The sequence below is a fragment of the Gossypium hirsutum genome, chromosome A08, assembly GCF_007990345.1.
Source record: "Gossypium hirsutum isolate 1008001.06 chromosome A08, Gossypium_hirsutum_v2.1, whole genome shotgun sequence".
Taxonomy (NCBI): domain Eukaryota; kingdom Viridiplantae; phylum Streptophyta; class Magnoliopsida; order Malvales; family Malvaceae; genus Gossypium; species Gossypium hirsutum.
The window spans coordinates 118,047,166-118,119,254 of NC_053431.1; the positions used below are offsets into that span (position 1 = coordinate 118,047,166).

Sequence of the window (72,089 nt, forward strand, 5' to 3'; positions counted from 1 at the left end):
TTTTGACAAAGGAGGGTACTCTATTGGTTCCCATTCTGGTTCTCGGCCCAAAGTTCTTGCAATTCTTCTCTCTTGATCCTTCTTCCACTGTCTTCTTCTTTGGCGCATGTCAGGCTGGAACCCCAAACCGTATCGGGCCTTGTGCTGCACTGGCTTTAAAGCCCTCACTATTCCTTGCAGATGTCTCCCTAAACCTCTTCTCGCACGAGCTCCCCTTCCTACGGTCAACTTGACACCCATTCTGGTATTTCTCGACAGTTTTGGCATCGGAATTCTATTTCCCTCAGCGACGAAAGTAGCATTGATGAATTCAAGGGATCGAAAGGAACATTCCACTGCATCCTTGCTTACTTCCAGGTATGGCGCATCAGCAGAGATAGATGCGATGATGTCTTCTTCGCCCTCGACTGTGACCAAACAGCCATCCATGATGAATTTCACTTTTTGATGGAGGGATGATGGGACTGCTCCTGCAGAATGAATCCAAGGTCTTCCCAAAAGGCAGTTATAAGAGGGTGTAATGTCCATGACTTGGAATTCGACCTCATAGATGTAGGGGCCCACTTCCAAAGGGATTTTGATCTTTCCCATGACTTCACGCCTCGTCCCGTCGAATGCCCTTACCGTGGAATGACAGGGCTTTAAGTAGGACAAATCTATCGGTATTCTGGAAAGTGTAGCCAATGGCATAACATTTAATGCTGACCCATTATCGATGAGTACGTTCGGTATTATGTAGCCCTTGCAGCGAGTCGTGATATGCAGCGCTTTCACCGAACCTCTACCATTTAGCGGTATCTCATCATCACTAAAAGAGATGAAGTTGTCCGCATTCAGATTGTTTACCCACCTATCAAGCTTTTCGACAGATATGTTGTTGGCCACGTAAGCTTGATTTAACACCTTCAATAAAGCGTTCCGGTGTGGCTCTGAATTTAACAGTAGAGATAGAACTGAGATTCGTGCTGGTTGCTTGCTCAGTTGTTCCACCACACTATATTCGTTGTGCTTAATAAATTTCAAGAATTCTTGAGCTTCTTCCTCATTCACAGGCTTTTTAGTTTCTTGCACGGGTGGAATTTCTTGCTCGACTTCGACCTCGTGCATCACTGCTTTCCCTTTTTGCTTCGAGTCGCTACTTTTCTTTACCGGTTCAACTTTTTTAGAATAGCATCGTCCACTTCGAGTAAAATGACCTACCTCCCCAACATCTTCAATTATGGCTTTGGACTTTTCAACTTCCGGTGTAACGATATTAACATCATATCTCCACGGTACTGTTTTGTTGTCCTTATACGGAAAAGGAGATGGTACTTCAATTACCATCTGTGGTTTCAATGGCTCTCTCATCGCGTCGTAATAAATTACCAACGGTCGATCAGCACTATAAGGGGCCCTGATGATTGGCTATCAGAGACGCATACTTCTCTTTCGTTGGCATCTTCACTCTTGTTAAGGACCTTGATCTCCTTATTATTCATCCGGTCTTGAAGTAACCTTTTAAAGTCCTCGCGCGACTGAATGTCGTGCCCAACAATCTCATGAAAATTGCAAAAACTTTGACCTTCTTCTCCAAAAACTCTATCAGGGTGACAAAGCAATCCTTTCTTAACCAGTACCTCCCAGATTTTCTGCAGATGCGTCCTTATTTCCGAAACACATCTTCTGACTTTCCATTCGTCCACTTTCCCCACTATGCTCACATCCCTTTCGGTATGGTTAGGGAATGGGTTCCCAGTTGCATTACTGGCACTATCGAATCGTAGGATACCTGCATCAATGAGTCCTTGAACTCTTCTCTTAAAGGCTAGGCAGTTTTTCGTGGAATGTCCCTGGTTTCCCGTATGGTATGCACAACTAGCGAATTGTATGTTTTAACCTCAGCGAACTAGTATGGAATATGCAATGAATGAATGAATGCATGAATGTCAAATGACTATTAGTCATGAAAGAAATGCAAGAAATTGGTGTTAATTTCAAGATAGCCCCTATTTAGGCATTTCCTTAATCAAAAGAGTCTATTACACAACGTTTCGGTCACTCGTGTAATTGACTCCTCTATTAGAAACCCCTTTTTGGCAACCAATCTCTAATCAACCCTTTCCTAACAAGATGTCTATGATGCATGATGAAAAATAGAAATACAGACAAACAACATTGGTTAGCAAAACACATATGATCAGAGAAAAATTGTGGAAAATCTAACAAATTAAGTTACTTGGTCCAATGGACTCGATTCCCTTGCATAGAAAGCGAAAGTGCAAAAGGTAAGAGGCGTTCCTCCCGTGCACTTATTTTGGTGACTACTAAACAGACGGAGGTTCAGCATGGCTCTAGTTGGATGGCTCGTATGGTTCACTATATGCGGTTTTGGTTCTAGATAGGCACTCGAATCATCTGTACTGTCATCTACTAAGATTAGTACAGAGCCTCGGTCATGGCCCATCATAGGCTTACGAGATCAATTCGAGGGATTACATTTACTTATGCCTATGCGGAGGGACAAGTTAACTCACGAAAGCATAAGTCATATGTAACTCGAAAGTATTCACTAGCCTGTGCGGAGGGACGAGTTAACTCACGAAGGCGTAGCCTTTACTTTCACTTAAACGGACGGAGCCCGGGTATAGAGCTCATGTTATGCAAAGATGTATGTGCACGGTGTGTGGGGAGAAACTCACAAACCTTTACGTTTTATTTAAAAACTAAACCAAAACTAAAATAACAAAAATTTAAAGCTGAAAAACAACCGAATAAAACAAGTTAGAATATATACAACACGATGCAAATGCATGATTTTTTGAAAACAAAAAATTTGAGGATCACGACTAAATGTTAATTTGAACAAGGAACTTTGAAAATTTTGACAACGCGAGTTTAATTCCAGACACGACTCTCAAAAAGGGTCCCCAGTGGAGTCGCCAGCTGTTGCGACCTAAAAATTGGGCACGGGCGCTAGTCGAAGTAATTATTGAAAATTTGAAAACTAAATCTCGATTTTATTTGAAAAAGGAGTCGCCACCGATCTTTTTTTTCTAGGTGTGATCGGACACCTAATAAATTCTCTTTTTAGAAGAAAATTTTATTTTTAAATTTTCTAAAAAAAAGGTAATTTTAGGTCTACGTAAGAATCCAGAGAAAATTCGAGTTCGGGAGTCGGTTACGCGCGAGGAAGGTATTAGCACCCTCGCGACGCCCAAAATTGGTATCTTGTTAAACGCGTGTTATCTTAATTTTCAAAAATACGAGTTCAATTTAATATTTAATCGTGATCCGATTGAAACACGAGAATTTCTTGTTTTGAACACACGAGAATTTTAAGACATAATATTTTTTTTAAAACCAAAATTTATGAAACACGAGATTTTTTTTTGAAAACACGAAAATTTTCAAAACACCGAAATTTTTGAAAACAAGAGGATTTTTGAAATACGAAAAATTTTGAAAACACGAAAATTTTTGAAACACGGAAATTTTTGAAAACAAAAATTTTTGAAACACAAATTTTTAGAAGACACTAAAAATTTTGGAAAATGGATTTTTTTTTGAAAACACTGGATTTTTTTACACAAAATTTTTGATTTTTTATTAAACACGTATCGTATTTAACACGAATCGGTGATATTCACTCAACATAGCAATGAAATCAACGAATTAGTGTCAAATCGATTCATTGTCTTATTTTTAAAAACACGAATATATATTTTTTGAAACACGAGAAAAATTTTTGAAGGCACGAAAAATTTTGAAAAATAGAAATTTTTTTTTGTAAATATGAGACTTTTTTTTTAATATTTTTTATTTTAAAAAGGGCGTATCGATTTTAACGCGAACCGGTGATATTCACCCAACGTAGCGATGAAATCAACGATTTTATGTTAAATCGATTCGTTGCCTTATTTATTAAAATTATCTAAAATAAAATAAAATTAAAATTGAATTAAAAATATAAATACCAAAATATAAAAATATAAAGATGCATAAAATGTTAATAATATTATAAGGAAACAACATAAAAATACGATGGTTAAATTTAAAATAAAATAAACGAAATTACCGAAAAACTCCCGAAACACGAGCTTCGTCGAACGGGTTACACGAATTGAAACTTTTTTTTTCTTTTTTTCTTCTTTTTCCTTTTTTCCTTTTTTTCTCTTTTCTTTTTTTCTTCTTTCTTTTTTTCTTTTTTCTTTCTCTCTTTTTTTCCTGGCCTGCTTCAGATTGGGCTGGGACTGCTGGGCCTGCTGGGATTGGGCCGCGCGGGCTGCTGATGCTGGTGGGCTGCTGTGGCCTGCTTCTTTTTTCTGGGCTGTTTTTTTTGGGCCTTTTCTTTTTGGGCTGCTTTTTTTTGCTTTGGTTTTTTTTTGGGGCTGATTTGTTTTTTTTTGTGTTGTTTTTTTTAATTAATTTTTTTTGGGCTGTTGGGTTTGGGTTTGGGTTGCTGCTGGGTCTTCTTGGGTCACGGGTCGGGTCGGGTCGGTTTGACCCGATTGTTAAGTTTTTTTTTCTTTTTTCTTCTTCTTCTTTCTTCTTCTTCTTCTTCTTCTTCTCCTCCTACACGAACCCTAGCGGCCACCACCGCTTGCGCCGCCGCTACCTCCTCCGACGCCGGTACTCTTTCTTTTCTTCTCCTCTTTCTCTTTTCTTCTCTTTTCTTCTTTTTTCCTTCGAAAAATCTCTCTTTTTGCAAGTTTTTTTGATTTTTTTCGTGGGTGTCGGGGTTTGATTTTGGGGTTTTAAACCCATTTTATAGTTGATATTTGCTTCCTTTTTGCAGGTGGTAGGTGAAGAAGGAGCAGCCACCCATGTTTATGGCCTGAAAATCTGAGAAGTGGGTGCCCCAAATCACGTAACCTGTCTGAAGGACCAAATCACAAATGCAGCAAAACTTCTGGGGCTAAATGTAATTTTTAGAAAATTTAGGATTAAAATGAAATTTAATGAAATTTTAGGGGTCTAAGTGAAATTTAAAGAAAGTTTAAGGGTCAAAATGAAATTTAGGAAAAGTTTAGGGGTCAAAATGCAATTTTTATTTTTTAAAATTTTTTTTTGAAATTTTGAAAATTAAACACAAATTCTAGTCGGACAAAAATTTAGTGCTTACAAGAATATTTTATTATTATTTGATCTATGAATTTAGCCTATAAATAGGCTCTTTTACGACCTTAGAAAATATACACCCATTAGAGATTAGAACTCATAACACATTTAGAGAATTTTGTGTTTACGTTTTGTGGGTTCTTTGTTTTCGGGTTTTCGGGGTTTAGTTTTTATCTCCATCTTTTGTACTCTTCGTTCTTTTGCCATTATAGTAAAATTATCTTTTCTCGTGATTTTTTATCCTCTTTGGAGCGGTTTTTCCACATTAAATTTGTGTGTTCAATTTCTCAATTTATTCTGCTATTTTCTTGTTCGTTACTTAATCGGGTTAAAATCCTAACAAAAAATATTAAATATTTTTAAATATTTTTTTGTCCAAGTTTATCTTGGAAGTAGTTTATTAAATATTTATTAAAAATATTTACTTTTAGAATTTTTAAATATTTGTTGGTGTGACAAAATGTCACATCAGCTTGAGGTATATGTGGTTTACTATATGTCGTTATTTGATTGCTTCGCTAGTCAAGTTATCACTCAATAATAGAAATTGATAAAATTTTTAATAGAAATATTAGTTTACTTTTTGTTCTAACATATAGAGATTAATTTGCTCATTTTTTAAGTAGAGGGGACAAAATACAATCTGAATCCTAGTACAATGCTTTTATGATACTTTTACCTAATCCAAATTAAAAAAAAAATAAATCATCAGTTAAAAATACATGTGGATGAAATTTTTAATAGAAAGATCAATTTATACTTTTTTCACGTACAAAGACTAATTTATTTATTTTTTAAATAAAAGGAATAAAATGTAATCTACCTCCTAATATAAAAGCCTCCACAATACTTTTACTTAATACTTATTTTTGAACCACTTGCATCTTATAGCTATCACATAATCTAAGTAGGGTGACATGAAGTGAGGCTGGATGCATCCAACGTCCATGGAGGAGATAATTGTTTTTAAAATTACACATCTATAATAAACTAGGACAAGTGACAAGGCAGAGCATACATATTGTAATGAATTTGACAATATCCTTCCCCACCCGCTCTACTGCTATCTTTAAATGATGCTTTATGAGACTTGAAATTGTATATCATAAAGCTTCCCCATTGCTCTTAATTTGAGCTTTCCCTTTGAAACTACTCAACCTATTAAACTCAGCATTGTGACAAAGGGCCCTTCAAGCTTAAACAAACACAATGTCCATGTCTAGCGTCACCCAGTGTTTGGATTTGTCAATCTATTTTTATGCAAAAAGATTTTCACCATGACATAGCAAACCATGAAAGGCAAATTCCCCATCACAATAATTAAAAGAAAACACCTAAAGTTAATTAAATTTAAATGGGCCACAATTACCCACATTAATAATAATTTACATTTAATTATATATCATTTTCTTATGGTCAATCCAATAAGTGATGAGCCCATCCGGTTCCATGCACCATGTCTATTCATTTATAAATGTGCTATTTAATTATCCTATGGTTTTTTTAAAGTCATGAAAATTCCTTTTATGCTGTTTTGAGTTTTGGGATATTATTATTATTATTTGAAGTAGGAGTAGTTATGTGTCCATGTCTCTCATAGCCCTCACTGCTGGCCTATGAATCTTATGGATGACAAACTATACAATTTTGTGACTTCTTTTTTTTTTTTTTTTTTTGGTTCTAGGGTCAAAGGCATTTTTGGCTTTTGGTTGAAGCTTGGACAAAGGAGAAGCTTTTTCTTTTTAAAATGCTTTTTAGTTTAACAACATGACTTTTAGGTAAATGAAAAAAACTTTATTCCCTTTCAATACTTACAGTACTTGATTTACATAGTTTATTTTGAATTTTTATATTATTTTTTTAAAAATTAATTGGCTTACTTATAATTTTTTTTTAGATGTTTAAAGAGCATTTTCTTTACAATAAACCAAAAATTTAAAGGAAGACTTATTTTTAACAGTATTTTTAAAATGGATAATTATTCTATACAAATAAAAAAACTTCACAAGTATTTGTGTTGATACCATTTGGTTTTAAGCTTGTGGAGTTTTTTCTTTTTAATCCATTAACAGTCAACAAAATAATTATTCTTTTAAAGTTTCAAAAATATATTAACTTGTTTAGATAAATATAATAGAAAATTTAAAATTTTTTAACTAATTTCAGAAAATTTAATGAGCTAAGTAACTAGAAACGTTCAGATTCTTCATTATTTAATCCTTTAGTTTTCCTCTTTTGCCACAACTGCGTGTGGAGTAATGAATTATTGAAGGAAATAACATAAAACGGCCTCATGTTGCAGCGGTGGTCCAGGTGAACTATATATATATATATGCATGCATGCATGCATTGAAATAACTTGGAAGTTACTTGCTTTCACATCTTGTGGGTAAACTTGAAACACAATCATTACTTTTATTCCTTTTGATGTGATTCAATATATGATAAATATTCTACTTGCCGACCATATTCCTCAAAATATTTTACATATATATATATATTTGACTACGAACCATCTATAATATAAGTGGAAAATAATAATATTCTATAATATAAGTGGAAAATAATAATATTCTATAATATAAGTGGAAAATAATAATAATGTAAAAATATATTTATAAAAATTTATATCGAAAACAAAACAAACTTTGGTCGAAATAATAAATTTGAGTCTGTGTTAGATTTTGATGTTTTAGTTTAAATTCCGTCAAATCATTTTGGATTTAAATAAAAAAATAATTTATATTAGGATTAAACTTGTTTGTGAGTTGAGTCAGGTTCGTGTTGGGTCTTGATAAAATTTTAAGCCCATTAAATAGACTTGGGCTGAAATAGAAAAATGAGCCTAAAATTTTGCCTAAATCTGACCCAGATAAAAATACTAAAACCCAAGCTCAGCTAGACTCAAGTCTCCTGTATTAAATTTTTTATATTATTTTTATATAATTTTTAAATATATATATAATACACTAAAAACCTTAAAATTAATGTTTCCCAACAAATTGAAAATAAATTTAAAAAATATATAATTAAATAACACTAAGATAGATATAATTTAATAAGCAAATACCTCCAAAATAGTAGCAAAAATTAACAATAAAATAAATGTTATACAATATCAAAATAATAATAAAAAAATGGTTGCAACATAATAGTGAAACAACAAGAAAACAACATTTTTTTTAAAATTTGAGTTGGGTCAGGCTAGGCCGAAAAAGCCTTACCCATTTTTTTTTGTCCAAACCTATTTTTTGAGCCTATATTGTTGCCCAAACCCTCCCATTTTTTAGACAAGCCTTCAGGTTTAGCTGAGTGGCTTGGTCCATGAACAAGTCTAATTAGGATGGTTCTAAAAATTAAAGTTTTTAGGCATTAATAAAATTTTATCACATCATCCAATTTTAAAGACATAGAATTATTATTATACACCCTAATATATTCAACCTACTCTCTAACTCTAATTAATTATTTAAAAACATAAATAATTACAATAAAAAAATCCATAAGTAACTTATATGATTTTGAAATTAAGGGATTTATTTTACAAATTTTTAATCCCATAGTTTGTTGCCTTATCATTTATAAAATTTTGATATTATTAAAAAAATTTCTCAATCAACAATTTCATCCATAATAAAAATTAGAATACAATCATATTATTAAAAAGAAAGGTCAAGTTTCATTTATCTAATTGTAAATCCAATCATTGTTAATCTCAAGTAAGGTTTGTGAATTTTTTTTTGGTTAATTTACGATTTATAATTTTAGATTGCAAAAATCAAGAATTGTTTTTTATTATACATTTTTGAGAAGTAAGAATTTTATTGAAGTGAATCTTCAATAACAAGAATTGTGTAATTTTTAAAATTTTTATGTTATTTAAATTTCTTTATACTTTTCATATATATTTTACGGTTCATATTTGGGATTTTTGGATGTATGTCCCTTTTAATAATGTCGTCTCCAAAGCTTAAGCTTCATTATTTATTTGGGGGTGCAATGTGGCTTGCCACTACACCTAACACTTAGGTTTTGAAATAATTTAATTAAAATATTTAGAGAGTGAATTAAATATGAGTGAATGTATAATAATAATTTTATGACTTCAAATTTTGGTGATATGACGAAATTTTATTAATGTCCAAAAACATTAATTTCTAAATCTTTATCCCATTTTAAAATTTTACTTTAATCATTTTAATCTAACAATTTCATTAAAAAAAATTTCCTTCTACTAGAAAAACTAAACTCTTCCCTTTGTAGATGTACCCAAATACTTACCTAAAAATTTTGAAAACAAGTGAAATTCGTTAGGGAGAGTAGGTAGGTGGCATGATTTCCGACACTAATTAACAATACATATTCAACCTAACCTATCATCCTATAAAATTGTCGGCTGCCATGGCTTAGTTTTATCCAAGGTTTCTGAAATGCATCATTCTATTCCTGATTTAATCGATGAAGATATATAGATTTTAAATAAAAAATAATGAAAATGATGGATGATATTTCTTTTCTTTTTCTTTTTAGACAAAAAAAAATGAAAGATCTTTTGCAAGAAGTGCAATGTATAAGGTTGTGAGTCGACGATGATTAGAAAAAGGAAAGTAAAATTAGGTTAGGTTTAAGGACTTTTGTTAGTTGTAGTGTTAGATGGTGGGACAAACGCCACTAATCACTGTCCTACCTCATGGATTCAACAATCAATTATCACACAAACTTCAACTTAGGGCTATGTGAAAATATATGATAATTAAAACTTTTGCCAATTGCCATTATTTCACTTTTCATCCTTTGAAAACTGTAAATATAAGTTTTGTTGACATGCATGATTAGATTCAAGTTTATAGTGATTGTTTTTTTTATATGATTATCAAGTGATTTTTTTTATTTTAAAATATTAAGCGTGCAGATCCAATAAAAGAATTTTAAAGGTTAACAACTAAATATAAATTTTGAAATATAAAAAGGATGAATGTACTTAAGGGGTCTTTTTATTATAGGGATCTGATCAAATTAGCCATTCTATTATTAAATGGATCAATGCAATTCCTGCACTATTAAAAAGAATCAAATAAGGTCAAACTGGAATAGAATTAACATTTATTGTTTAAAAAATATCATTTATTGTTTAGCGTAGTTGAAATTTTTAAAATTTTTATGATTTTGTAAATGAAATCTTTTGCTAGGGATTAAATTGTAATTGAAAAAATAATTTTCTAGACATTTTTTATGCAATAAATGCTAACCCTATTATAATTTGGACTTATTCGATTCTTTTTAATAGCAATGAATTAAATTAATCAATTTAGTAATAAAATGATTAATTTGATCTATTCCCTATAATATAACGACCTTTCCAATACTTCAACCCCCTCTCTATATATATACACAGTGTAGAGTATAATTTAACCATTAATTTAAGCACCCACAATTAAGAGGAGTATACCAAGATTTATCAAGAAAAAGGGAACCGCATCAAATCATGAGCAGTCTTGGTTTTAAAGCTTTTAACCAAACTTAGGAAATTCTTTTTTTTTTCTTGAACCAACACTTATAAAATTCCTGTTGTTGAATCCAGTTAGAGAGTGAAGGAGACAGCTTATCCAATCCCACAGTGCCAAGCCATTAATATAGGCATACATTTTTGGCTTCTCAACCATTAAATTAGATTTAGGATCGCCCAAAAAGTTTTGAAACTGAAATGATACTTTGATTTTGCTTTTACCAAAGATTATTATATTGTAAGGGAAAAGTGGACACCAAAGAGGAGGACCAACCTTATTGTCTAAGACATTAAATCTCACGATTGCAGAAAAATGGCATTAGAAAAAGGGCCAATTCTGATGAGGTGCTGCTTGCTAAGGGGAACTAATTAATGGCAGAAATGTGACAATAAGCCATAAGGTTAAGTGACTTTTAATTAAATAAACACAGCTTTAATTTGACCCAAATTTAAAATGGATTTGAGAGTTATGTAGTTAAGTTGGGGTTATCGGTGAAATCCGAATAATACGTTAAGATTTTAAATTGATTCATTTAAAATGAAGTGAATTTTTTTTTTTGAAAAGAGGATGTAGGGTGAGATATTTAAGATGGGTCTTTTTTTAGACAGTCGACATAGAGCAAATATATTAATTGCTTGCCCTTGTTGTCCCGCTTCACTATATGAAATTGTTATTTTACCATTATGTAGTTATAACTATTAAAAGGGTAAAAATGTGTTTATAAAAAAAGTCATGTTTGATGTTTAAATAATTTTTCTTGAAAAATTATATTTAAATACTTACTTGCCTTTAAAAATATTCAAAATACTAGAAATAACTAAAAAAAATTTAAATTGAAGCACAGCGGCATGAAGTGAGGTTGGATGCATCCAACATCCATAGAAGAGATAATTGTTTTCAAAAGTATACATCTATAATAAAGTAGGGCAAATGACAAGGCATAGTATACATTCTATAATGAATTTGACAATATCCATCCCAATCCACTCTATTGCCATCTTTAAATGATACTTTATGAAACTTGAAATTGTATATCATAAAGCTTATCCATTGCTCTTAATTTGAGCTTTTCCTTTGAAACTACTCAACCTATTAAATTCTTTTGCTTGGAAGCATTGTGACAAAGGGCCCTTCAAGCTTAAACAAACACAATGTCCATGTCTTAGTGTCACCCACCCTTTGGATTTATCAATCTATTTTTATGCAAAAAGAATTTCACCATGAAATAGCAAACCATAAAAGGAAATCCCCCATCACAATAATTAAAAAGAAAAACCCTAAAGTTAATCAATTTTAAATGGTCCATAATTTCCCACTTTAATTATATCATTTTCTATTCATGCACCACGTCTATTCATTTATAAATGTGCTATTTAATTATCCTATGGTTTTTTAAAGTCATGAAAATTCCTTTTATGCTGTTTTGAGTTTTGGGATTTTATTATTATTATTTGAAGATAGGAGTGTTTGTGTGTCCATGTCTCTCATGCCTATGAATCTTATGAATGACAAACTATACAATTTTGTGACATTTTTTGGCTTTCATTTTTTCTAGGTTCAAAGACATTTTTGGCTTTTGATTGAAGCTTTTTCTTTTTAAAAACCTTTCTAGTTTGACATGATCAGTTCTAGGTAAATGAAAAAAAAATTATTCCCTTTCAACAATTACGCATTTCCTGTACTTAATTTACATAGCTTATTTTGAAATTTTAAAACAAATATTAATTGGCTTACTTATAATTTGTTTTTAGATGTTTAAACAGCATTTTTTAACGTTTAGATCAAAAATTTGAAGGAAGCCTTTCATTTCTAACTAAGTTTTTAAAATGGATAATTATCCTCTACATTATTAATCGAGTAAAAAACATTCCACCAAATGAGTTTGTGTTGTTGCCATTTATTTTAGGTTTGTGAACTTCTTTTTAACTATTAACAGTGGACAGAATAATTATCCTTTTAAAATTTTAAAAATAAATTAACTTATTTGGATAAATATGATAGAAAATTTAATTTTTTTAACTAATTTCAAAAAGTTACTCAAAACCCTATTCAAAATTTTACTAAAGATTCAATTTTTTTTAATTCATTTTTGTTTAATACATGTGATCTAACAAGAAGATAAAAAAATGAATTCCTCAATGCAGTTTTATTTAATTTCAATATATCTTTTTATATTTTAGGTTATATATGAAATTTCAGTAACTTAAATTATTTTTCAAAATAATCACAAATACTAGAATTTTAAAAACGATACATATAACAGATTTTTAAAATTCTAGCATCTTAATATAGCTTGTGCCCAATCTATTTCTTACTCTATCGAGTTGTTATTTAAATACTTATTATACAGAGTTGTAATATTGTACTATATGAAAGAAAGTATGTGTCTTAACTATATCAACCATCGTAATTCACATTTGCAATTTATTGTAGTATAGTAAGAACGGTGAATATTACATTTTATTTGTTATGCATACTCAATGTTTATTCTATTAAATTTTATGTTTTATCACATGGACCAAGTATGATAGCATAAGATTTTTAGCCTAAATTTATGATCCAATAAAGTCTGAAATCGAGTTGTCTAAAATGATGGTAAAAGTATTATATAGACCCTTATAATAAGAATCAGATTACATTATAGATAAAAAAGTAATCTGATACAGAATAGCTAAATAATTACAGAAGGCATGTCATGTACACGTCATGCTAACGTATATGGACTAAATTGTCTATATTTTGAATAAAAAGAACAAAATACAATCTATACAAAGATTTTCATGATACTTTTATTCCAAAATAATTAAATTATTTATATATATTAATTTTATAATTTATGTTGAGGTTATTATTACTCCATCCACATTCAAAATGTAACACTATGTTTTTTCTTTTTTTCTCATAAACAATGGCATCAATTAATTTTGGAGATGAAAGAAAATTATTAATTTTGGAGATGAAAGAAAATTATAGTTATTTATGTGATGTTGAAAACCAAATCTAATTTTACTATTAAAAAGTCAAAAACCAAAACAAAACCTCCCTTTGAATCTAAGTTTTCACTCACATCTGTTCCTTGTCTTGTTTTAATTTACTCAAAAGACTTCACTTTTTCTCTACTCCTTAGTATCGTATTGTCTTTTTCTTAACAAGTGATTTGCTTTCGTGGGTGGTTGCAATTTCTTGAATTTAAACCCACTACTCTAGTATTCCTACCATCTTCATTTCTTCTTTATTTTTTGTTTTTGCTTTCTTTCATTTTTTTTTTCTGTACTTAACAAAGCAACCCCATTTTTCAGCTGATTACTATTCAGTGTCTTCATAAACCCCGCATCTTCTACTCCCTTCTTTCTTTCTATTCTTTCTGGTTTCATGAATTCTACTTGCCGGTCATAAAACAGAGTAGAAAACTATGAGACCGTACATTTATTTCTTGCTTCTGTTTCTTGGCTATGGAGTTTCTTTAGCCACTTGCAGTTTTTTCCCTACTAATGAAGGTAACTAGCTTTTTTCTTTTTCTTTTGTTTTCCAAGGTAGAAGTTGGTTTCTCGGAAAATGTGGGTAGATATAAGGGCTTTAAACTGTTATTCATGTCTTTCACAGTATTCAAATTTATTCTTTTAGATTTCTGTTCTTGAATTTTAGGGGATTCCCATAATTCTAGGTTCAATATTTCTCACTAAGCTGGGAACTTTCTTTTTCTTTCTTTTTAAAAGTTTGGGCTCTTACAACATTTAAAGAAGCTATATATGAAGACCCACATCTGGTTTTGTCAAACTGGAATGCTTTGGATGCTGATCCATGTAACTGGTTTGGGATTACTTGTAATCCAGAGAGGCAACATGTTACAAAGATGTAAGTCTATGATCTACCAACTTTTCCAAGTTCTTTAACCAGTTTTGATCCCATTTAAATGGTGGATATCTACCCAATTTGATGCCTTTTTTCATAGTCATGTCTCTCCTTGTGTTACAGAAACATAACCGGTTCATCTTTGAAGGGATTTCTTGCACCAGAAATAGGCCAAATTACCAACTTGCTAAAACTGTATGTTTTTCTTAGTCTTTATTTGTTCAAAATGATGCTTTTGGTTCAACTTTTACAATGGTTGATGTATACTTTCATGTGTTTTGTAGAACTTTACATGACAACAATCTGATTGGAACAATACCTAAAGAACTAGGCTTTTTGAAGTCCCTCAAAGTATTGGATTTGGGGATGAATCAACTGACTGGTCCTATTCCTCCAGAGCTAGGGAATTTGTCCGGTGTGACAAAGCTGTAATGAACATTTCATGTGTTTTGTTATAAGGAAGTGGTTTTTTTTGTTTGGCCCTTTATGCATTTTTTTCATATTTCGGTTTCCTTTGTTATCACAGAAACCTTCAGTCAAATCGGTTAACAGGGAGCCTGCCGGCTGAACTTGGGAATTTAGAGAATCTTCAAGAACTTCTCCTCGATCGAAATAAGCTTCAAGGAACTGTTCCTGCTGCTAGCAATTCAGCATTTTCAGCCAAGATGCATGGAATGTAAGCAGAATATTGTGAAAATGGAATTACGTTCTATTGATCTCTGAAGAACAATTCTATTTGATGAACTTCTCATTAGGAAATATGCCCAATATACCTTCTTAATGAACAGTTCTAGTTTCTAGACATATAATTCTGGTAGAAAACAGTACTATATTTGTCGGTGTTAATCCATCATCATTGCAAATTCTGAAAATAAGCCAGCGGCAACTGTCTATGCAAAATGCAGAGGATGAATAGCCATTAAATAGAATGCCAAATATGCTATCTAGAATTATACGGTCGGATACGGCAAACTCTCAACTTTACCTACTTTCAGAGTATATTTTTCACCCTTAGAACTTGAATGCTAGTTTAAAGTTAAAAGACCACTGTATGGGGCCATAGAAGTTGAAAATATTGCAGGCTTCTTCTCTAGAAATTTAGCCACCCAAGTTAAATCATGTTACTATTTAAGAGTTGATCGCTTGTAATTCTGTTCACTTCAGGTATGCCTCTCGTTCAAACTTAACTGGACTTTGTCGCTCATCTCGGTTAAAAGTGGTGGATGTCTCCTACAATTATTTGGTTGGAAGCATTCCTAAGTGTTTGACAAACCTTCCAAAGTAAACTTTCTTTGCCTTTGTAATAGATCCATTTTGGCTTCTTTTTTATCCAGTTGCCTCATGTTATCCCATATGATTAATGCAGCGCAAGCTTTCAAGGGAACTGTCTTTGGGACAAAGATGTTAAACAGCGTCCTAGCACACAATGCGGTATGTATTACATCTTACCTTTGGCAGTGGCGTGGATGATATTTGAACAAAAACTTATGTCCTTGGCTAAGTCAAACTGACTATTATCGACATCTTGAACTTCAAAATTCATGAATTTATTTATTTATTTTATCACTCTTAGTTATGCAAACTGATGATTTTATGACCATTAGAATATTTCAGTATTGACACTGAAGTAATTGACAATGACAGTATTCCTTATTTAGGTGCTTTTCCATCCAAAAGTCACCAAGTACCCAAAAGTAAGCATCGGCCTACTGAAGATGTTCCAAAGCATCAGAAAGAATCAAAACCTACCTGGCTCTTAGCTATTGAAATCGCAACAGGAATCACGGTGGGTTCTCTCTTTCTTGTTGGCCTCCGTACTGCTTTCCATAGATGCAATAGCAAGCCTGCAATCATAATCCCTTGGAAGAAATCAACGAGTGAGAAGGAACAGTTGGCGGTATATGTAGGTTAGTTTGCTACCTGTGACATTATCTGCTGCTCAAATTAACTTCGGTAGTGCACTCTTTGAAGCAATATCGATTCACATTGTGATTTTCTGCAGATTCTGAGTTGTTGAAAGATGTGAATAAATATAGCAGACAAGAGCTTGAAGTAGCTTGTGAAGACTTCAGCAACATTATCGGTTCCTCTCTGGACAGTTTGGTCTACAAAGGCACCATGAAGGGTGGTCCTGAAATTGCTGTGATATCCCTCTCCATTAAAGAGGAGCACTGGACAGGCTACCTTGAGCTATATTTCCAGAGAGAGGTACTTGTTATTACATTTAATAGTTTCGGTGAATAATGTGCAAAACTTGGAGTGATCTGGTTCTGGGTTTTTTTGGTTCAAATTGCTATTCAGGTGGCAGATTTGGCAAGATTGAATCATGATAATGTAGGGAAACTACTAGGATACTGTAGGGAGATCAGTCCATTTACAAGGATGCTTGTTTTTGAATATGCATCAAATGGAACACTTCACGAGCATTTGCATTGTAAGCATACTCTTTCTTGCTCTTACATATAATGATAAACATTTTTATATTGGTACTTATCCAAGTAATTGATTTTAATGCAGATGGAGAAGGATCCCAACTATCTTGGACAAGACGTATGAGAATTATTCTCGGCATTGCTCGAGGACTCAAGTATCTTCATGCAGAACTTGAGCCACCATTCACTATATCAGAGTTAAACTCTAGTGCTGTGTATCTTACAGAGGATTTTTCCCCCAAGGTATTTCCTTACCTTTTTTATTTATGAGCATCTAATATTTATATTCATAATGAGGGATACTCAAGTTAGGATCATTTCGACCTTATTCTTGGTATCTGGTGATGCAGTTGGTTGATTTTGAAAGTTGGAAGACTATTATTGCTAGATCAGAAAAGAACTCTGGTTCTATTGGCAGCAATGGAGCCATGTGTCTACTTCCCAGTTCTGTGGAGAATCGTCATCTCGATATCCAGGGAAACATACATGCTTTTGGCATACTTCTACTCGAGATAATCAGTGGTAGGCCTCCATTTTGCAAGGACAGAGGGTCTTTGATAGATTGGGTAAGCAATCTTTCTAAATGCTGTAACATTTTTTATCTATGTTACTCGTCGGAGTAACATAGAAACTTATATAATCTTTGCAAACAAACAAAGCTTTTAGCTTTTTGATATGCTCCGCAACATTTAAGTTGCTTCCCTACATATTACAGGCCAAGGACTATCTTGAACTACCGGAAGTAATGTCTCATATTGTGGACCCTGAACTAAAGCATTTCACATACGATGACCTCAAACTCATCTGTGAAATCATAAGCCTTTGCATTCATCCAGACATTTCGAGACGGCCATCCATGCAGGAAATAAGCCTCATGCTCGAGAGCAGAATTGACACGTCGGTATCTATTGAGCTCGAGTCATCTTCTTTGGCATGGGCTGAACTTGCTCTTTCATCATGATTAATTGAAGCTGCTAACCACACTATTAGATCAAAATACATACAGTTTTATCCTTTTTTTTCCCTTCCTTTCAATCTTTGTAAATGCTGTACGCCAAAAGAAACATTTGGGGTTCATCTAATTACTGAAAAATCCCACTTTCATTTGTATACCTTGGATGTTTTCAGAATTTTTTCTTTTCTGAAAATAACAATACAACTGGTTTAGTTCTTTTCCCATGGATCAGTGTACACTCAGTTTCACTATATATGTAAATTAAGCTCGTTGTCCCCACTTATAAAATGAACTTGTTGGCTGTTTTTTTTGTCATATGGAATAGCAAAAAGAACCCATTAGCTGTGGGCTAAGGATTTCGAGTTACTTTTTCTGTTTCGATTTTGGTAAATCTCTTTTCGTCTTTGCGCATTGCTATTATTTGTTTCTTTTCTCCTTTCTCTATGGCCGATTTCCTACACGATATGTTTATCAAGCTTTCTTTCGTGGAGGAAGAAGGCATTGTGGTAGAAAATGTCATCCCGAGGTGGACCTATGGGTGGTGGGGAAGCTTTCTGCTCCTAAAACAATCAAGGAGGAGGTGTTTTCCGGGTTTTCAAAAATGTGTGATACATAAATAAACTTGTGGTTTTCTCTGCACTTGGCCCAAACGTTTTTCTGTTTAAGTTTGGCGAAATGAATGATAAAGGAGAAATTCCTTAAAATGGGGTTGTGGAATTTTGATCCGCATATGCTAGTCCTCAAGAACATTGAAGGGACTTTTGGTCCAAATGATCATAATTTATCACTGGTGGCCTTGCGGATATGTATTTACGAGGTACTGGTAGGATGGGTGAAGCGATAAATAGTTGTTCGAATTGGACAAGTTTAGGCTGACATCGACGCGATCTATTGGAATAAATCATGTGGGGGTTGGACAGAATACATTGTTATGCGAGTACACAGTGATATCACCTAGCCTCTAGGCGTGTGATTTTACTTGGATCAAAAGATGATGTGTCCAAGTGTTATGCTTTGGTCAAATATGAACGATTAGCAACGTTTAGTTATAAGTGTGGTATAATTGGCCACTTGGTGGATTCTTGTGTGATGTCAAAAGGCCCTTGCAATGAAAATTGTGAAGTTTTCCAATACGAGGGATTGGATGTGTGTGCCTCTATTCGCAAGATCTTCTAGGGGCATTAGTATCCAAAGAAAACGAAGGGTGGAATTTTTTCCAAAAGAGTGTTCGAGCGGTTCAACTGCAAAGGATGATAATGGGTCTTTTGTGGAGGGCAATTCAACCTCTACGCATGAAGAAGGGAGGGAAAGACCGAATATGAATGTTCAAGCGGGAGCTAATTTCATTTCGAGTTCCTCCTTTGAGGGGAAGGAGAAAACTTTCCGAGATGGAAGGAAAAGAAGAGAGGTGCAAGGTTGCTTTGTTCCGGTAGCTAGATCTTCGATTAAAAAGCCTCGTGTCAATACAATGAAAATAAAGGGTCTAACAATTCGAGTGTTGATAATTTCACAACCAAAGTAGAGGAGGCTGATGATCAACCCCGATGTGAGCCATGAGGATTTTATGTTGGAATTGCCAAGGGCTTGGGAACCCTCGAACGATTCATGCTCTTTCAAGGCTTATAGCCTCAAATGACCCACAATTATTTTTTCTACGTGAAACTAGGCTGTTGGATAATGAGGTTGAAAGCATAAAGCGTCAATGTTTGATGCATGGTTGTATCCGTTTTAATTCTAATAATAGATCCAACGACCTTTTGCTTTTATAGGTGTTAATTTTTCAATAAGGCTATGTTTGTTTGTTAATAAAATATTTTCTGGAAAATAATTTTTGAAAAATTATTTGCTTCATTTCCACTTTTCTAGTGTTTGGATGAACCTGTGTAAAATATTTTCTGTTGTTTGGTAAATTTTTGAAAATATTTCATAAAAATTGTTTTAAATTAAACAAATATATATTTAAGAATTTATTATATTTTTATTGTTTATTTGAGTTTATTATTATTATATATATATTAATAAATTTATATTTTAAATTATTTTTACATATATTGCAATGATTTATTTATGGGTAAACTAGATTTTAAGTGCCAACTAGATTTTAAATATATCTGTTAATACATACTTCATCCGGCTAAATTATGTCTGTTTATTTCTTTCTCTCCTTTTTACAATGCCAATTGACTTTTCTAGCTTAATAATTTTTCTAGACAAAAACTGCAACTAAAATTTGAAATTAATTACCAAATAATATAAGCAATTTCGTGCTAGAAAAATCAGAATCTTTTATCTTGTAACAATTATTTTCACTCAATTGGCATTGTAAAAAGGAGAGAAAGAACTTTACAAATAATACAATTTTCACTCAAATACATAATTTAACTGGATGAAGTATGTATTAATAGAATATGGTGAGAGTGGAGGAAGATTTTCCGAAAAATATCTTACCGTTTAAAAATCTGTAAGACATTTTCCCTAAAATCCCTTCTTATTTTCCCGTGTTTCTGAAAACGTTTTACAAATGTAAGTTATTTTCAAGCAAACAAACACTGGAAAATCAGAAAAACAATTTCCGAAAAATATTTTCCTCGTAAACAAATGGACCTAAATTTAATTTTTTACTCTCCTAATCACATTGATGTTGACATTAAGGTAAATTGTGGATTTTCATTTCGATTTATAGGTTTCTATAGCCATAACATCCCTTCTCAAAGGATTTATTCTTGGAATTTAATTAAATCACTTAAATGGGCTTCAAATAAACCGTGGCTTATAGGTGGAGATTTTAATGAGATTCTTAATGGATCAGAAAAACAAGGTGGTAAGAGGCCCTAAGCCCAATGTCTGCTTTTTGTGATGCTCTCAGTGAAGTAGAGCTAGTGGACATCAAGCCCAACTATGGACGTTTGACATGGACTATTAAAAAGGTTAATGCAAGATGGTTAAAGAAATGTTGGGTCAATTTGTGGCCTCTTTAGACTAAATAGGATCTTTTCCTAATATTTGTGTTTCTAATGAGCCACATACGGCGTCAGATCATTTCTCAATTCTTTTGGATATTGAAGGTTTGAGTTAGAGGATTGAAAGATGAATAGAAAAATGCCACATTCGTTTTGAGGAGTGTTGGGCCTCGAAATTGGATTGTAGCTTGATTGCATTGACAACTACGTGAATGTGTTTTTGAATGCTCAATTTGATAAGCCTTTTGAGGCTAAGCAAATCTTAGTATCTTCGAAACAGATGACCCTTAACAAAGCTCCTGAGTTTGATGGGCTGAATGGTTTGTTTTTTAAGACAAATTGAGATGTGATTGGACAAGGTAATATCCGTTAGTGCCTAGATTTGCTGAATGGTAACATGGATATGGTTGAAGTGAATCAAACAATTATTGTCTTGATCCAAAAAGTGGCCCAACTAGATGATCTTTCTAAATTCAAACTTATTAACTTTTGTAGTTTTGTCAACAAGTTAGTCTCAAAAAACACTAGCTAACCAATTGAAAGTTATTCTCTCTATGTGCATACATGCGAATCAGAGTGCTTTGTACCAGAAAGAATGATACAAGATAATGAAATTTTGGCTCATGAAATTATCCACTATGTTCGGTGTTCTAAGAACAGTTCGAATAAAAGATGTGCCCTAAAGCTTGACATGAGTAAAGCTTATGATGGAGTGAAATGGAGGTTTTTTGGAGGCTGTTATGACACAAATGTGATTCTTTAATAATTGGACTCGTTTAATTATGAGTTTTGTTTCAACGATGTCATACTGTATGAAGTTTAATGGCCAACTTACTGACTTTTTTCGTCTTGAAAGAGGGTTGCTATAAGGTGACCTATTATCCCATTATTTGTTCCTCTTATGCATGCAACGTTTATTGGCCTTGTTTAAAAGGGCTTAAGATAACAGATTGGTTAAAGGGATTCAAGTTAGCCAATAGGGGCTAAGGGTGATCTGTCTCTTCTTTGTAGATGATAGTTTTCTTTTTCTTCGGAACAAAGAAGAGAAGGCTAGAGCTGTAAAATATATTTTGGCTTTGTTTGAGAGGAACTCGAGGTAAAAGATTAATTTGGAGAAATCTTCGATCTATTTTAGTCACAATACTCGTATGAGTCTAGAAGTCTTCTTAATTTTGTTCTGAAAGTTCGTGTTGTTGAAGATCTTGACTCCTATTTGGGTCTACCCCTAGTGGTGGGTAAAAAATAAAACATGCCTTTAAATGGGTAGTGGATCACATTTTTAAGCATGGCCAGAGTTGGATGAAACATCTTTTTTTCTTATGGTGGTAAGGAGATTTTTATTAAATCAGTATTACAAACTATTCCAACTTATACTCTGAGTATTTTTCTATTGTCGAAAGGTATTACGGATGATATCACTAAGGCCATTAGGAAATTTTGGTGGGCAAAAGTGGGAGCGGATAAGGGTTGAGCGATGTTAGGTTAGAAACAAATGAGAAAACCCAAGGGTATCATGAAAATAGGTTTTTAGTGGCGTTTTTAAAGCTTTTTGCCACGTTTATAAAAATATAATAGTGAAACTTGAATAGCCACAAAAAATGTCGCAATAAAAACTATCGTAGAAGATAGCAGTGTTTGTCCAAAGACGCCACTAAAGGTAAAAATAGTTTGGGACATTGGCATTGGAAACGTCACTAATTGCAAACCCTTTCACGGTGTTTGTCATTAAAACGTTGCTAAGTACATGAACTTTTTGTGGTGTTTGGATGTACAAATGTTGCTGAATGTAGGACTTTTTGAGGTATTTTAAAGGAAAAACGCCACTAAATGTATTTTATTAAAAATTACACCACTAGATTTTTTTTTCAAATTTACGGTGTTTTTCACATTATTTTATAAAATAATATATAATTCATAAATTGCAAATATTACATATACAAATTCTTGAAATGTACAAGTTTTGATAAATCAAATATAATATACATTAAAATTTTATACAAAGATTTCACTTCAAATACAATGTAAAACAAAATTAACAAAGACACCCCTATTACAACCAATATCAAGCAAACTATGAGGTCCAAAAATATTCATGCAAAAGAATGAAGCTAAGTAAATTTCTTTACAATATCTCAGTTCCCTAACCTACTTCTTTCTTTCTTTTAAAAGAATCAACTGAGTGAAGACATCTTCAAGTTTCTTTATTCGAAATAATCATTAATTTATCCTAAAAAAATAAGAACATAAGTTCAAGGCAGAAAGAGAAAGTATCATATCTGTTGATACACAGTATCAACCAGAGTGAAAAATAGGAAGACAGGGTGGTCTTGAAGAAGATTTTGGAGTAGGGAGATAGAAGACTTTCTAGAGAAGAATATAAGCCATGTGTTAAAGCTGAATGCAAATAATGACAATATAGAAAGATAGCAAAGCAATAAGAAAGAAAAATAAAACACTTAGGGTAGTTGTAATTGAGTAGAGTTGTAATGGAATAGAGCTGTAATCAGTAATTCAACTATTTGGTTGAATGGAATGGAATAGAACTGTAATAGTATTCTTGTGTTTGGTTGAATGGAATGAGGTTGTAATAGAATAAGAAAAAAAACTAAAATGACCAGAATACCCTTAACAAAATTTTTTTAGGTAGATGATTATTGTTATTATTATTAAATTTTAATAAGATTATTATTAAAAATAATTTAATAAAAATAATAAATAATTTAATCATATTTTAACATAATTATTGCTAAATATAATTTAATAAAATAATATATAATTTAATAAAATTCTTAATATAATTATTATTATATGAATTAAAAAATTATAATATATAATACTATAAAAATAATATATAATCTACTTTATTATTTTTAAACTGCACTACATAATGTGTTAAAATATCATTAGTGAAATAAATAATTTGATTATTCTACAATAAAAAATAAAATATAAGAAGTAATAAATAACTTGAGAATTATATTTCACATCCAAACATAATATTCATATGTTCTTGGGAATGTTCCTAGAATAATTTTCAAGATTGGAATACTACAATATTTTTTTCTCTAGAAATCATTAATGAGATAATACAATATTTTTTTCTCTAGAAATCATTCACTATAAGATTGGAATACTACAATATTTTTTCTCTAAAAATCGCCATTGTAGAAGGACATGATTGAATGTGCAGAGGTTTTGCAATCCATCCCTAGGTTAAAGTAATGCGTTAATGAGATAAATTGATATCCTTAAATATTCTATTCAGTTTCCCCATAGTTCTCATATTTAATTCAACCACCAAAAAAAAAAGGGGAAGAAAAGAGAAACTGTATATGAATAAGACAACAAATGAGTGTATGATAGGAGCTGGTATTTACATTGAAAATATTACGAAATAACATCATCAGTTTCCCCAAAATGTGATTCTACCCAGATCCGCCCCTCATCACTCTGATCAATAGAACATTTTAATAGCAACCAAAAGATGAATAAAAAAAAGGGCTGCCATGACAAAAAAAAAAGGCATTGTAATAAGCAACCAAAACAACTGTTGAAAATGCTTCCTATCATTTGTAACACGAGCAGTAACAAGGAAAAATCAACCGACTTGAATAAGATGAAGCAAATTGGCATTGATGAGATATTACTTCTCATGTGCCAACATAGGGAACTAGAGTTGATATAGGAGCACCATGTGAATATCTCCATTGGTCACATACTGAGCATTTATCCAGTTCCACACTGTTTTCCAAGGTGCAAAACTTGCAGGACCAAAATTTGTACTTGGTGCCAATGTCTCTAGGCCTTTCCATGCTGCAAAGCTTGCATATTGGGGCTAATGGCTGCAATGTTTTCACATCAATGATATGCAAAGTAAGTTTCCAAGATGGGGCATTAAAAAATATATATATTTCTCAGGAGGCAAACAAGTAACACAAAGCATCTCTCACTGTAAAAAAAAAAAAAAGCAAACATGGTCCATACCAATATTAATATATCATGGCCTGTGGACCTCAAAAAGCACAATTTCATGATTATTAAGAACAACCAAAGCGAAAAATATGTGGGCCAAATACCATACAGGATAAGGATATACAACTCAAAAACAGGACCAAGCATGCCAGCGTGAACATTATCAATATAAATATCAAAATGTTTCAGCACATAAAATACAATATAAAACATGAAGATATGTGTTAAACAATATGATATCTCTTTATAAGCAAAGTATTTGAATGAAATGATATTGGTGTATGAAACACTTACTGGATTCAATAAAGTGCATGATTAGCACTCCCACACCGCAGATACTCAATCTCTCTCCTCCTTGATCCAAGTCCAAATGATCCTGTAGAGTATCAGCACAGCTTTTTTCATCCCCAGCAATGTCAGAGCAATGGGAACCACACCAGATATCATCCTGCAATCTCCTTTCAGCAGCCATTGCAACTGCTTGTATAAGACTAAGCGCATCCCTAATGGTGCTGTCACCACCAAGACATTAAAACCAGCATGTTCTACTTAAATATAGATTCTCCAAATTATCTTCATATATCAAGATCTTTAGGATACCTAAGATAAAAATAAAGGTGCATTTCTTAAAACCTTAACTAACCCCTATTTAATTGTAATAATTCCAGAAACACAAGTAAATAGACAACAATAAGGAAACATACAGAAGGAACACTGATTGAGCAAAGATCAGTCCAATTTTCCAAGTAAGACATCCATCCCAAATGGATTAAAACTAACATAGGGCTCAAATATATTGTAACCAATAATCAAATTATTCAACTAACATAAGCTCTCCCTTTTCCACATAGATAATGTTTAATCGTGAATCCATATATAGGCACATCCTGAGAACCTTCAGTCACACTTAATAATGCTTTCTTAATGATTTGATCCTCACACGCCAGAATCTTTCATTTGATAGGCTTATATGGTTCTAACACAATAGCACGATCTTAAACAAGTCTTAACAGGAAAATTAGTAATATAGACATGAACCATCCATAAAACAGCATTTGGCACTGGAAAATGATGATTAGGGACTATCTAAAAGAATGGAAATGGACCTTTCTAAGCTCATCCTAGAGCTTGTAAAAACTAGCATTATGAGGACCATGAGCATTATGGCAAAGCTCGTGAAGCATTGTATCAAGAACTTGATCGAAGGGATGAAAATCCCAATCCCGATTCGGTCTTCATAACCTTAACTTTATGTGGATGCCAGCTCCCACATTTAGTCCAAACAAAGCTGGATTATTCGGACTATCAATATGAAAAAAAAATCAAAACTAAATTCAGTATAATTTTTGAAAGTCAAGCCAAAGTAACTCCTAGTATGATAACTCAAAGCATGCAAACACTTCACAATTCTTTCAATGCATTATTTTCCTTCGGCATCATGCTTCAGCATTGATAAAACACATCTCAATGCCATAAAAGAAAAGCGCTTGAATTTCAGTAGTATAACCGTAAATACCCATTCTTCCATCAATCATAATTGAAGAAAAAGAATTCAGCACAATTGAAGAAAAAAATCATTTTCTCTAACAGAATAAAAGATACAAAAATGAATAAAATTGATAAAGATACCAGAATTTTGAGAGGAGCTTGACCCTCCATTTATGCTTACACATAATGGGTTGAACTTGTTTGGCTATTTTCTTTAAGATTTTTTTTTTGGCTTCTTCTTCTCCAGGTTTCCTCTTCAATGCTTTGATTTCCCAGACCTTGTGCAAATCCCCCAAATTCATTTTCCTTTTTCAGATAATTTTGGGAAATATCAAAACCCTAATTCAAATTCCTAAAAGGTTAAAACTTTAGGGATGAATATGGTTAAGAAGGCTGGAAGGAAATGGGAAAAAGAACGAAAAGAGAAGAGGCTTCAGACGTGAGGAAGGGAGAAGGGTAAAATTGAAACTGAGACACTCTGAATGGCTATTCTGTGGGTAAGGCGCCGAATGCTATTCAGTGTGTTTAGTGGGAATAGAGGCTGAATTGAATAAGGCTGTAATGACATTACAGCCAACCAAACATTGGTTTGGTGGTGGGCTCATTGAATTGGGCTGTAATCTATTTCTATTACACTCAACCAAACATAATGTTAGATTTTATATGAAAATCCTTTCGGGAAAAAATAACGGGCAGAAGAGAAAAAAATTCACTAATGTTGAAAATTGAATAATGTAAGAGGAGTTTCGACTATATCTATTTAAAGGTTGAAAAACCTTATTCTAATCAATATCAAATAGAAGAAGCGTAGTTCTATATTGATTCTACTTGTGCAATCAATGTCAAATAAAAGAAGAGTAATTCTAGATGGATTCTACTTGTGTAGCCTGGTCCGTACCATGGTGCACCCTCAGTGCGAGGAACTATTATGCTACGGCCTTAAGCCCACCACAGATCTCCTAGTTTTACCACTGTATTATTTCTTTAACAGGAATTTGTGTCACACAACTCTAACATCATGGACTCTTCTACTTGCATGTCTACCCCAAATAGAGTGTTTGGGGCTACTTAAATTATGGGTTTTTCAAGTCGGACCCTGAATCAAGTTATTTTTATTACAATTATATAACATCCTTAGATAAGCTATGGAATTATGAACTAACACTAGGGCCATGTTTGGTTCAATGTAAAGGTGTCTAGCTATTACAACTCTATTCCGTGGGCCTACCATAAACAACTGTTTGGTTCAAGGGGATGCCTTATTACGAGCTTATTCCATTACGGGCCTATGCAATGAAATTGCCTAATTTCTATTATGTTTCCTCACCACTGATTACTGAATCGGTGCTTAAGGAGACTATCACCACAAAAACGCTCCCTACTTTGCCCTCTCCCACTGTCTCACCTTAAAAGACAGTCACCTTCATCGCAACGTTAGGTAAAACATTTTCTTCCTCCGTTCCTTCCATTTTCCTCTCTTCCAATTTTTTTGCACTCTTTTTCTGTATTCTTTTTCTTTTCTCAATAGAGTTTTTCTTTTCCTCTCTTCCTTTTCTTTTGCTTGATCTATAAAATTCCATCGACTGTTGGAAAGAGCAAGAGAGGAAAATTAAACCAAAGGTTCTAATTCTTAATTTTATTTGAAAAATCATTTAAATCTCGGTTTTGTTTTCTTATCTACTAATTATTTTGATCGATTTTTGTTTTAGATAAAATGATTATTAGCAATAAAGGACGACAATGAAGAACTGTGAAAGAGTCGCTAGCTTAGCTTTAGCAGGTTTACTTTTCTTGTTCTTTTTGATTGATTATTAGTTCATTTTAGTTTATTATTTAAATTTGTTTTTGTTTTGAACCTTTTTTTGGACAATTTATATTCAATTTCGTTATTCAGATGTTGAATTTAGTTGAATAGAAGATTTGGTTAGTTACTTAGCTATAGTTTCTGGGTTTTATTGGCAAAAAAAAGAAGAGACTAAAGGGATAGAAGAGATTTGGGTTGAAATTTGATTTTCTTTTAACCCTATATCTAGAATGTGTAATTTTAGGTAGAAATGTGATAGCTTTGTTGTTTGATGGTATGAATTATCAATGCTTTCTTTATAAAATGATGGATTATATTGTAAAATTTAGAGTAATTACATTTAATCCTAAATAATTATTGATTTCAAGGAAAAAAAACTTAAAAGGAATGTAAATTTAGTCTTGGGTTAGTTGTTGCTTTTTTTTTTAGTCCTTCCAATGACCAGCACTCCATTGAAAAACATGGCTTTACTTTAAAATATGAAAAATATCCCGAGATAGAAAGAACTTGATAATATTTCTCATAATAGTGTCATTTACAATGTTTATATTAGCGTAGAAGGAAAAATGACAAGTTTTTGCTCATTTTATAGCTCTTTGGAGGAATTTTGAGCGTGTGCATTGCTTGAGTTTACATAAGAAAGGCCAAAGAGATGATTTGATTCATTTGCATATACTAGTGTCTTCATATGAGAAACAAAATATTGTTTATCTCTCTGTTCAAGAGAAAACCAAGTTCTATAAATTAGCATTAGAATGTTTAGGTATCGTTTGCAGTTGTGTCATTAAGTTCATAACTAACCTCTGGAATTAGTGCTTCCTGAAATCTTTGACGTGCAAATCTTATATGAATTCATAGAAAACCAAAATACTCATTTTTGCATAGCTCATAATGAAACTCAATAGTAATTTTAGAGTTTCACATCTCCACGATCACTTCAGAAGTTTTAAGGGTTGCTATTTTTTCGAATGTGTTAATTGCTCCTTTCATTGGTAAGACTTTCTAATTTCCTAAATAATATCTTGGGTATATTGCTAGTTCTTTTTACTTTTTCCTTTTGAGTTCCCTGGTCCACTAATGATTTTTCCTTTGAGTTTCCATTATGGAAGGTTTCATGTTGAATTATTTTGTCTTTATATTTCACTTCCTTGACATAATATATATTTACATTAGGCAAATTCAGCGCTTGTTTCTTTGTCATTGATTTTGTTTTTATTTTTAGTTCTATTCTAAAACTTGTATAAATCAATATGACATTTGTCCTAAATTTCTTCTTGATTTACTATCTAATATTTTAATTTAGATAATTATTATGCTCTATATTTCTATATAGCTTAGATCATTAGCTCTTCCATTCACGGCAATGGAATAGACTTTATTTTCTGCATTTTTTTGCATAAGTTTTCCTTATATTTTTGTATAGAAAAAATATAATTTTTAGTCCATAGGCATTTTGGTTTATTTCTGATCACATATTACTTGTATTCTCTTTCTATATTCTACATTTTTCATAACATATAATCACATTTCCTTTCCCTTTTTGCTTGCACTAATAAGGATTCTTCGCTTGTCTTCCAGACCAAAATGGCCTTCTTCTTTATTTGTTTCATTTGATGGATTGATTACAGCAATGGCCTACCACTTGCCTCGTGTTGTATGTATCATATTTAAATTATTGGATCCAATTGATATTTATCTTGTTGCCTTAAAGATTGTTGTCTTCACTGATATCATTAATTTATCAGGTCATGAGGGACAAGTCAGGTAACATATGTATAGTTTGGTAAGACTTGAGAAGGCCTAAATGTGCTAGAAAAACTGTCAAAAAAAGTAGCTAGAATATTTGGAGTCCTAAGAATTTAGATATAAAGAAAGCTTGTTCTATTCAGGGATCAGTTAGAGAGGAACTCACCTTTTCCACTACTTTTGCTCCCTTCAAAAGTTGTCATGCCTCTACTATTGACATCACATATTTCTGTTATCAGATGAAGATTGATGTTCAATTCAGTGAGTGCATTCTATTGGCGTCAATGGTATAATATGAGTATGTATTTGTTGAGTTGGACATTGCCAATCAAGTATTGCAACTCTAAGGGTTTTTGCTGTTAATCTGGGGATATATGTGGTGTGAGAGGGCAAAAAGGGGGTTTTGCTGTTAATATAGGACATTGTTTTGAATGTTATTTTGCTTCTCCTTTTGCTAAAGGGTTAAAGTTTAAACATAATTTACTGATTAGTTGAGTTAAGTTGGTTTATGTGTCTTGCTTTTGGCTTGTGGATATTAGTCCATCAGACTTAAATAATCATTGAGAAGCTTAATTTTAGTATTAGAATTTTCTTTTCCTTATTGTATCCAATACATATTATCTTACATCTCCATCCAACATATTTATATAACTAGCTGCAAATTGCTCATGGTTGTAATTTTTAATCTTTTATGCATCTTTTCAATGTTGAATTGATTGCTCTGTTAAAAGTTATGTGAATCCCTTTTGCTCTTAGAACTTTTGACTGAGAATGTTACATACATTTCAAACAGACTTCTTTTGCAAAACCTCAAGACTCTGCTACTAGAGCCAACAGTAGATCACAAGCATCTAATGTTAGAATTTTAAATAATATCTAATATAGAATTAGAACTCTAAACTAGGATCAATCATGTCTAATCATCAAGAACAAAACTAGATGCGGAAGCGTACCTGAATCTATGAATTTCTTGAAGTTTTACCCGATCTTGGGGATTTGATTTTTCAAATTAGCACACAAGAAATTCAGAAAATATCTACTCTCTCTTTCCTAATGATGGGATGTTAGAAAAGATATCTTGTATGTAATTTGGGGACCATAGCACTAATATTTATAACATTGGCATATTAATTCTAATCAAATTCTAATTAGCCCATCACTAATTAGAATTTGATTAGAACTCAATTACTAGAGTATCTACACATATTTGACCCATACTTTATTTAATAATTAAAGCCGAATAAAATTTTAACCAAATTAGATCACTTTTAATTTGCGCTAACCTATTATAATAGTAAATAATAACATGTAATTACCCTTATTATATATGTGATGTCTATATGTTCCAACAATCTCCTACTTGGACCACATATATATACTAATTACTCTATAATTACATGTCATTAAATAACATTATGAGCTCAAAATTTTATTATCATATCCAAAAGGTATTCCGAACAATCCCGTCCATTAATTATGTTAACATAGAACCAAGGCGACTTTCGTTACCTATATCGTAACTAAATCCATCCATGATCACGTATATTAACACAACCAAATGACATAGATCAAGTATGGACGTGTAGCATGGAAATTACATGTAATATGATCTAAACATGTTTATTTCCAACTGGTCTTCCTTAGTAAGATCAAACCTTACCAAAATCAGAGTGTAAATAAACCAAATAAACTTTATTTCTGCAGAAAATAAACTTATTATCTTTAAACTGAAATAACTGAAAATGAGTCTATAACATAAAAGCGTTTAAAAATACAAACTCCCAATAAAACCAAATATCCTTTAAATGGCATTACACTCATATGAGCAATGTGCTCTTATAAAACCTTAGGTGTAGTTTCTTAGTAAGCGGATCCGCAATCATAGAGTTTGTCTTAATATGCTTTATAAGCAGCTAACCACTCTGAACTTTTACTTTAACAACCAGGAACTTAAAGTCTATGTGTTTTGAGTTTAATGTGCTCCTGTTGCTATTGGAATAAAAGATTGCAATTTGTTTTCACAATTTTCACCTTAGTGACAAAATCTTGTATCCATATTCCATCAAAATCGGAGTTCATATACATGATGATCTCTAACTAATTAGATCTTCGATATGTGAGCCTATAATCTTTTATTCTCTAAAAATACCTTATAACCTTTTTGGATGCTATCCAATGGTCCAAACTAGGGTTGCTTAAAATATCTGCCTAACATCCCAATAATATACACAATATTCCAATGTATACAAACCTGAATGTACATTAGATTTTCCATTGCTAAAATGTAAAAAATCTTATGCATTTTTGTAATCTCAAAATCATTCTTAAGGCATTAATTGAGGCTATACTCATTATTGACAAGCAGTATGCCATTAACATATAAAACCAAATATAGAACCTTACTCCCACTAAACTTATGGTATATAGGATTATCAACAAAATTTATCACTAAATCAAATGAGATAATCATTTGGTAAATTTGTAATATTATTGACGAGAAGTCTACTTAAGCACATAGATGAAGTTCTTTAATCTGCAAATCATTAACTTTGCATTATCAGACACAAAGTTTTTTAATTGCACCATATAAATGTATGATCAATGTTACCATTGAGAAACCATTAACTTAATATTCATCTGATGTAACTTAATGTCAAAATATTCCACTAAAACCATTATAACCCTTTCCCTAGTGGACATTTTTAATAACATTCATTCTTGAGGTTGTTGAGTTTGTTTTTCTGGAACAATTATCTTATCTTGAATAGGGAGTTGTTTAACATTGTCTTATTGAGGTTCTAGATTCACTTCTTAATCAATGATAGGTATGAGAACCTAAACATCATCAAAAGTGATAGTAGGAACTGAGTTAAAATTCAATTCCTCCTTAAAAATAATGTCTCTAACCTTATTTCTCCTTCCAAACTCAACATCCTAAAAGAATGTTGCAATTCTCGTCTAAAAAATATTCCTAATTGTGGGATCATAAAATTCATAGCCCTTAGATCGCTCAGTATTTCCTTGACCCTTATACTTTATAGACATCAAAGAAGTTAGAAATGATGTCATTTTAATTTTATCGTTTTTAGCAAAACATTTCTCAATTTCGTCAAGGAAACCTTGGACTGAGTAATCTTTTCAGATTCTATACCCCTAAAGGATTCTAAAATGTTGTGCTTCATGATCATTAGACTCATACAATTTGAACCGATCCCACCTCTCAAAATCTCTCTTAACATAAGGGGTGTTTTCTGCAGTGAGAGGTGCAGGTTGTTCTTCCCTTAGTGTAAGGTCTATGTCCATGCAGCCAAGCACTATAAGTAAGTGTCTTTTTCATTCCTTAAAATTAGTCCCATTAAGCATGGGTATAGAATTTATATTAGCAGATATTGTGGCAGTAGAATATGAATTGGCTGAATATAGAACAAAAAATAAATAAAAAGCTCACATCAATATTCATAAGTAAACAATAAATTCAGGATAATGGCTAATCCCATCTCAAGATACCAAACACAACATTAATATCAAGTCTTTAGACATTAATATTAACAGTAAACGGTACTCTTATTGTAGTAATCAAACATTGACAATAAACTATGTCAAACAATGAATTAATCTTTGGACTAACTTATTGCTCACATAAAACACCTTATAATTGTCACACATTTATCATCACAGATGTCGTTGTAATCCTGCCAAATATTAACTTACCTTTGGGTCAATTAATAAACGCATGAATCACAAAAACATATAATCATCTTAATATTTCAAATAAACTAATCTACACAAAAGAGGTCACTTTGACGACATTTTGTTTCAACTAATTTATGTAAAATATTAAACATCCTTAATTAAAAGCCAAAATCTAAATTTATTTGTTTCAAAATATTTACCTTAATTTCATTTTTCAATCAAATCAAAAGATAATAATATATATTTATATATTTATCCCAAAACAACATACAGTGAGGTTGGCAAATATAATAATAGCTGAATAAATCAAAATAACCTCACATAAGACTTTAAATTTAAACTAAAATAATTTGAATAAAGGAAAGCCTCACATCAAGATATCGGGCACTCCATTAATATTTCATCTTTGGACAAAATATTAACTTTTAAGTGATATGTTGGTGGAGTAATCAAACATTGATAATAAGAACATGTTGAATAATAAATCTTCCTTTGGGCCAATTTATTACTCACATGTAAAACCAAATAACCGTCACATGTTTATCACCATCGTTGCACATGTAATATTATTAACCTTCATTTGGGCAATCAATATTAACATAACTTAAGTTATATGCACACAAACTTTTATATTTTAAAATAAAATAATTTATACAAAAAAATTACTTTGGTAACTTTTTGCTTCAATTAAGTTATTTTAAAATATATATAAACATACCAATATTAAAATTTAAATTTCCCCAAAAGTCAAATGTAAAAAACTATTTTTTTATTACTTTATAGACTCTGAAATAATCTAAAGTAAGGTTGTCTTAATAATGTAATAAAAAACCAAAAACCTTAATTTTTTGACTATTTCTTTCTTTCTTTCTTTTTTTGTTCTTAATTTTTTGACTATTTCTTTCTTTCTTTCTTTTTTTGTTCCAAAATCATATATATCAAAACCAAACAGAAATAACGTAGTGGTTCAAAGCCAAATAACTAACAAGTACATGTATTCATAATTTTGGCATGGATAAAAATACCAAAGCAATTCATGCATATACATGTATTCATAATCAAATAGAAAAACTTACGCTGAATCATATACATGTATTCATAATCAAATAGAAAAACTTACGCTGAATTTACCATGTAAATCCAAAGTTGTATTATGATTAAATAGATATTCACATAAATACTTGAAAAATATTTTCAAGCCAATAAATCTTAAAAAAACAAAATCATAATAGTTGGCGTATCCCACAATTCATACATCATCATAATTTAACCAAATATTTGGAACCATAAGATGCCAAAACCTAAGATTATATAACTAAATTTAAAACCAAAATATTTAAATATGTATATAGTTGACATGAATTTGCACTAAAGCACCCATAAAACTGAATATATAACCATAACAAATAATAATAATAATAATAATAATAATAATAATAACTTCAATGATATCCATCAAAACTTAATTTCACCAATTAAACTATAAAAGATATCTTATTGAATAATGGTTATAAACACCTGTTCACACAAACTATAATCATGCATTAATCCTCAAAATCATTGATATGCATATAATATATATACACCACAAATATAAAAATAATACTGGTTTGCTTTACATATTTCATGTAAACTCAAATTTATATTCATGACTAAAGACATTATCATAAAACTTCTTTATACGCACAAATACTAAAAAAAATCCATAACTACAAAATATAAAAAGAATCCCAAATTATATAAAAGTTTTTATATACGCAACTACCTATGAAAATTCATAGCCACCATATTTAAAAAAATAATCCCAAATATTTTAATTTTAGTCAGATTCCATAAAGACTAAAACTTACATAAAATAATTATAAAAGAAACGAAAAGTAATCATTCATATATATGAATTGAATGATAAAAGATGATGATTCCATATATATTCAACTACAAACAGAAAATTTAAAACAAATAGTGCAAAAAAAAAACATCTTACCAACATTCATTTATTCGAGTATCAAGTGAATTAACTTTCAAAATCAATTATACAACCCAATTGGAATTCTTCAATTGAAAAAAAGTTGTAAGTCTGTAATTTTAATTTAATAATGACTTTAACCAAAATTTATAAAATAATTGTGTGAAAAGAAGAGAAAGAAATCTCACAAATCAATTTTTATCAATTGATTATAAATAAATGAATAAACCTTCATCTTTCGAATAGCATATGCAAATATTAAACTAGATTATATTTATAAAACCTTAAAACTTTATTTAAAGAATCAAAACCCAAAAATTTATCAAGAATCTCAAAGATTCAATATAATATATAATTAAAATATCAAATCCATAAAACTAAAAAAAACGAATCAATCCAAAATTAATAAAGAATCAATTCATTCTCAATGATTCAACATGACAAAACTATGATACCACTTGCTAGAATTTTAAATAATATCTAATATAAAATTAGAACTGTAAACCGGGATCTATCATGTCTAATCATCAAGAATAAATCAAGAACAAAACTAGATGTGGAAGCGTACCTAAATCCATGAATTTCTTGAAGTTTACCCGATCTTAGGGATTTAATCTTCCAAATTAGCACACAAGAAATTCAGAGAATTTAATCTTCCAAATTAGCACATAAGAAATTTAGAGAATATCTACTCTCTCTTTCCTAATGATGGGATAACCCTAATATTTATAACCTTGGCATAGTAATTCTAATCAAATTCTAATTAGCCTATCATTAATTAGAATTTGATTAGAACTCAACTACTAGAGTATCTACACATATTTGACCCATACTTTATTTAATAACTAAAGCCCAATAAAATTTTAACCAAATTAGATTGTCGAAACCATTTTTTTTATTTCTTCAATTTAAAAATGATGGATCGACTTTTTGGAAAGCGAAAATGGGGGTAATCGACTTTTGAAAAACAAATGCATGGAGTCACCACCGATATTTTGTTTTGGTGTGATCGGATCACCTAAAAATGAGATTAGTTTAACAAAACATTTTTGGTTTATTAAAACAATGATTTTGGTCTACGAACTTTTGAGAAAACGGGTTCGGGAGTCGGTTACGCATGAGGAAGGATTAGCACCCTCACTACGCCCAAAATTGGTACCGAATCGATTAAATACTGTCCTTATGTCTAAAATTAAAAAGTTTTTTTTTTGAAATGTGGTTTTTTAATAAAAGTTGAATAACCCGAGTTGATCGCCAAAACTTTCTTGTTTCGACGTCCGAAAGTTTATAATTCAAGAATCACAAAAGGATGCCCAACTATTTAGTCCAACGAAAAATCGAGACCCAGCACAGTAGGGTACGATTCCTCGAATTTCCAAACATTGACCATTGCCTTACCTTAGAAAATACGTGTGAAATTCCGAAGAGATGTTCGATTATTTTGGACAAATGAAAAAGCCCAACCCAACACGATAGGGCTCGATTCTCAAATCGCCAAACATTGAACATCATCTTCGTTTTAAAGTATTTTTAATAAACATGAGTGAGAATATAAATGACTGTTCAATTGTTTCGAGCAAGCGAGAGATCACAATCCAACACAATAGGGCATGATTCTCGAATTGTCAAACGCCAAATATTTCTTTCGTTTTAAAGAATTTTTAAAAGGCATGAGTAAAATCTTGAAGGGACATTCGATTATTTTGAGCAAACGCGAAATTGCAACCCAACGCGTTAGGGCACTATTCCACGAATTGCCAAATATCGAATCTCGTCTTCAATTTAAAGAATTTTTAAATGGATACTTATAAAACCAGCTTAAAAGTATCAATTTGACTTGAGATAAAAAAACGGAGTCGGCCTTAAGAATTTGTATTTTATAAAACCACATTTCAAAAATCAAATGGAAAATGACGAATGAGGTAATACGTACATACGAGACATAATGCTTAACGAACTAAAATTTAAGTATAACTAACCTAAAACATATAATCCAATCACAAGCATGCATGGGATACTAATTGACATAACAATATCAAAACACAATTATAATGACAACGTATCGTGCAAAACGAAATAAAACAATACATGAAAGTACACCACAATGATATATAAAACCTAATATGATATGATCCATAGTACCCAACTAGCTTGAAATAATAAACACACAATGTATAATACATGAATGGATGAATTTAGAAAATTAAAGATATATACTTGTTTGTTAAAATATGTGAAGTGAAATGGATTTTTGATCGAGCAATATATCAAACATTAAAACATATTGGTTTAAAAATGACAATATATACATATAGAAAATTTCGAAATTGCGTACGAAATATGAAAGGATTGTAAAAATGTATAGAAAATGTAATTTTAGACACATAATAGATTTACAATACATGTACATAAGTAACTTTAAAAAAAACAATTATGTGTAAAAACATAGAAATACCTACAAGCTTAAATTAATTTTATAACAAATTATAAAATGGACGCAAACGTTTTAAAGATGACGTATATATTCAAAGTTGACAAATGTATATACACACAAAAATGGTATTTAAATGTGAGACTTAAAATCAAAACAATATATAATAAAATATGTTCTAAAAGAAAAACTTATATACACAAAATAATATATATAAATAAATTTGAGAGAATTTGTAAAATAAATTGGCATGGGACTAAATATGCACATAAGATTAAATTAATTTTATTACAAGTTATAGACTAAAAAAAACACACTCATATATACAAAGTATTTTTTTATTATAAAATGTCTATTTAAAGATGACCATATACATATAATAAAAGGGGAAATGATTTAAGTAATATATACACCATGGAAGGTTTTCAAATAACAAAAAGGTATGATGAAATATATGTTATATACATAAGGTTTTAAAGTATATATGAAAATAGATTGAAAAGAAATCATACATGTAAAGTAACATAGAATTAATATTACATATATAATAAAACTAATTTTACCATGAACTGCATATGCATAATAATATATAAGAATATTTAAATGAAGTATTATACAAAATTTAAAACAATATGATGAAAACTTTACAATAAAGATTTTATATAAAAAGGGGTAATTATCACGATAACTAAAAAACATGTATACACAAAATAGATTTAAAAGACATATGTACATGGAAATCTATTGTAAAAAAAACGATCATGAAATTAATAATATATACATATATTGTTAATCTAAAAATTATATACACACCCTTTTATTAAAAATATTTAAATAAGAGGCTATATTAAAACATAAACATAATATCGAGAAATACTCAAAAATAATAATTTTTAAAATTACAAAGATGAAGTTTCTAAAAATAATTTCATATATATATAAAGAGAAGATTTAATAAATCATAAAGCAAAAAGTATTTTAAATAAAAAAATCTATTAAAGTAATAAGTGTATCGATATATATACATATAAATTTAAAAGAGAGTACATGCAAATTTATATAGAAATGATAATGTGTATAGGTTTAATATTATATAAACCAAATATGTATACTAATATAAGCAAGCAGAAAAAATAATTTTATGTAAAATATATATATACAAAACATATTATTGTAGCAAAAATTTATGCTAAAATACATGGTTAGAATACAAAAGAAAACATTATACAAATGAAGTAACATTAGCCTTACTATAATATATATGTATATGATAATGTATAAAAAGAAATTGCATAAAATAATGTACAGAACATGAAAATATAACTACTCCAAAATGAGTAATCAAATGACGTATGATGGTGAACATAGATTAAAGAAGTATGAAATGAAGAAAAAGGAAACTAATTGAAATCAAATTAAAAATAATAAGAATAATTTAGGAATGAAATAGTTTATGAGGCCAATATATGATGCACACGATCGTATGAGGACTAGAATTGGGAATATTCCAGAGCCTAAAACGCAGCAGTACACCGTGGGCTAAAATGTAAGAACATACAAATATTAGGGAACATTTAAAAAATAAACAAAGCACAAATAGAAGCCGATTGAAAATTGGCGCGAAAGAGGAGGACCAAATGCGACATTAACCCATTTGAAACAAAAGAATGCAGATCCAATGTTTTGGATTGGGTCAACACGCGTGGGTGCCCTCCTTTAAACTCCATCATTTCCAAGTCTGATGCTAAAGTTTAATTCCCATTCATTTCCTTTTCAAAACTCAGCAACCTTTCATTTTTATTTTTAAAAATAGAAGCTTTAACCCCTTCCCCTAGTGTTTGATTCAACATGCAGCTGCCTAAACCATCATTTATTTGATGGCTGACTGTGCACCAATGGCGATCGAACCTTGTCAACGGAGGACACGCCCACGGAGATCAAGTAAGCGCACTCCTTCTCCCTTTTTTCTTCTTTTTTTTTAAAGGAAAAACTTAAAATCTTATGCTATTCTACCAAAAAACAAAGCAAAATCTGATGAAAATAAAAATAATAATAAAGAAAACAATCCTAGCCCGAATCTCTATGTTTCCGAGATGTGTGGGCTTTCATCGGTGTTGTTTCAAAACACGCTTTTCGTTTTCTATGATAAAAAATCACAAGCAGATCGAAAATGAAGGAGAAAAAAAAAGCGAAATCACCTTTCAATGACTTTTTTAATTTCTTTTTTGCTATTCAGTATGTGTGTATTCTGTCTCTTTTTTTTTCTAAAGAAAAATCCTCAGAGAGATTACACTTTTTTATCCCTTTTCTTGTTTCTATTTTTCTCCCCAAAAAAATCTATCTTCCCCTTTTACAATATTCATGTTTTTGTACCCAAAAAAATTCGGGATTTCAGGCTTTATAGCCGAAATACCATGGATTTGCTATTATCTATTTCCTTGTTCTCTTGCTTCTTTTTTGCCCCTTTTTGTTTTTTCTTCTTTGTTTCTTTGTGTTTTGTCTGCTACTGTTTGCATTTTTGTTTTGGTTCTCTATTGTTGTTTTGCAGGTGATGGGACGATGGGATGGGGTTAGGTGGTGGCAGCAGGTACAAAGGCTGAACATAGGGCTAGGTTTTTTTCTTTTTCTGATTTTGTTTGGGCTAGGGTTAGTTTGGTTTAGGTTGAAATTGGGCCGGGCAATTTGGGCCTTCTACATAGATTACTTTTAATTTGGGCTAACCTATCATGATAGTAAATAATAACATGTAATTACCCTTATTATATATGTGATGTCCATATTTTCCAACATCTAATGCTCCCAAAACTGTTTCCAGAAGTTTAAATTCATCACTGAAGCTTCTAATGAGCAATTGTTCTTTTTTTATTCTTTAATAGCTTTCACAGTGGCATGTGCATTTGAGTGTTTAAGGTTGGAGTAATGACTGGATTGGAGTAATAGAGATAAAGATGGGGTTTGATCTTCAGAAAGTGCGAGCCATGAGACTGAGAATAGGGTTTTTATGTTCTAATGAACCTTTTGTTTATTTGTTTGTGATCTATTATTTTGGGAAATTTTTCATTTGTTAGAAGAAATGAAGAGAAACCAAATTGTGGACCTTTTGGGGTTATATCATTTGGTATAATTTGTTTAATCCTTTCCTTTAAAGCAATCATTAATGCAAAGCTTTCTCATTAACATCACCTTTTCTGATTCTATAATGTAGATAAACAAACATTTTTGTGTTTGTTTCTTTTAGTTGAAAAAAGAAAAATAAAAAGATGGTGTTTTTCTTTTAGATGCTTTGTGAATTTTTCTTTTTCTTTTAATAAAAATTTCGTGTTTAATACAATTAATTAATTTTAGATTATGACACAGGTAAATTTTTTTATATAAAAATTATGTGAATAACAAATGAAACTTTAGTTAAAATCATAAAATTTAGATAACTTGAGAAGTAATGGATTCAAATAATAGTGTACTATTTTAAAATGTAGTAAATAAAATATTTTAAATATTGTTTAATATAATTAAATATAAAAATAATTATATTAAGAATGTTATTAAATTATATGTAATAATAATTATATTAAAATATGATTAAATTATATTTAATAATAATCTTATTAAAATTTAATAACAATAATCATATCTAAAAAAAATTCTACTAAGGGTATTATAGTCATTTTAGTTTTTTTCTTTATGCTACTACATATGTATTCCATTCAACCAAACATAATAATACTATTATAGTTCTATTCCATTACATTCAATCAAACAATTGAATTACTGATTACAGCTCTATACCGTTACAGCCCTATTCCATTACAGTGAATTAAACGTGCCCTAATACCCATAAGATTTAGATAAGGGGAAAAACAAAGTCACATATAAAAGCTATTTATGGATCACATATAATATTAAATAAAAGAAGATGAAATTGCAGTTTCATGACAAGAAGATTTTTAGCACATAAAAAATTGGAATTCTTAGGTATCAAGTTAGCTAATCTCTAGAACCTAATTGTCAAATGACAACCAAATAAGCAAAGGTAAATATATTTACGCTTCACAACATGAAAATGGTTGGAAAGGGCAACTAAAACAAACATTGCGAGTTGAAAAACGTTAAACACCAACGGTAAATTTAATATTAGCATTATATATAAAAGAGAGAAGGGATTATTATTCATATGCTGAACCATAAAATTAGATTTTCCAGAATATGGATTCTTGATAGACATAAAAACTTTCCACGACACAATTGATTGTGTCGCCAAAGTACCTACAGAATGCCTTCGTTGTCATGTTTGGAGTAATATAAATTACATATTCAATGCAAAAGAAACAGACCAGAGTGCTTTTAATTTTGGACAAAACAACTTGGGGGTTCGACCCCACCTACAAAATGGCTATACAGAAAAGCTACCCCATTGAATGCCAATCCAAGGACTATCCACCAACCAAATGAGATGTCTCACTCTCCATTTTGTAAAATTTATTAAACTGGTTTTGAGATTTTGGCCTCAGCTATGCACCTAGGTGTAGGATAAGGTAGGCCCTTAATCTTCCAGGCCTTAACCTATATGGGGTGCTAACCTACTATATATAAAATTATATAATTTTAAAAGTCTTTAACAAAAACTTGTACCTGCTGATTGCAACGATCTGGAGAACCATATATAGCCTTAAGATGCTCTTCCTTTGTTTTCTTCTTTGATCTCCAGAAAACTTTAATCTCTTCCTTAGTAAGAGATGGATTTATTTTAAGTACAAGTGAAAGATTTTTCAAGTGATCAGAGATTAAACAACAAGGGGTTAAGTAAAAAAAGAAAAGAAAATGCGCATGCCATGGAAACACTGAGGCTAGTAACAACATCTAGGATAAACATTGAACCAAACCCGTAAGTGAAAGAAACAAGATTAGTAGATCTCAACAATAGCAACATGGAAAAAAAGCAAGAAATTTATCTCATAAATTTCCAAAGCTTACATGCCACAGGATGGTCAAAAAGCTTCATGATCTGAAGAAGACAAGGTACGTACGAGCATTTTGTTAAAAAACTGAAACCATGATGGTAAAATTTCAGAATCAGGCCCTGCAAAAAAAGAAGAAGACATTAATCATATATAAATCAAAGCAGCAAGGTCAAGTTTTAATAAAATCACAAAAGAAGGGCATGCAATGATATCAAACAATAGTATAAGAAAAAAAATAATTAGGCCATCTAAAATGGTTTTTTCATATAATTTTCTCTGACTTTTGTTCATCATAAAAGTTTCGAATATTTCTCATTCCTGTTCCATTTACATCCTTTCCGAACTTACGTTGTTACTTTTCGGATCCTGAAAACAGAGAATGTTGAATTTGTAGTAGCTCCTCCATATGAGGCTGATGCACAACAAGCATATTTGGCCACCCTTTGTTTTAAATGTTTTTTTTTTGTTGAAACAATATATTACTACTTCCATCTAAATTAAGTTAATTTCAATGTATTATATAAACACAATTACCCAATTAAATGATCAAATTTTCATAAATTAAAGATTCAATTAATATTTATTGACATCATGAATCTAAATTTATTCAAAGTAAAGTTTAATTTAATTTATTTCTAATTATTAGGTTTTAAAATAGTAATTATTGTTTTCTGTAATAACAAATGAATTTATATTGTAATATATAAAAAAACAAATTTATTTTTTCATAACAATACTATAAGAAAAAAATGATTACTTATAGTAGACAATATTACGAAGTAATATACCATTCTAAAATAAAATTAAAAAGTATTTTGTGGCGTTTTTGTATGGACTGCCACTAAAAGTGTAGCAATTAGCGGCATTTAAGAAGAAAACATTGCAAAAGGAATAGCCCATATTTGGCAATTAGGTTTTAGTGGCGCTTCTGAAGACAATCATCAGTACTTTATTCATATGGGCTATACTACCCCTAACCCGTAATCGATGTCGGAACATGGTTACGAAGCATTACCGGACTTATAAATCAATCAATCACACATTTCGTATACATTTATCATTCATATAAAAAAACCATTTAAATACATTTACATAGTCCCTAATACGAGCCCTCGAGGCCCCAAATAGACATTAGAAGTGGTCTAGGACTAAACCGAGTTCTCTACGAATTTTTAAGAAAACATGAAAAGTTTTTTAAAGTGCAGGGGTCACACGCCCATGTGGACAGGGGACACGCCCGTGTGGCTATGGGACACACCCGTGCTTCAGGCCGTGTTCAACCCCATGTAACTCTCTACTTGGGTCACACGGCTAGACCACACGCCCGTGTGCCAGGTCCTGTACCCTTTGAAAAGGCCTCACACGCCCGTGTGCCTAGGCCGTGTGGTAGGCCGTGTAAAAACTGGAGGGTATACTAACTTGTACCACACGGCCAAGCCACACGCCCGTGTGCTAGGCCGTGTGAAGCTACTGACTTGATTTCAAAAGAAGCATTAGTGGACACACGGCTGTGTCACTTGGCCGTTTGTCACACACGCCTAAGCCACACGCCCGTGTCTCTGCCCGTGTGGACAAAAATAGGCTATTTTCCAAGGCATATTCCTCACCCACAATGGTACCAACCTATACACATCAATTGGCATACAACTATGGCATAAATAGGTACTTAAAACCAACCAATATCAAGTTTATAACATGAACATTTACACCACAACATGATATAACCAAAACAACATAAGACATATAGGCCACATTAGCCAAAACACCTATACACGCCATTTAACCCAAAATGTAAAGTCTAAGTACCAAAATAGAGTTTAATAGTGTGACGCGATCTCCGACAACTTCCAAAATCGAGCGAGTTTCTGAACCATTAAATACATATGAAAATAAACAGAGTAAGCAATTAAGCTGAGTAAGTTCGTAATTCAAAGAATAAAACTTACCATATAACTACAAATTTAGGTAAATAACTTGAAACATAACTCAATTCAATTTGGCCAAAGCCTATCATACAACCCATAATCAAGTTAGTCATATATTCACATAAAATCGAAAATCATATATGAATTCATCAAATTGTCAAATTCCCTATACATGTAACATTTATGCTATATAATCATATATCAAATATCAACCATTTCCATACAAATACTTGTGCTTATCATATCGAACTTGTATAGTCCTGTATTACTACTATGCCCATTGAACCATCTAGAATATTGTAGGATACGCAGGTGGTAACACGAAGTGTACTGAACGGTAAACCGTCAATCCTTATACATGTATGTTCATTCGAGCGATAAATGGTAAGCTCATTCGAGCAGAATATTAATAAGCTCCTACGAGCTGAATAACGGTAAGCTCTTACGAGCTGAGAATCAGTAAGCTCATACGAGCTGCGGTGAGCCTGCAACACATGCAGGATCTCAACCAAAATCGGTAACCCTAATGACATGACACGTCATTTGTATCTTACGAATTTCTAGGGTTCAAATAGGGCCCGACATTTATAGTACTATATTAGTTATGCATTCCATATATATGCATCATAATTATTAAATTCACATACATATAATTCAATTAAAGTATATAAAAACAAATTGTGATTATATGAACTTACCTCGAATTAATACGGAGTAAGTCAACCGTTCACTCCACTACTTTTTCTTTTCCCCGGTTTAAGTCCGAACGTGGCTTTTCTTGATTTATATAATATCAAATTTAACTCATTTAATCATTATTCAATTTAATTCACCTCAATTTCATATTAGGATAAAATTACTATTTTTCCCCTAAACATTTGACTTCTTTACAATTTAGTCCCTAAGATCGTAAAATGAAATTTATGCAATTTCACCTATACACAATCCTAGCTGATTTTCATAAACACCTAAATCAGCCCATATATTTCACATTTTCACATGATTAACACCAAATTTTCATCTTTCTCTATTAAGCCCTTAATAGACAATTTCATTAAAATTTTTTTAACAAAAGTTGTTTATTTAACAACCAAGATTCATTTTCTTTCATTAAACTTCAAAAATAACCAAAATGCTCTCATGGAAAAACCCTAGACTTTCCATCTTATTGCAAATTAACCCCCTAATTAACTAGCATAAAACAAGGGTTTCAAAAACATAAAAATCAACAAAAACGACCTTAAAAATCACTTACATGCTAGAGGTTTATGTTGCTGAAATTTGAAGCTCCAAAAATGGTATTTCTTGCTGAATTTTCGGTGGAAAAATGAAAGAGATGAAGCTTTTTCTTTTATTTTTATTATTTTATCAATTCATACTTAATATTAACCTAACCCTAAGATTTTTTTATGATTTCACTCCATGTACATCCACTAACTCAATTAGTGGTCTAATTACTCAATAAGAGCTTCTACATTAAAGTTCTATAGCTATTTGACACCTTTGGCTAATAGAACTCAACTTTCTCACTTTATGCAATTTATTTTTATTTCAAAAATTGAGCATACAAACGGTAATATTAAAATAATATTAAAATAAATTTTATGACTTCGGATTTGTGGTCCCAAAACAACTGTAACACCCTAAAAATTTATACAGTAAGATATTACTCTTAATATAGTAAAATAAGGAAATAAAGTGACAAGAAAAAGAAAATTGAGTTATGTCACTGGAAAGTATATTATGACATAATGATTCAAGAAAGGACTAAATTGTAGAAGTAAGAAAAGTTTTGTGGCCCAAGAGTAAATACTCAAAATTTGAGGGATTAAAGTGTAAATATGAAAATTTTGAAGGGCTAATAGTATAAATATTTTAAGGGTGGAAGGATCTAGAAACCAAGGAAAAATTGATAAATTAGGACCAAATTGAATAGGTGAAGAATTATGAGGGACTAAATTGTAATTTTATCAAAATTAAGTGATGACTCAATAATGGAATTTTAAAAGATCAAAAAGGGCAAAATGGTCAATTGGAAGAGAGATAAATCTAGAAATTAATGATGATGTTGGAGATATTTTAGATTAATTATTAATTAAATATTGGTTATTAATATTTTAATTTGATTTTTTATATGATATTTTATTATTTTATTATTATTTTATTAGTATATATAAAGGAAGAAAGATGAGGAAATTCTCATCCATTTTTCCATGCATTCACGTTAGGAAGAAGAGAAGAAAAGAAAGAAACTTTTCATTCTTTACAATTTAGTCCTTCTACCAAAAATTCACCATTTTCACCTAGAAATCAAAAGAATTTCCATAGCTACCAAGGGAGAAAAATGTTAAGGAGACTATGGGGAGTTAGAATATCAAATTGGATTCAAGGAATAGAAGCTGGAAGAGAGAAAAAAAATCAAATTAAAGATTGGAATCAATAGAACAAGGTAAGTACATCAATATTTCAATATATTTTTAAGTTTGTTATTATTGAGAAAACATGGAAATAATGTTATAGTAGAGTTTTCTTATATAATGTTCTATGATCTTGATGAGTTAGTGAAGGGAAATAGGAGAAAGTGATGAAAAATATTGTAGAGAAAGGGAATAAGGGTGTTATAAACATGATAAATAATATCTTGCACTAAAACAGTTTTGGACAGCAGCAGTAAGCTAACTTTGAAAAATCACCAAAAATTGTAGAAGATGAATTAGAGGTTTAATAAAACATGAAATTAAATTTTATTGAGTCTAGTTTCTTATAGAAGAAACAATGTAAGCAATGGAATTGTAAATCATGAAATATGATAAATTTTGTGAGACAAGGTCAGAATGATTTTGGGTTCCCCTATTTTGACTTTGGAAAATCATCGAAAATTGGATAAAAATAATTGTGGGCTTAAATTAATATTTTTAGAATCCTAAATGAGTCTATTTTCAATAGAAATAAACATGAACATCATTTGAATCCTGTACGAGGAGATAATTAATCCTTAGTAAGGAAGGGTCAGAACTGTTAGATAGCAGAATAGAAGTGAATTTAAAGAATAAACTGTACTTGTTAGCTAAGCCAAAAATTCTAAAAATTTTATGGTAATAAGATATGTATGTCTAGTTTTAGGGAAAATTATCCGATCTTAATTTTGAGGTCTGTAGCTCAAGATATAAATAATTTAGTGACTATGACGCAAATGGACAGTTTTGAATATACATATAAGTGAATAGTGAAAGTATTGATAATGTTACTTGTAGCATGTTATATAAATTAAGGATGAGGAATGGAGAATATGTATAAATATTCAGCTAGCATGGCTAATTTGTATGTTTTAGGCTCAAAGACTAAATTGAATAAAAGTAAAATTTTAGGGGCAATTTTGTAAGGATATCAAAAATGACCAATTTGAAGGAAATGAATTGATTTATTGTTTAAATTAATAAATTGAATGGACAATTTAGATCAAAATCGGATGAAAATCGGGAAAAATGAAAAATTACCAATATGCCCCTAAATTTGGGTATTTTTGCAATTTTGTCAGGTAAATTTGTGTATCATAATTGAGCATGAAAATATGTTAAATTGTATGTTATATTGGGTTGAATGTAAAATATTAGTACATTCGTATAATATGAAACAATATGAATACGAAATGAATTATTACCATATATGCTTGAAGTATATATATAATGATTTGTACATGTTATATGGACACATGGTGTGGAAAGTATATGCATATAGAATTTGATTTATGTTAAGTTTGATATGAATTATTATCGGAATAAATATATGTGAAATATATGGAAATTATGGTACATGAAATTTTAATATAATGAAATAAATGATTTTAAATGGTAAGAGAATGATATATTTCATGACATGCACATATATGATTATCTAGATTTATTGATACAAGGAAATTATGTAGGTGGAGACAATTATTAAACTCAAGTGTGATGTGTTGAGAAAATAAGTATATCAATGTTGAATTTATATAAAATATGCGTAAGTATACTAACAATGTTGATTGATGCTAAGACAAGTGCCAAGCTATTGATTGAATGATAATATATTTATCTATATGATGTATTGAATCGGTAAGTATTTAACGGAAATTTTTGCTAAATGATATGTAAATCCGAGTAATACTCCGTAACCTTGTTCCGGCGACGGATACGTGTTAGGGGTGTTACAACCATTGTTCTGATTTCACCGAAAACGGGTCGTTACATTGGCATTTTATTGAGAAATGCTGCGATAAATTTGACCTGGCAGCATTTTTTCTATAAACGCCACAGGCTTCCACCATTGTATCTCCTTTTTGTTGTGGTGTATAGGAGGGCCTAGATTTAGGGATATTAAATTGTTTAATATTCTTTACTTGGGCAAAAATTATGGAGACTGTTGCACCATAAAGATTCTATTTGTTTCAAAGTTCTTTAGACTAAATACTTCCCTTTAGGTGATATCTTCTTAAGATGAAATGTTGATAAACCCCTTTTCATTTGGAAGGGTTTTATGGAAGCTTTGAATATGTTTCATCCGAGCTTTTACTAGAGGATAGGAAATGGTAATAAGGCCAGGATTTAGATGGATAGGTGGGGGGATAAGTTTATAAATGATATGGATATAGGTCATTGTGATACTATTTCCCCATGATGCTTGTAACAACCCGATTTTTAGTGGTGACAGAACAGTGGTTTTGGGACCATAAATTTCTGTTGTATCGACTCGTAATTATTATTTTTATAATAATTATAGAGTTATTAAAGCCATATTAAAATTTGAATGAGAAATTTTAATTTTGAGTTAGTTAATTAAAGAAAAAGGACTAAATTGAAAAATGTGCAAAATATAGTAAATATAGTGTTTAAGTGAGTTAATGGCTTGATTATTAAATTAGAAAGGACCAATATAATAAATAGTCCTTAGAAGTGGAATTGGACAACATTATGTAGTTAAATTATAAAACATTTTATACTTTAATGGCAAAATAGTATTTTTTTAAGAAATTAAAACAAAATTAAAAGAAGAAAAAGACATTTTGTTCTTCATCTTTCTAAATTGCATTGCCAAAACACCATGGGAGCTTAACTTGGAGGTTCAGCCACTTTACACTCTTGCATGTGAGTCCATTTGATTCGGTTTCTTGTAATTTTTATGTTTTTGAGATTGTTGCAACTAGGTCCAACTAGCCCGTACCTTCGTTTTTATTCTGTTAAAAGTTTTTGGAAGTTTTCATTGATTAATATTGAATATTTTTTATGAATACCATGTATTTGGAGCTTTGATTATGCTATTTGATGAATTTGTAAGGTGATTTTTGTTAGATTTTGATTTTAAGATTAAATTGTGAAAATGTTAAAAGTTTGGGGTAATTGTGTAATTTTGAAAAAAATAAAGGGTCTTAATTTTAAAATGGATTGGAAATGAAATATATGCTAATAAATGAGGAATTTTACATTTTAGATCAAGATCTCGTAGATACTTGTGGAAAAGAAAAATTAACAGAATAGCCTCTGAACTTCTGCAACTATTACAATTCAGTCTAAGTAAGTTCGTTATATGGTTACTATTAATTGTATTGAATATTTCATACTATTTCATTATTGGCTAAATCATGAATTTCATTTAGTTATGTTTATAAAGAAATAGAAATGCTGTGATATTCGGACCATGTGCCTAACAGGCTTTGTACCTGTGAATTAAAAATTTACATCAATTTGATCGTTTTCGGTTAATTAATAAATGAAGCTAATACCACTTACTAATATTTTTAGTGCTTATTAGTTTGATTTATTCTTGTAGGACTTGTAGAAGCATTACTTTGATTGGATCGACTCAGAAGCTCACACACTATCATCAACATGTCGGTAGTCAATTTGGTTCTTGCTAGTTGGTTTAAGTGGCATGTATTAGGAAAGGTCTTTAGTACTTAGATATTTTTTATAGATGTAAATATTGAAAGTTAATATGTTATGCTTGATGCTAGTAAAAGATAATTGAACTTGTGTGTATAATTCGGTAAACCTTTGGAATATATATTTAAATAGAAAACGTATAAATCTTTTGGTGCCAAATGATGATGCTTGAATGCTTCAAATATGTTTTATGAATTAGCTTATTTTATAATAAGTTATGATGCTTAATTTTGATAGGCCTTTGATATGTTTAGATGAATTGTTGGTTGATTGAAATTGATGTGCCTTGTGGGCATATTGGTTGGATGAATTTATTTGGTACATTGAATTGATTATTTCATGAATAAATGGTTTATTTTGAGGTCTATAATGTGGAAACAAAATGCTTTTAGGTACATTTTGAAGTTGGAGATGGAAATGGCTTAAATTTGGCCAATTTCATGTCCACACGGCCTGAGACACGGACGTGCATTTCGGCCATGTGTGATACAAGGCCATGCGACACAACCGTGTGTCCCCTATAGGTTTTTAAGGCATTCAAGTTAGGTAGTTACATGGCCTAGCACACGATCTGTCACACAGGCGTGTGAGGCCATTTCGAGAGTTACACAGGCGTGTAGCTTGGTTGTGTGACCCAAGTCAGAGAGTTACACGGGCTGGGACATGACTGTGTGTCCCTAATTCGAATGTCCACACAACCAGAGACATTTGCATGTGTCTCATCCGTGTGACTCACACAACCTGGCCACACAGCCGTGTAACCCCTGTAGTGTAAACAATTTTATATTTTTCCTAAAGGTTCCAAATGTTTCCGATTTAGTCCCGAATCATTTCTAATGTATTTCTTGGCCCTTGAGGGCTCGAATAAGGGACAATAAATAGGTGTTTGAATGAAATTGCTATGATTTAGGAAATCTTGGTATTGAACGTTTAAAGTTACGATTTATGCCGTAATGCTCCATAACTTTATTTCGGTGACGGATACGGGTTATGGGTGTTACAATGCTAGGGTGTCCCAGTTTCTACTAGAAAGACTAAGATGGAATAGCACCTTAATTCGATCTTGTTGTAATGATGAGATGACCTCCTAAATTCTTCATCTACCTATTAGAGAGGCAAATGAAGAAGACCAGATGGTTTGGGAGCATGCCCCTAACAATGGTTATACTATGCATTTGGGATATAATTGGTTACTTCTTTAGACAGTGGGAATGGGACTTCATGGAGTCTTTTGGCAGGAATTTTGGAAGGTGAAAATCCTTCCAAAAATTTAACTATATGGGTGGAGACTTGGCCATGGCATCCTACTTCCAAGTAACAAATGTGCTTTGTTCTCCCAATGGGTGGATCCAAGTTGTCCTAAATGTAAGGCCCCTAAGGAGGATGTTATGTATGCTCTTAGGGATTGCCCAATTTCGATGGAGGCTTTAAACCTTGAGTATTATTCATAAGTATTTGCTTTGTATGTCTTGTTGCAGTGTGATCGACTGGCTCAAGGTGACTATGCAAAAGATGGACAAAAGAGCTTTCACTAGTTTTCTTGTTCTCCTTTGGTCAGATGTGGGAAGCAAGGAACTTGTTTGTGATTCAGGGGCGAGTTTCCTCTTTACAAGATGCAATTTTGAAAGCTTTCTCTACCCATCATGATTTTCGGGTGCATAACCTTTTTTATGGGCCGTTGTTACCTCGACATCTAATTGTGGTCCGATGACTCCGTCTTATGAAGATGGGGTCAAAATTAATGTTGACGCTGCATTAAATGAGGAGATGAGATCTGCTTTTTGCGATGTCATTGTTCGTGATCATGAGGGAATGGTGCTAGTTGGTTTTTCTTATTCATTCACTAAGGCTTTTGATGCTTCTTTAGCTGAGGCCCTCGCTTTGGCTTGTACTGCTCAAAAGGCCTTCAAGAAGGGCTTTTCTAGAGTAATTTTTTTAGTCTGATTGTGCTTTTATAATAATTAAGTTTAATAGTCAGACTCTTGATTTGTCTTTTTATGGTTGTATTGCTAAATAGGCCTTAGGGATTTTACAATTATTTTAGTGTTGTTAGTTTTTCTTTTACTCATAGGTCAGTCAATTGTGTTGCACATTACTTAAGCACGTTGGCTGACGGATGGGAATGTTGCTTTGGAGTTCAGTTTGGACTATCCGAATTTCGTCCATCTGTTGGTGTTGGATGATACTTTATGATATAATATAGTAGGGTCTGTTTCTTTAAAAAAAAAAAGAAAAAGAAAAAAGATCTAAAGTTAAAATGTTTATAAAGAAAAAAAATAATATTGTGAAGTTACTTATATACATTAATCAAAATAGGGGTGAGCATCCGATCAAATTGAGTTGAATCAAGTGAAAAAAGTTCGAGTTAGTTTAGTTGACAAATCTTATTTTATCATCGTAACTTATTTGATTTTTTTTCAAATTGAGTCAAGTGGAATGAAATTCAAGTTGACTGAATAAATTTATTCAAATTAAATTAAAAACATTAAACCTTCCATATATTGATATTTTGTTGACAATATGACTAAATTCTAAATTAAAAGAACATAAAATACAATGTATATTTGATAACACTTTTAAAACAAAATAAGAGAAAAAAATAGATAATTAGTATTATAAACTTGGTTTGATTATTTACTTGTTTAAGGACTCAAATTTATCATTTTAATTTTTTTTAAAAAAACTATAATTTAGGGTTTTTATATACTTTTAAGATTATTTAGGTAATTTTTAATATACATATTTATAAAATTTTAGGAAAAAATAATATATAAATATTTTGAATTTTATTTTTTTGAGAGACCAATTTGCACATATTTGAAACTAACAATGACCCAAAGGATATTTACATTAGTTTGTTATTCAAGTTATTAGAATTATTTAAGTTGTAAAATTCAACTCGACTTGTACTCGAAAAATCTAATTATTTATTCGAGTTAATTTGAAAAAACTAAAAAACTCAAATAACATGATTCAATTAACTCAGAAATTAAAAAAAAATACGATTTTCAGTTCAAATCTAATTTTGTTATCCACTAAATCAAAATTATATACATAATTTACTTTAAACATATATATATAATATATAAAAAATATATATTTCTTTTTTGAGGAAATGTAACAAAAATATAGATATTATAGATATATTATGCCTCAAAATTATTTATCTAAGGTTAGCAGAATGATTTGTTAATTTCACTCAATTGGGCATTGTTGTCAATGTAAGAAGACGAGAGTTTAAGTGCGTTGAAGTATATTATCCTCTTATTTATGAGTTTAGGAGGGACTATAGATAATTTTAAATATTTTGTCAAAAATAACAAATATGATCAAAATATATAACAAGACCATTAAAAAGAATTATACTAAATAAATTTAAGCATAACTCACAAGCTTAAAATAAAATTTGAAGAGTAAGAAGCAAAAATTATATATTTTAATATATATTTCAAATCCCCCTCTTTTGACACCCAAATTTACTAATTAAATTGACCATTTTATGGCAATTGAGGAAAAAAAAAAGAGGCTCCCCAGAGCAAAGTGCAGAAAGATTAGAACGATGATAAAAAGGAAGAATTTAGAAAGCTCGCTCTTTGACAATATCAATACTCATTTCACTTGCATCGGTTGCTTGCAATTCAACTTGAACACCATCCAACTCTCTTCTGAATCTATCTTTAGAGCTCGCATACAACATTTTGCTCCTCACCCTTGATGTATCAGGAGACCTATACAATAACAAACATAAAAAATTATGACCACAGAGATTAAACTCGAGACTGGTGTCAATTCAACACTTAGATACGGATTATATTTAAAAAGAGTTGAGTAGGGCGAACCATGCAATGAAGAAGATTTTGCTTTTCTGGACATTTTCGTCGGTAGTGAAGTCGAAATCAAAGACAGCGTAACGACACTCGTTATGAGGCAAACAAGCACTGAAGTCGTCGTATTTTTCTTTAGGTCCACCGAGTTTTTCAACCATGACCTGTTGAATGTTCTCTTCTATTTTGAAAACGATGAACCTGTAGCTTCTTTTGGCCTTTAGTTCCAAGAATCTCATCTTGCATTCATCGTTAACTGCCATTCCGGATGCTGAGTTCGCCTGCTCATAAAGCCATGGATTAAATTACTTCTAAAAAAACACTACTATGAGTCATAATAAAAAAACATCATCAATGAGTCATAATAAAACAACATCATCCATCTCTATTGATAAGAAATCTGAAAGTAAACATACCATTTTGGTGTCAAATGAGGCAAGAGGGGGTGGTATTGGGAGAAAGTGAAAGGGGGAGAGGGAGCAAGAGGCTGAATGATGGGTGCGGAGAGTTAAAAAGAGAGGAGAGATCCTTGTTTTTAGGGGTTATGAAAGGTTCAAAGAAATCATACAATTTTGAGGGCAAATTTAATGGTTTTGAAGTGTTGGTCAATATTTGGATTTTGATTTAGTCCACAAATTAATTGCCATATGCTTTTTTTTTTGTCAAATTTGTGGTTTATCCAAAGGTGAAATTCTGTCATTAGTCCCAATACTTTGCAAAAGTTATGGATTAAATCCTTATACATTTATTTGGTCATTTTTAGTCCATGTACTTTTTAAATTTTAAAATTTCAATCCTCACCAAATAGTAATTATTAAATTCATTAAGTAAAGTTTTGCTATCTCTAAAATCCAATGTGCCAAACATGTTATCATATGTGTAATATTATGCCAACTTGTTATTTTCACATATAACTCACTAAAAATCCAGTTAATTGATTAATGATTATCATTTGCGTCAAGACTAAAATTTTAAATTTCAAAAAGTTTAGAGACTTAAAATGATCCGATTGGGTAAAATTGACTAAATCCATACATATACACATAGTATATGACTATTAATTAAATTTAACCAAACAAATTTAACTGCTACTATTTGGATCAAGATTAAAATTTCAAATTTAAAAAAAAATATAAAAACAAGTGACCAACTTAAAAAATACAGAAACTAAATCCATAACTTTCGTAAAATACATGGATTGATAGCATACTTTAACCTTATCCAAATTGTTTTAGTCCAAACAAATGTTGTTACAAGCATATGTTCTTAGTCAATAAACAATTCAATTTTGGAAAAGTTGAATGCTTTACTCTAATTTTTCATAAAAGATTAAAATATGTTATAAGTATATGTACTCTTCACAAATTTAAAATTTAATCTCTGTATTTTAATTTTCAAGAATTTAGCTCTTTTATTTTTCAAATTTCAAAACTTGAGTTTGATCGTTAACACTATTAAATTTAGTTTATTAAATTCAAGTTCATTAGAATGTCATATTTTTAATTACATTGCTACCAAATGAGTCTTTTTTTTATTTAAAAAGGTTATATCAATAAATTTAACAATATTAATAATCTGAAGTGAAATTTGGAAAATAAAAAAATTAAATTCTTGAAAATAAAAATAAAAAAATATTAAATTACAAATTTATAAAAAAAACATAATTTATAATATATTTTAGTCCAAATAAAAAAATTTATTTTGGATTCAGATAAATATTCCGATCAGTAAATAAATCCACTTTTATATAAATGTTGCAAATTGGCTCCGATGTAGAGATTTGTTATCCTAACTAAGATTAATGCTTAAATAACTTCTTTTCCCCTCAAAATTATTATTTTTCAAATAATTCTAACTTCTAAATTTCAGTAAATCCACTACTGAGAAATATCAACATCTTATATATATTTTTACGCTACTAAAATATAATTTCACCATTTTATTAATTTATATCTTTATAATTTTTAAAAAATTAAATCAAAATTTTATCATTTTTAGAACTAAAGTGTAATTTTATTATTACTAATTTAAAATTTTAAAAATTATAAAAATACCTAAATAAAAAAATTCCCATTTTAAAAATTGTAGACCCTCCAACCTCTAGCTCCGCCCTTATAATGATGGATTGAGTTTGAAGCAATTAAATATAAAATATTTGGGGTTTAATTCAATATTTTTTATTTTGGTAGTATAAGATTTTGAAATTATGTGTTTGTTTGAATTGAGTTATTAATCTTGTGTTACTAATAATGTTGAAATTAATCTTAATATCACATTACCTTTACACCTTATTTTTCAATTTTTAACTTTTTTTTTGTCATTTGTAATATGTTAACCATTTCTAAATTATATGAAATTAAAGAAATAATTAAATTAAATTAAATAAAACTTATTTATTTATAAATGGAACTCTAATTTGAAGTTTTAATCAAACATTCCTAGATGAAATTTACTAGAAAAAGAAAAATAAACATTTATTGAGTTTATATAAGCCTAATTTGCATGCTAAATATCACATTTAAAAAAAATTATGTAAAAAAAACAATTTGATAAAATATTATTTTAAATAATATTATATTCTACCAACCAACCAAACAAACAAAAAAATAAAATATTATATTTTAATTAAGTTAACCAAATAAAATGACGTAATAAATCCAATAATTTACTAAAAAATCCTACATTGCAACAACCATATTACCATAAGTAATTATATATTCTTCAACTCAACCAAGGGTCGAAGAAAATTGAGAGTAGATAAGCAAAATCATTGAAATATGTGAAATGATCGTAGAAGATAAATTGGTGGGTACATAGGTTCCTTCGTTTCCAAGGCATGTAAAGCTTCTTAGGTAGGAATTAGAATCTCCATATATTTCAGTGCTCACATGATGAAAGAATAAGAATCCTCTCAAGCCCTTTTTTTATTGAATTTGTCTATACTTTCAATTATCGCCGTCATTTACAAATTTATAAATTAAAATTTAAATATCTTTCTTCTTCAATCTATTACACTGATCATCAGATGGATTTTAGTCTAAGCTATTTTTTTTTACTCAACGATATGTACTAATCTATTGTACCAATTATCAAATTATCGCTTGGAACTGATTAATCAAACTTTAAAAAAGAATTAACCGTCTAGTAATTTGAATGAAAACTTTCAAATAGTTTAATGACTAAATTATAAATTTACTAATAATTTAATGAATCTTAAAAATACAAGTTTAAACCTGAAAAACTATATTCTCAACAGAAACATCGCAAACCTTGAATATGAATAATAAAGAAAAAATCTAAAAAAACATTTATACACTACAATACCTTTCAATCCTCCACCTTGTAAAAAGGTATACCTTTTGTAGAAGAAGAGGATGGGAGAGTAAAATGCAAGTTTCAGACAAAAATAGAATGAAGAAAAAGAAGTGATGGGTTCTGCACTGTCCTGACATGAGTTTGCCATCAAATGTTTCTATAATAGCTAGTGTATGCATATAGAAAACTTGCTTCATTTATACTATACTATACCCCTCACAGCCAACAGCATGTGCTCTGTTCTCCCATTCATGGCATTATATTTGCACTCAAGCAAGAATCAGACCCAAAGCTCAACTGGCACCAAAAAAGAAAAGCTGCACACTTTTGAATCTCATTAAAACAATATTTTATCACATATTATTTACTTGGGATTTCCATATTGTGGGTGAATACATATTTTTCTTAATTAGGTATAATAATATATATTAATAATATTTGGGGGTTTTTACCCAAATAATATAAAATAATTAAATAAACACTGAAATGGGATAAAAGTATAAATATTTACGAATCTAGGTAGGAGTTACAGTAAAAAAATCGATGCCGCCTGACGAATCTAGGTAGGAGTTACACTGATAAGTTTGAGGGTTGTTTTGAAGAAAAAAATCGTATCAACATTTGATTATGTTATATATTTGAATCGACTAATTACATTCTAAGCATAAAAGGACTAAATTATTTCAAATTGAAGTTTAAAGACCAAATCTTAAATTAAAACATAATACAAAGACCTTAACAATCATTTAACCTAAAAGAAAACGTAGGTTTCAGTTATAGAAAGTGCTTGCGTGTACCTAGATAGGTTCTTTCATTTAGAATTAATAGTGTTATCTATTTCTACTACTAAATTATACTAAAGAACTAAATTTTAAATTCAAACATAACGAAAAGACCAAAGCATTATTTTTCCTTTCTAGTGATGAAGAATAGCAGTACCGGTGCCACCGATTTACTAATGGTACCTATAAAAAATTATTATTTTTTAAAAAATTGATGTGACCAGTGGTTGGAGAGAGAGGTCTACCGATTGGTCAAGTGGCACCAATTTTTTATTTTACCTCCTGCCTAGATTCGTAAATATTATTGCATTTATCTCATTTCATTATTTATTTAATTATTTTATATTATTTGGATAAAAATTCTAATACTTTACTTTTTTTTAAAAAGAATTTATTTAATTATTTTATATTATTTAGATAAAAATTCTAATACTTTACTTTTTTTTTTAAAAAGAATTTCAATTGCGTTTTTTCTTAATTTAGTTTTAATTCTATACTAATTATAAAAATTCTGATCGGATTAGTGTGGTGTCAAAGTCAAGTCACATGAATTTTGTTGGAGAAAAAATAAAAATTAAACACATTTTTCGATTAATTTATTATATATATAATAATATAAACACATTTTTATTTAATGTTGTCAATAATATTTTTTAATTAAAATTTCAGCACAACAATTACACTCTCATCATTAAATTTAATCTTATTACCATAATTAAAATTATGAGGACAATTATTTTTTAATCTCACCCTCCATTAATGCATATTATTAATTTTTGTTCGCTACTTCTTATTTCACTCCTAACATTAATCATTAACCCAATTTTGAACTGTTATAATTTCTTAACTTATTCACTATTGTGGCCCTGGGTCCATCTGGAAAGGCCACCGTCAAGGCTGTCCAACCACAACTTGCCACGTCATCAATTCCAGTAACTATATTGTTACAGTTACTAAGCAAATCCCAATTTCAAAAATTCAATTTCCCACGAAAACGAAACGTCCGTTACTAACCGACCAAAAACACAGCTCAGCCTGCCGTCAATTAACGGAAACCTTTTAACTCCTCTATATAAACCAAAACCACTCTTATCACCATTTCCCCATAAAAAGAATTTCCGGAATTCTTATTCCTTTTATATTTTTCCTCTCCAATTTTCCGTCACTTTCCCGAGAAAATGAGAGAAATCCTTCACATCCAAGGTGGCCAATGCGGCAATCAGATAGGAGCCAAGTTCTGGGAAGTCGTATGTGCCGAACATGGCATCGATTCAACGGGTCGATATGGTGGTGACTCGGAGCTCCAGCTTGAGCGAATCAATGTTTACTACAACGAAGCCAGTTGTGGCCGTTTTGTTCCCCGCGCAGTTTTAATGGATCTGGAACCCGGTACCATGGATAGCGTAAGATCCGGTCCTTACGGACAAATTTTCAGACCCGATAACTTCGTTTTCGGACAGTCGGGCGCCGGAAACAATTGGGCTAAGGGACATTACACTGAAGGAGCGGAGCTTATCGATTCCGTTCTCGACGTAGTTAGAAAGGAAGCCGAGAATTGCGATTGCTTGCAAGGTTATCATTTGCAATTTTGTTTTTAAAAATTTTAAGGTTCCTTTGGTTATTAGGTGTTAACTATGATCTAATGCTAATCATAAATTAGGGCTGTTTGGTTACAGGGTTTCAGGTATGCCATTCTTTGGGAGGAGGAACGGGTTCCGGAATGGGAACGTTGTTGATATCGAAGATACGAGAGGAGTATCCGGACCGAATGATGCTTACGTTTTCGGTGTTCCCATCTCCCAAGGTTTCTGATACTGTTGTTGAGCCTTACAACGCGACACTCTCAGTTCATCAGCTTGTGGAAAATGCTGATGAGTGTATGGTTCTTGATAACGAAGCTCTCTACGATATCTGTTTCCGTACCCTCAAGCTCACCACTCCAAGTTGTAAGTATTTTTATTTTTTTTTTGTTTTCTTGCTAATGAAGCTTCTGATTTGTTACTGTCGAACTACTTTTTGTGTTTGTTTGGCTGGTGAGAAATGAAGTAGAAACTGTAATTTGGGTTTTTATAATTTATTTTGGTTTAATGTGTTTAATATAGTATTGTTTGGGCAACCATTTAGATATTAATTAGATTGATTTAGATTGTAAGTGCGTTTGGTATTTGATTTAGTTGAAAATTTCTATTTTGTTATGATGAATCCAAAACTAGGAACACATGGAACTTATTGTGTCCATTTTGTGATTGAATTAGCATTTTCAATTTAAGGTCTAGAACCTTCTCATTTAGATTCCAATTTGTGAGAGTTAAAACAGTGAAGTAATAGTCCATCTTTCTGTGTATTGAAGGTGAGGTGGAACTAAAATAGTAGGAGCTACATGAATCTTAGATTCTCTTCTCTGCCACTCTGCAATGAATGCAGTCGGGGTTGTATATACAATATATGGAATCTAACTTGTAATGTTTGATGTTCAGTTGGAGATCTCAACCATCTAATTTCTGCCACCATGAGTGGTGTAACATGCTGCCTTCGCTTCCCTGGTCAGCTTAACTCGGATCTCCGCAAACTTGCCGTAAACCTTATTCCATTCCCCCGACTACATTTCTTCATGGTGGGATTTGCACCTCTCACCTCACGCGGTTCCCAACAGTACAGAGCCCTCACTGTCCCTGAACTTACACAGCAAATGTGGGATGCCAAGAACATGATGTGTGCAGCTGATCCTCGACACGGCCGATACCTCACAGCATCAGCGGTCTTCCGTGGGAAGATGAGCACGAAAGAGGTTGATGAGCAGATGATCAATGTGCAAAACAAGAACTCATCTTACTTTGTTGAATGGATCCCGAACAATGTGAAGTCCACTGTTTGTGACATCCCTCCAATCGGCTTAAAGATGGCATCCACATTTATTGGGAACTCTACTTCAATCCAAGAGATGTTCAGGAGGGTGAGTGAACAATTCACTGCCATGTTCCGTAGGAAAGCTTTCTTGCATTGGTATACTGGAGAAGGGATGGATGAGATGGAGTTCACAGAAGCGGAGAGTAACATGAATGACTTGGTTTCTGAGTACCAACAATACCAGGATGCAACTGCAGATGATGAAGAGTACGAGGAAGAGGAGGAATACGAGGCAGAGGCTTAAAATCTAATGGAATAATTTGGATGTTTTTTGTTGTGTTTTGGATTGGGCTTGTGGAGTGTGTTGGTGCAATTTCTCACTTCCTGTTTTGGGTCTTTGGATCACTGTGTTGTTGATTGTGTCGACTTTAGTTTTGTCCTCACAGCTTACAGAGTATATGTTGTTGTATTGCTTGTTGATTCATCTTATAAGTAATTTCAAGTACACCTTAAGTAAACGGTTTTTTTATACTAATTTTCGTTTTAACCGACATTATTAACATGCATTCAATCTATGTTATGACTGCTTCTTGGCAATATGCTAAACATTGTGTAATTTAAGGAACATGGTTTACCGATTTGTGCCATGTATTGTGGCAATGTCTCACTATAGTAAGATATTTTTTAATTAAGCGTACATATCTAGGTTAATGGCTTGATCTGGGACTAAGAAGGGCAGTAAAATCATCCAACTATGCAACTATACATTAAACATTGTCTGCCATGGCACAAAGATGCCCCAGGCAATAGACACATTATGTCCGTTCCCAACAGTGTGCATACCATTGAATCACCAGAAATTGTAGCGGAAAAATTAATATTTTATCCAAAACCTTAGACTATTAGATTATAGCACAGTTATAATAATAAATATATCTGTTAAAAGGTTTTTGTTGAAAGGGTTGAGTTAAGCTAGAAATTCTATTAGTGTGAAAATTACAAATTAATTAAACGTATGATTTGAAATAAATTAATAATAACACATGAAATATATATATTATTAAAATAAAAAAATATATTACAATTTTATTATGATATTGTCATCAATCTTGAGTCGGTGTCAAGTTAATTTGTGACACCAACTTAATCAAATACATTATTGATATATATACAATTGATGGAAGTAATAAATTGTGCATAATAAAATTAAAATACATTAAAATATTAGAATAAAATTTTAGTTGAGTGATAAATTTAAAGTATTATTAATGTATTTAGTGCAAGTTTAAATCCTACTTTATGCATAATTTTTTTTTAAAGTGAAAAGACTAAAATAATGTCAAATAATATTATTTATTTTAATTACATAAGGGTATTCACGTAACTTCCTAATAAATTGGTGACCTAGTTGAGGGTGACACCAATTCAACAATGAATTTTTTTTATAGTATAGAAGTTTAAAATTTATTGTGTCACGAGTTTAAATCACATTATAATCGAGTTTTTGTTGACTTTATATAAAAAGAAAAACACTTTAAAAACTATTACATTTTAGTAATTTTCTAACGAAATTGATCCTCAATTCACTCATCATACCTATGGAATCAAATACTTAAATTTAAGTATGGATATAAATATAAAAATACAAGTTTGAGAGAAATTCTGAACTAACAACATTACCCTTTACTATTCATTATATTACTATATTGACATTTGAAAAATAATTTTTAAATAAAATCATAATAATAATATTTCTACTTGAACTTCATGTGTTGGCCTGATGGCCAAGGTGTTCATCGCTCCAAATGTGGTCTGGATTTGAATCACGCTAGTCACGTTGCTGTTAGGGCTTTGCCCTCCTCTTGTAATTTATCAAGAAAAAAGAAAAAAAAGACTCTCATCAATTTCCAATTATCATATGTATTTGGCCATGATTCCAAATAACAAATTTATCAAATTAAATAATTTAATATGTGTAGCTGGTTATATTAATTATAATTATAAATCAACTTATGTGTCTTTAATTGATAATAGTGTAAAATAGTATATGTGAATTAAAAATAGTTAGTTTGTTGATTGGTCAAACTATTGTCTAAATTGTTGTTCAGACACAAGTTCGAACAAAGTAGAGAACAAAACAAAAACAGTGTAGAGAGTAAAGGAAGAGATAACATCTAAAGTTTATTAATGCAATTTAGAAGCACTCTTACTCTATGGAGCTTCGCTTAGTGGATGTTTTATTAAATAATTTATCTAATCACATATTGGTTAAAGTTTAATTTACCATTACACAAACAACTTATTACAACCACTCTCCTAAATATCTCGTTACAAGCAGTTTTAAACTCTTTCAATTCATGCCTAAGTGAATCAACAAAATCAGCACAAGCACTCTTCAAGATGATGTTGTAGTTCCAATAGGGTCGGAAGCGTGTAAATTATTGTACTAAAAAATCACACAAAGTTCAATTCCCAGGAAAGAGAGGTGGATCACAAGGATCTCTTAAGTACCAAGTCTTTCCTTAGTCAGAATATCCCTTCTATCGTAATTTAATAGCACAATTAAATACTACTATTATACCCTCAAATATTGAAAGAAAAATAGGACAAGAAAAAACACAAGAGTTTTAACGAGGTTCGGTAAATTTTACCTACGTCCTCGGGCACTAACACCAGATGATAACTTTACTATCTCCAAAATATTACAAACAAATAGAATTCCTTAAGAATTCTCAAATGGGAGAAGAGAGAAAACTAAGAGAGAAAGATTGGTTGGGATGGTTGAAATGAAAATGATTAGGCCTATTTATAGTTGAGGTTCAGGGACCAACTTGCAAATAGCCTAAAAAATTAGGGACCAAAATTGCAATTATCCCATTCAACTTTAAACAACATGCCTATCACTTTTTTTTTCGGTGCCAATTGCACCTCTCATTTTTGACTTTTCAACACCCCCTTAATTGACTTTTCAACAATTTCCACCTTGAAGATTTGATTAGGATAATCACATTTTCACACACTTCCTTCAACTCCCCATATTCGATAAAGCTATCTTTTGTAGTGCCTTCAAATGCGCTCTCGAGCGCCATACACCTGAAGGTGCTCAAATTCTCAGGATGTTAATCAAGTTCAAACAATGATTAAACTTGATTGTTGTTACCACCTTGGTCATTGTATCTGCGGGATTATCTGCTGTCGGAATCTTCTGAAGTAAAATTTTTCCTTTTTCAAAGACTTCCCGCACAAAGTGATATCTTACGTCGATATGATTGGTTCTTGAATGATAGACTTGATTTTTCGCTAAATGAATAGCGCTCTAACTGTCACAATATAGACTAATGTGACTTTGAACAACTCCCAAGTCTTTCAACAATCCATTAAGCCAAATAGCCTCCTTAACAGCTTCTGTAACTGTCATATATTCTTCCTCTGTAGTAGACACTGCTACTGTAGACTGTAAGGTAGACTTCCAACTCACAAGGGCTTTCGTAAGAGTAAACAGATACCCCGTAGTTGAACGACGTTTATCTAAATCAGCAGCAAAGTCGGAATCAACATATCCAACTACAAACTGACCAAGTGTTTCATCCTGTTCAAAAATTAAACCAACATCTACGGTTTTTCGAAGTTACCGTAGAATCCATTTCACAGCTTGCCAATGTCCTTTTCTAGGATCATGCATATACCTGCTCACAACTCCAACAGCTTGTGAAATGTCAGGCCTCGTACACACCATCGCATACATCAAACTCCCAACTGCATTAGCATATGGGACTTTTGCTATATATTCTCTTTCTTCTTCAGTTTTCAGAGATAATTGAGCACTAAGTTTCAAATGAGAAGCAAGTGGGGTACTTACATGTTTTGTGTTTTCATTTACACCAAAACATTGTAATACCTTTTTCAGCTATTGCTTCTGATTCAAACAAAGCTTGCCTCTCTGTCTATCTCTACTTATTTCCATGCCGAGAATCTTTTTGGCCTCACCTAGATCTTTCATCTCGAACTCTTGATTCAACTGAGCCTTCAGCTTGTCTATCTCCTTTTGGCTCTTCGAAGCGATTAACATGTCATCAATATATAAGAGTAGATAAATGAAAGATCCGTCATGCAGCTTCTGCAAATACACACAATTGTCATATTTGCTTCTTGTGTACTTTTGCCTTCTCATAAAGCTATCAAATCGCTTGTACCACTGCCTCGGGGATTACTTCAATCCATATAGCGATTTGTTCAGCTTACAAACTCAATTTCTACTACCAGCATCTGTGTCTCCTTCGGGCTGAGTTATAAAGATCTCCTCTTCTAACTCACCATGTAAGAAAGTCGTCTTAACATCAAGTTGAGCTAGCTCCAAATTCAACTGTGCTACCAAGGCCAACAAAATTCTGATGGAGGAATGCTTCACAACAGGGGAAAATACATCATTGTAGTCAATTCCCTCATTCTGAGCGTAGCCTTTAGCTACCAATCTTGTATTATAGCGAATATCTTTCTTGCTAGGAGATCCATCTTTTTTGTGAATACCCACTTGCATCCGATTGCCCTTTTACCTTTCGGTAATTGTGCCAACTCTCAAGTATTGTTCTTCCGGAGAGACTGCATTTCTTCATCCATGACGCTTTTCCATTTATCACTTTCTAAGCTTTGCATTGCTTCTTGATAAGTGATAGGAATATCATCATCAACAACGGGAATGGCGTAGGCCACTATATCAGTAAATCGAGCAGGTCTACGAATTTCTCTCCGTGGCCTTGCAACTGCAACTGGTTCTGGTGTACTTAACGGTTCTTGGGTCAGAACCTGTTCAACCTCTAATTCCTCCATTGTGGCTGGAGAATTAGGCTTATTAACTGGGCAAATCCTCATCTACTCAAACTCCACCTGTTTTGGAGTACACTCCACCTGCTGTGGAGTATCACTCGTCTGAATATCTTTATCTACTACCTTTTTCAATGTGGCAGATTCATCAAAGGTAACATCTCTGCTATAGATCATTTTCTTTGTGCTTAAGCACCAAAGACGAAATCCCTTCACTCCAGAAGTGATTCCCATAAAGAGAGCTTTCTTTGCCCTCGGATCTAACTTTGACTCATTCACATGGTAATATGCAGTGGATCCAAACACATGTAAGGAATCATAATCTGTAACCGGTTTTCCAGACCATACCTCCATAGGAGTTTTTCTTTCTAATGCAAATGATGGCAAATGATTAACAAGATGGCCAGCGTATGTCACAGCCTCAGCCCAAAATTGCTTGCCCAACCCAGTATTAGATAACATACATCGAACTTTCTCCAGCAATGTTCGATTCATACTCTCTGCCACTCAATTCTGCTGTGGTGTATCCTTAACTGTGAAGTGTCGAACAATACCATCCTCTTGGCACACATCGAAGAACGGATCATTTCTATATTCCCCTCCGTTGTCCGTCCTAAGCCGCTTGATTTTCTTGCCAGTTTGGTTTTCGATCATAGTTTTCCATTTAAGAAAAACTCCAAGCACTTCATCATTAGTTTTCATGGTATACACCTAAACTCTTCTGGAAAAGTCATCAACAAAAGTAACTAAGTAGTGTTTTCCTCCCAACGAATGTGTTTTGGAAGGCCCCCACACATCTGAGTGAACATATTCCAAAATACCTTTTGTATTATGGATAGCAGTGCCGAATTTCACTCTCTTTTGCTTTCCCAGAACACAATGCTCACAGAATTTTAATTTGCAAGCCTTTGCACCTTTCAACAATCCTTGCTTTGCCAGAATTTGCAAGGATTTTTCGCTGGCATGTCCCAACTTCATATGCCACAACTGCATTGAGTCCAATTTTTTGTTACCGGAAGCTGCAGCGACTGCTCCAATAACTGTACTACCTTGGTAGTAATACAAGTTATTTTTCCTGATGCCCTTCAATATCACAAGTACGCCAGATGTCACTTTCAAAACCCCATCTCTCATAGTAACAACTGAACCATTAGATTCCAAGGCTCCCAATGAGATGAGATTTTTCTTCAAACTGGACACGTACCGAACATCAGTCAAAACTCTAGTTGATCCATCTTGATTCTTTAATTGGATTGAACCTATCCCAATAGTTTTACAAGCATTGTCATTGCCCATATAAACAACTCCTCCATTTAGTTCTACTAAATCAGAGAACCACTCCCGGTTAAGGGACATATGATAGGTACAACCCGAATCTAATATCCACTCATCTGAATGGAACGATGATGATGATGCAACCAGTGATAGTTCAGAGTCACTGGTATCATGCTTTACAACACAAGCATCTACAGCAGCTTTTCTCTTATTCTTCAGCTTTGGACAATTTTTCTTCCAGTGGCTTTTCTCATGACAAAAGGCACATTCATCTTTCCCGAGTCTGGACTTTGACTTTGATCTCCCTTTCTGAGTTTTCTTTCGAGTGTATGAACGACCTCGGACTACTAAAGCTTCTATATCTCTGATTGAGTTTTTCTGTTTGTCCTTCTTTCTCTGTTCATAACTGTATAAGGCCGCACAGACTTCGCTCAGAGATATATCACTCCTGCCATGAAGTAGAGTAGTTTCTAGGAACTCAAACTCCTCAGGAAGTGACCCCAACAGCATCAAAGTCAAATCTTCATCTTTGAATGTCACATCCGTATTTAGCAAATCAGTGACTAACTGATTAAATTTGGTGATGTGATCATTCATTGTGGTACCTGGGACGTAAGTGAAGTGAAACAGTCTTTTCTTCAAGTGGAGCTTATTTTGACTGTTTTTCTTCAAAAAAATTTTTTCAAGTGCCACCCACAACTTATTTGCAGAAGTCTCATTTGAAAAAGCATACCTCTGCTCTCGAGAAAGACATGATCGAATTGTTCCACATGCCAACCGATTGATCGCCTTCCAATCTTTCTCCTGTAAATCATCTGATTTCTCTTCATCAATGGCAATGTCTAGACCCTGCTGAAAAAGGGCATCTAGAACCTCACTTTGCCACATACCAAAATGGCCCATGCCATCAAAGATCTCCATGGCCAATCTTGCATTTGCAATTGTCGGTCTTGTCCACATGGACGATGTTGAAGCTCCTATACTGACCGTTTTCTCCATAATCTTTCAATATACCTAAGAAAATCTTTTTTGATGTGGAAGATCAGTTTAAACTGCAACCACAGAGCATACTACGATTAACCTTCGGCTCTTGATACCACTTGTAGTTCCAATAGGGTCGGAAGTGTGTAAATTATTGCACTAAAAAATCACACAAAGTTCAATTCCCAGGAAAGAGAGGTGGATCACAAGGATCTCTTAAGTACCAAGTCTTTCCTTAGTCAGAATATCCCTTCTATCGTAATTTAATAGCACAATTAAATACTACTATTATACCCTCAAATATTGAAAGAAAAATAGGACAAGAAAAAACACAAGATTTTAACGAGGTTCGGTAAATTATACCTACGTCCTCGGGCACTAACACCAGATGATAACTTTACTATCTCCAAAATATTACAAACAAATAGAATTCCTTAAGAATTCTCAAATGGGAGAAGAGAGAAAACTAAGAGAGAAATATTGGTTAGGATGGTTTAAATGAAAATGATTAGGCCTATTTATAGTTGAGGTTCAGGGACCAACTTGCAAATGGCCTAAAAAATTAGGGACCAAAATTGCAATTATCCCATTCAACTTTAAACAACTTGCCTATCACTTTTTCTTTCGGTGCCAATTGCACCTCCTATTTTTGACTTTTCAACACCCCCTTAATTGACTTTTCAACAGATGTATCCTTACCATGCAAATTGTTGCCCATTTGTAGGCCAAATAAGACATCCTTCCAGATCAGTTTTTGAGAAGATAAATACAAACAAAATAATCCAAGATAAAATCCTCCAGCATTTATCCCAAAATAGTCTTATTATCCATCTTAGTATCTAAGTAAATGCATCGGTGCAATCCACAATACAATGATATGTCGATCTCATCGGTTGGAGATGAAATAAACCACGTTTTAGGATTCATTTGCTTATGGAAAAGACAATCATGAATATCTAAGTCAAAAATGTCAACATCTAATATTATTTAAGTTGCCCTAATATCTGGTCCAGACTGCTCTTCAAACGTTTGTCTGGATAGCCTGTTTAAACAATGAGTTATCTAAACAATGATCAAAATACCAACACTGGACAACTTTGGTCCTAACAATCTCCCTCATGGGCTTTTTGAAAAAACATAAAACTGATAAATACTCCCCTACTCTCCCTATCACCAAGCCACAAACACATTTGAGATATCAAATATAATCTGGACAAGAATCTCATGAAAGAACATAACTTCTTAATAACAACAGTAGTAGATAAAACATGAAATAAGAGTAGCAGCAACAAATAACCATCAAATCCTCTAGAACAAAACATAAGAAATTCATAAAAGTATAACATCAGCAGCAACAACACAAGAGTTCTCTTGCTGACACTAGCAACTCACATTCTCCCCCTCACACCAGCAACTCCCTCTACTAGCAACCATCTCCTCCTCCTCGTCAAAAAGCTCCACTTATCAAGGTGTCTTTTCGATATCACAAATCAATTTTGAGTATTGTTTTCTTAGAAGCCAGCCTTTTGAATATCCATAACAAGGGAGTCCACTTCTCTCAAAATCTCGAGTTGTCTTTGAAAATTGCCTATCATTCTTATTTTTGTTAATGTAAAATAGGTAATTCCACCTTAGTTGAGAAAAGGTTTCTAAGGGAATTTAAATATAGCCTTGCCTTTTATTTTCATTGAGTAAATTGAGGCTAAAGGCTCACCATGCGTGCACCACTATTGCCGCCCAACCTAGTTTGTGTTAACATTGTTTGTGTTTTATTTTTAATAAAATTTTTGTTCCTTTTATTATTATTTTTTTTCAAGATATTTTTCAGTTGCAAAAATCTTATGGCTGTTACAGAATATTTTCGATTGAGGAAAATCCTCTGTTATTTTTAAAAACTGACACTGTTATTTTATCGTTTTACTCCTTTAAAAAACAATATAAATAGCAGATCATTCTTTCCCTTTTTCCACAACAAGAAGCAAACAACAGACTATTTTTTGCCTTTCTTAGCTTACTTGTTTTTTGTTCAAAAAAATTTTCCGGTCAAATTTCTGACCAAGTTTTCAATTTTAGTTTCCAATTAGTTCTTCCACAACATAGTGATTATTTTATTTATTTATGCTCAATTTATTTATCCTATCTATGCTAACTATTTTGTTTTGCAGAAATATATTTCTAACCATTATTATTATACAATTATATATATTATAATTATACAATTTTTACACGTTATTATATTTGCTTTTATCATTAATATATATAATAATTATGAATTAATTATTTGAAGTAGGGTGAGCGTTCGATCGAATCGAATAAAAAAATTTTGAGTTAATTGAGTTGATGAATTCTATTTTATCATCCTAACTCTATTTGAAATTTTCTCAACTCAAGTCGAGTGAGATGTAATTCGAATTGAACCGAATAGAAATTAAAAAAATTATTTTGAGTCTTTGTAATCACTGTCACTTAACGTAATCAAATTTGTTAATCAAATTTGCTATTAACTTTTATCCCCTCATAATTTATTTATTAATCTTTTATGTACGGGTTAGCTTATTTGCTTGCTTAGTTGCTTCAATTATCTTCTGATTCTTGTCACTATGTATTTTGAAATTAAAAAATATATTAAATGTAAAAAATGTGGTTTTTTAAATAAAATTTATCTTAAAGATAAAATGTGAAATTGATAGTAATAATTTTATTTATATCTACTATTGAATTATTTTAACACAAATATTTTATAGCATCATCAATAATTCAATTTTAATAAAAATTTATAAAGATTCAATAGTATTAAATAATTCAATAATATAAATAGTGTAAAATGTGAAATTTAATTTAATAATATAAATAGTAGATATAAATAAAATTATTACTATTTAAGTTTAGGGATTTTTTGGATGATTTTAATTTTTAATTTGGGGGTAAAAAGTGAGAAGTAAAAGTTTAGGGGGGGAATAAAAAGTTTTGGGGGTTGAGGGAGTAAAATTTTGGGGAGCAATGGGTTTGGGGTAAAAGGGGGTGGGATGGGAGGAGAATAAAAGTTTTGGGAGGAAAGTAAATAGGTTTGGGAGTTTGGGGTAAAAATGTAAAATATTATAGTTTGGTATTCGGTTTATTTGAGTTATTCGAATTCTAAAATCAAACTCAATTTGAACTCGAAATTAAAAAAAAAAATTCAAGTTGACTCGAATAATTCGATTAATTTGAATAACTGATTCGTTTAACTCGAAATTTATTTTTTTCGAGTCGAATCAAGCTTTGCTCACTCCTAATTTGCAGATATAATATATTTTAATATATGAAGTATATAATTTTTTGTACTTTTTAAATAAAAATAAAATTATTTTAATATGAAATAAGTTACAAATTATTTTATATTATTTAATGTTGCTATAAAATTTTTATTGTGTTATTGATTATTTAAATGTGTATTATGATATCGTAGGAGAGTTAAAATGGACCGAAGTATAATAGCCGCAAACAAATTATTCAATCGTCGGCCATATGTATGGACCCTAATACTTACCATCAAAA

General features: G+C 31.4%; 4 protein-coding genes and 2 long non-coding RNA genes across 12 annotated transcripts; 4 read left to right on the forward strand and 2 right to left on the reverse strand.

Annotated features, from left to right (window-relative positions):
• Positions 1-13,659: 13,659 nt before the first annotated feature.
• Positions 13,660-18,068, forward strand: LOC107926992 (probable LRR receptor-like serine/threonine-protein kinase At1g63430). Of its 2 annotated transcripts, XM_016857947.2 has the most exons (13): positions 13,660-14,104; positions 14,324-14,462; positions 14,583-14,654; positions 14,744-14,887; positions 14,986-15,135; positions 15,624-15,740; positions 15,826-15,890; positions 16,118-16,366; positions 16,462-16,667; positions 16,761-16,893; positions 16,977-17,134; positions 17,242-17,457; positions 17,607-18,068. In XM_016857947.2, exons 1-13 carry the CDS (start codon positions 14,020-14,022, stop codon positions 17,850-17,852), a joined length of 1,980 nt encoding a protein of 659 aa, XP_016713436.1. In that variant the 5' UTR covers positions 13,660-14,019; the 3' UTR covers positions 17,853-18,068. The 2 variants fall into 2 exon arrangements, with proteins under 2 accessions (XP_016713436.1, XP_040930839.1); XM_041074905.1 differs by lacking the exon at positions 13,660-14,104 and having other exon boundaries at positions 14,560-14,654.
• Positions 18,069-24,155: 6,087 nt separating this feature from the next.
• On the reverse strand, positions 24,156-26,859 carry LOC107926904 (uncharacterized). Of its 4 annotated transcripts, XM_016857853.2 has the most exons (4): positions 26,408-26,811; positions 25,885-26,080; positions 25,073-25,290; positions 24,156-24,648 (listed from the first exon to the last, which is right to left on the reverse strand). In XM_016857853.2, the coding sequence occupies exons 2-4, from the start codon at positions 25,938-25,940 to the stop codon at positions 24,605-24,607; spliced, it is 318 nt and encodes a 105-aa protein (XP_016713342.1). In that variant the 5' UTR covers positions 25,941-26,080; positions 26,408-26,811; the 3' UTR covers positions 24,156-24,604. The 4 variants fall into 4 exon arrangements, 3 of the variants coding, with proteins under 3 accessions (XP_016713342.1, XP_016713340.1, XP_040930840.1); XR_001692334.2 differs by having other exon boundaries at positions 25,073-26,080; positions 26,448-26,842; XM_016857851.2 differs by lacking the exon at positions 25,885-26,080 and having other exon boundaries at positions 26,408-26,859.
• Positions 26,860-27,547: 688 nt separating this feature from the next.
• LOC107926910 (uncharacterized) lies at positions 27,548-30,400 on the forward strand. Of its 3 annotated transcripts, XR_001692340.2 has the most exons (5): positions 27,548-27,704; positions 27,861-27,886; positions 27,976-28,046; positions 29,649-29,724; positions 29,816-30,400. It is a non-coding gene; the product is annotated as an uncharacterized lncRNA (long non-coding RNA). The 3 variants fall into 3 exon arrangements; XR_001692338.2 differs by lacking the exon at positions 27,861-27,886 and having other exon boundaries at positions 27,551-27,704; XR_001692339.2 differs by having other exon boundaries at positions 27,556-27,886.
• An 8,850-nt stretch (positions 30,401-39,250) lies between these two features.
• Positions 39,251-41,039, forward strand: LOC107926926 (uncharacterized). Its single transcript, XR_001692344.2, has 2 exons — positions 39,251-39,847; positions 40,455-41,039. It is a non-coding gene; the product is annotated as an uncharacterized lncRNA (long non-coding RNA).
• A 13,087-nt stretch (positions 41,040-54,126) lies between these two features.
• LOC107926952 (actin-depolymerizing factor) lies at positions 54,127-55,064 on the reverse strand. The gene is made up of 3 exons (XM_016857891.2): positions 54,948-55,064; positions 54,547-54,812; positions 54,127-54,435 (listed from the first exon to the last, which is right to left on the reverse strand). Exons 1-3 carry the CDS (start codon positions 54,948-54,950, stop codon positions 54,285-54,287), a joined length of 420 nt encoding a protein of 139 aa, XP_016713380.1. The 5' UTR covers positions 54,951-55,064; the 3' UTR covers positions 54,127-54,284.
• Positions 55,065-59,762: 4,698 nt separating this feature from the next.
• On the forward strand, positions 59,763-62,010 carry LOC107926975 (tubulin beta-9 chain). Its single transcript, NM_001327268.1, is given in 3 exon segments — positions 59,763-60,200; positions 60,305-60,574; positions 61,106-62,010. Coding segments are annotated over 3 exon segments (1,338 nt in total). The 5' UTR covers positions 59,763-59,806; the 3' UTR covers positions 61,780-62,010.
• Positions 62,011-72,089: the final 10,079 nt, after the last annotated feature.

Bases quoted from the DNA above. Each gene is read 5' to 3' on its own strand.
- LOC107926992 (XM_016857947.2), top strand. From the start codon at position 14,020: ATGAGACCGTACATTTATTTCTTGCTTCTGTTTCTTGGCTATGGAGTT. The intron at 16,367-16,461 runs GTTAGTTTGCTA...GATTTTCTGCAG, and splicing joins ACAGTTGGCGGTATATGTAG to ATTCTGAGTTGTTGAAAGAT. The intron at 16,894-16,976 runs GTAAGCATACTC...ATTTTAATGCAG, and splicing joins ACTTCACGAGCATTTGCATT to ATGGAGAAGGATCCCAACTA.
- LOC107926904 (XM_016857851.2), bottom strand. From the start codon at position 26,568: ATGAATTTGGGGGATTTGCACAAGGTCTGGGAAATCAAAGCATTGAAG. The intron at 25,291-26,407 runs GTATCTTTATCA...TGGTGGTGACAG, and splicing joins AAGCTCCTCTCAAAATTCTG to CACCATTAGGGATGCGCTTA. The intron at 24,649-25,072 runs GTAAGTGTTTCA...AAAACATTGCAG, and splicing joins CATGCACTTTATTGAATCCA to CCATTAGCCCCAATATGCAA.
- LOC107926952 (XM_016857891.2), bottom strand. The intron at 54,436-54,546 runs GTTCGCCCTACT...GTTATTGTATAG, and splicing joins AAAATCTTCTTCATTGCATG to GTCTCCTGATACATCAAGGG.